The 60,948-nt window shown below is 43.5% G+C and overlaps 1 protein-coding gene across 1 annotated transcript; it reads left to right on the top strand.

The window, feature by feature from the left end:
* The first annotated feature begins 1,664 nt into the window (after positions 1 to 1,664).
* LOC142775261 (uncharacterized) lies at positions 1,665 to 45,604 on the top strand. Its single transcript, XM_075876603.1, has 5 exons — positions 1,665 to 2,132; positions 3,416 to 3,641; positions 39,010 to 39,110; positions 40,413 to 40,510; positions 45,519 to 45,604. Exons 1-5 carry the CDS (start codon positions 1,738 to 1,740, stop codon positions 45,569 to 45,571), a joined length of 873 nt encoding a protein of 290 aa, XP_075732718.1. The 5' UTR covers positions 1,665 to 1,737; the 3' UTR covers positions 45,572 to 45,604.
* Positions 45,605 to 60,948: the final 15,344 nt, after the last annotated feature.

Here is a 60,948-nt window from a genome sequence, read left to right as displayed (position 1 = left end):
GTCCGTTCATGCGTCCGTCCATCCGTCCTTCCGTCTGCTTGTCTGTGCATCTGTCCATGCATCCGTCTGTGCGTCCATCTAGTGAACACTCCAAGTACCGCCATCTCGCAGCGCGTATGTGCCAAGCGTGTCACGCTGACGGACAGGGGACATTGCTTGACCCTAAGGAGCTTCGACCTTAATATGCGGCCTTTCAAAGCTTATCTGAAAGCTTAGTTTAGAAAACAGTGAAATTATGAGTTATGGTGGCAGTTGAATGTGAGAATTTAAAAAGAAATAAAAACAAGAACACAGATGTCTTAACGTGTCTATAACATCAGTATTTACGTGTAAAAATCAAAGTATTGCTGTAACTGAAGAAAAAATTACTTTCTTTAAATATATACATGCATTAGATCAAGCAGCACGATATTCGAAGCTATGGAAAATCTTTCTATTATAAAGTCTTCATTATGGTAAAGCTGGATAATATTTTATAAAACCACTCAATTATTGGCCAATCCTCCACAGTGCGTATGCACCACGGACAATAGGTGAACAAGGAGAAGAACAAAATGTGGCTCGTGAGAGAAGACTAAGATCAAGACTGTAAAAAACAAAGAAATGCTCACAATAAAGCAAAGAATGAATAAATCACACTACCTAACCAACACAAAATCACACAACATTCACAAACAACACACAATGTGAAAACGTAGGTGGCTACACTAAAACACGCTTCCCTGGTTGGTAATGGCAAAAAGTTAGAAGCTGTACTAGCTGCTGACTATCAAAGGTATGCCGCGAAAGTGGTAAAATGCTTGAACTGGTATAGCGCATTACGGTAAAAGAATATTGGCCGAGCAGTACGACAAAATACATTTTGATCTTTCCCTTTGAGATATCGGCACACGGGACACAAGTTGTTGGTATAAAAAAGTCTGCACGCAGTTTTTAGAAAATTATTTGATTCGCGACATCTAAGAAGAGGTCTTGGCACACCGATGGGGAAAACAACAGCATTTAGTTGTTTTAATTGGCTGATTGATTGATTCATTGATTTACGTGTTTACCTTGACGCTTTCACCACGGTGGATCGGTCATGAAACGAGTGGTGTCTGGCTAATAAAACAACTTGTTCATAATGTCAAAATACTTACAGTAGATAGTTTTAAAATAACTTGTTGGATAATTCAAAAGAAAAAAAAGAAGTAAAAGAAAAAAGACTACAGTTTCAATACCACTCGCAAAACGTGTTTTTTCTGTTTATGTTTTCTATTTTCATTACATAACGCGTGCATAATTGTGGCTTCGTCTTTTATGCTTCGTGGCCGCAAGTACGTTGAAATATGAAAGCGACGACAACAAAAACTAAAGCTATAAAATGCAGGCCATTTTTATTATTTTGTTTCAAAGTGTTTTCTTTATGCCATCCCTTGTTGAAGTTGCACAATCTAATCATTTCGTATATTTAAAACAAAAACTATTTCGAGCTTCCTCTGCGCCATTTTTTTCCAAGTCACACTGCCAATGGATTCATAGCCGATCCCCTGTGGTGGGTTAAGCAGACTTGGGTCTAAGAAACAAACAAATCAAGCAATCCCCAAGAGTGGGTATGAGCCATATTCTGTAAGGCTCATCTAAACAAACAAATAGAACTTTGCTCTCACGAGCTTGTACGAGCGGCACGTGAGGCTGTGGCTCTGGAACGCGTTTCCTGTCTTCGTGGAAGCAAACCGCGTTGGTCTATTACCAGAAATGGGCCTCAGTCCACCAAGCGACAGCGCAACTCGCTACCTCTTCGGTGGCAGCGGCTGCGCTTGCTTGACACAGTCACCAACTTACAAGAATCACATCCCGATGTCGTTGGACGTAGAATCAGCGTACACCAAAGACGAAGCGTGTAGCGTGTCCGGTGACTCTGCCATTCAGGACGACCACCCAACCAGCCGGGTCCATGTGGCGAAACGCTGGAACAGCGCTGGTGCACCTTGTTGCCATGACTGGGACAAACCCTGGGTGAGACTGTTCTCGAGAGCCGAGTGCGACCGGCACCTCGAGACTAGCGTCATGCAAGCAGCACTGACCATCAAGGGAACCCACCACAAGGCAGCGTTCGTGTCAAGTTACAGCGGATGGCTGCGTATAAGCAGGTACATGTCATCTTGCTATAATCCATGATATAACGCTGCCGCAACGAGTTAAGGAACTGAGTGAACTATTTTATTTGCGATTGAAATGTATTCTACCCTTTCTGTCTCCGGATAGAATAATATTTCGTTGTAAATATTTAACGAACTTCAACGAAGCAGAAAGCTAATCACTGAACGTGTATTGCAAGCCGACGAGTTAACGTAAATAGCAACGTTCGGTGCTTGTATCTTCCATTTCTTCTATGAATGCTGTTAATGATAAGACAAGAAATGTAGCCGATAATTGATCCATCTTAGCTGTAGCTATAACCGTGTGAAAAGCTAACTTTTTGGGTCTCAGTGATTTCAAAAAATGGGTTTTACAATAATGATAAACGACAGCTATAGGCTTAAGGTTTAGTATTGTCGCCTTTAGGTATCTTCGAAAGAAAGACCAGTTCTCCGAAATAAGTCGAGAAACGTAGCAATTTGTCCATTCGTCAAACGGTTTCTTTCGAATCAGTGTTTCTTTATTCGATAATTTACTTAAACCATAGCTGCACCTATGAACCGATAAACTACCGGTTTTTCTTCCTCGATAACCGAAATCATTTCTGAAAGGGCCCATAATTTAGAATGTGCGACGAAATACTTCAAAATGCCTGTATTTAAAATGCCCTAAAATTTGCCTGTATATACCTGGCATAAATAATGACTTTATTGAATAATTTCACCTGGGCCATCTTTGAATTGTTTGCTTGCGAATTTAGTCAAGAGGCACTCCGCAATACTTATGATCCCTTAAAATTTAACATCACGTTTTAACACACACACACACACACACACATCTTTCTGTGTATCCATCGATTATCATGTGCGTTGTCTGTTGATTTGTACGTATGTGTGTATTTGTGCGTCAAAACAGTTTTGACTTCTCTGGAAAAGATTATTTTTCGATTTTATGGCAGTGTCCGTAAAATATAATTCGTACTAGTTTATAGATATCTTACTTGTACGTAGCTACACTTCTACACCTTAGATTGCTACTTCCGCACTACCGAGTGAACGGACATATGCAAGCCAAATGACACTAAAATAAAATTCATCGTATTATTTATTATAATTACAATCTTGCAAATACTCCTAAATATAAGACGTTCTCTCATAAGAAAGAAATAGGAAAATTTAAATTTGAAGTTTAAGTCCACTGGCGTTTTCCCCGACGTGACAAGAAACACTAAGAAATAAATACTGCTTGGCAGTTTGTTCATCATGCTAACTAGGGTCATGCTTTGTCGATGCAGTGTGATGCAGCCAAGAAACCGTGGAGTGGATACTGGTGAGAGAACTATTCGCAAGGTCAGCGAGTGCGGCACATTGTACTCTGCCGCGCACAACCTCGGTGTCTTGACCTGGAAGACTGTGACCCACCTACGAGACGCACTGCCATGTGTGTTCGCCAAGGCAGAGAGCGTCAACAACACGGAGGACATGGCACATCCCAGTGGTGGTGTTTTGATGCACTACGAGGTACATTTACCTAAATTTTACTTCAATAACACCTCAGATGACTGACGGCTCGATATACCACTTCATTTTGTATTATCGCGGGCGAAAAAGAGAGGAGAATGTACTGTGTCCAGATATTTGTTAAAACTGACGAGACGGCTTTACCCATGTATCTACAGATACCTGTTTTTCCTTGCGCAGAGGTATTGTTAAGCCTTCCTCAAGTTCAATAGGAAATTTTCAGGTTTGTTAAACCATTAGGGCTGCGTATATTTTACCCCTTACTCCTGCAGTTATTTTGTTTTTTTTTCGCAGCAAGACCTCTTGAAGCAGAAATATTGCCTTGCTTAGAAGGAGTAGCTGGTACATTTTAAGCAGTTTGAGACGACGTTTTAAAATGAACGAATTTCGAACGAGAAAGGAATATGTAATATTTTTCCTCTAATATTGTCTGGTGCTTCTGGGCAAATGATGGTGTGCTCATGGTGCAACATGAGCAGTTGTGTAAAATATTTGGTAGGGTTTTACGCCCTGAAGTTTCGACAAGATTATGCGAGATGCCGTCGTGGTGGGCTCCGGCAATTTCGACCATTCATTACTCTTTATTGTGCACCAAAATTCAAGTACACGGGCCACTAGCGTTTCGCTTTCATCGAAATGCGGCCACAGTGGCTGCGACTTCATTCCGCTACAAAGAGGCCAGTGGTCGATCAACATAAAGAGTAAATCACCGCTGATGGAAACGATGCACTTTTGTAAATTCACATAATTCAGCAGATACACTTGTAATCACAGAAAAGAAGGTTAATGACTTCATCGTAAAAAAAAAGTGTGGGAAAACGAAAGAAAAAAGCCAACTCGACAGAACACTTGCTAACAACACGAGTGTTTGTTTTGTGTGAAGCAATATATGCGGCTTGGACAGGCAAAAAAATAAAGCAGACGAAAGAAATGGAGACAATGCGCTGGCGTCTCAACCAGTATATGCAAAGTTCTTTCATGGGGACTATCTTTTGTTGAATACTACAATGTATCGTGCGCCTACACATGGTAGCTAAACGGAATGAATTTCGAATGCTTCATGAATCTTCCGGGTGCGGAAATGACAATTTTACGTAACATGGGCGTCTGTTCAAAACTCGAAGCGATTCGCGCTCGTCACAGTAGATTACATCCAGTTTGGTCTTTGTGAGTGTTCTTGTGCTCTTGGAGCCGGTCATTCACGCAGCGACCCATTTGACCAATGTAAAGGCCACGGCAAGACGTCGGTATCTCATGAATGGCTACAGTCTTGCATGGAAGAAACTTCATAGCGTGTTGCTTCTTGCAAGTGCAAGCAGGGAGTTTTTTTTTCATGCACATTGACCCGCAGTTTGACTGGCGCTGAGAACACCAACTTTGCGTTAGCACGTGCTCCAATATACCTTCTTAATTTTTGTGAGACATCGTAAAGACAGTAATGACTGCCACTTTTGGCTTGTCATCTGTAGTACGATGTTTTTTGTTCTTGTGGTGCTCCTCAAAAAAAAAAGTAAGTGCAAACTGTAGGGCTGTTTGAAAGTCGTATGATCATGCATATAAGTGAACATAAAGCTTGAAGAGAGGTGTGCCTATATGGTCATAAATGTAACCTAAACCGTGCAGTGACTTTACTTAGAAAACGCTGTTGGTGCTCATTGACTTCCGTGAGGCCGTTTATTCGAGGATGGTAAGTGGTGGTCAGTGCGTGTTGTGTGCAACAAGAACGCAGGATATTAGCGTTGACTTGGGATAGAAATGTACGGCCGCGGCCTGAGAGGAGTTATCACAGGGCATAGTGAAACATATATAACGTCTTGTAACAAGAAGTCAGCGACGTTGGTTGCACAGCTTGTCGGTAGAGATCGCGTAATGGAGCGTGTAGCGTAATTCGTAATCGCGGCTATCCACCAGGTTCCTCAATCTTGATGTGGGAAAAAAACGAAGCAGGTATAACCCAACATGGTAAAATGGTTCCGTGGGTATGTCGATTGGTTGAAGATGGCCTCGCGGGTAGCAGCAACGATGGGGTTTAGCACTTTGGCATAACGCACACGTGGCAACGCATCGGCGTACCGAGTGAGCAAGGCCTGGCCAAAAGAAACGGCGCCGTACGCGCTCGTACGTGCGAGGTGTCCAGCTGTAGGAGCGTCGTGAAGTTCGGTGAGGACACAGTGCCGCAAGTGCTTGTACAACAATGCGAAAGTCACTCTCGTCAGGTAGGAAATCGCAACGGTATTGTACCCTCTTTTGAGGGACAAAGTGGCGGTCGAAAACGTCATTTGGCGAAGATTGAGCACGGCTGATGATGTCAAACTGCAGTGTATCCCGTTTCTGTCCTTCCCCAATGCTAAGGAAGTAGGACATTGACAAGATGGGAGTGCTCCGTGGGCGCGTCGGTGTCCTCAGAATTGCCGACAGTGTACCGGGAGAGGTAATCAGCATCATGGTGCAAGCGGCCAGATTTGTAAACCACCGAATAGGGAAAGCTCTTGCAGGTGCAAAGTCTAGCAACCAAGGTGCCCTGATGGATTTTTCAGAGTTCAGCAAGCAGAGCGCGTGGCCCCGCCACGGTGGTCTAGTGGCTAAGGTACTCGGCTGCTGACCCGCAGGTTGCGGGTTCGGATCCCGGCTGCGGTGGCTGCATTTCCGATGGAGGCGGAATTGTTGTAGGCCCGTGTGCTCAGATTTGGGTGCACGTTAAAAAACCCCAGGTAGTCGAAATTTCCGGAGCCCTCCACTACGGCGTCTCTAGTAATCATATGGTGGTTTTGGAACGTTGAACATCACATATCAATTAATAAATCAATCAGCAGAGCGCGTGGTGGTCGGTAGTTACCGACTACCACGCACTCAAGCCACATGGGGTCCGTGGGAGAAGAAATGGATGTAAGCACAAGGCCCGAGATACATTAGACATAGGTTATATTAACATGCAGAGTGGCAGAAATAGGTTAAATTTGGAAGAAATACAAGAGCAGTTAAGGCAAGAAGAGCTGATGCATAAGCTTATCAGCCAGAGGGGCAAGGAAGCTCGAGCCCCTCCCCCCCCCCCCACCACCACTGAGAAAAGTTGGAGGGGCTGAGCCCCCCCCCCCCCTCATTTGACAGTAGTCAATGTCAGCTGCAGGCTGGGGAACCCAACAACTAAGGCGAAGGTTTTTTTCGACCACAGTAATCCCTCAATTATATTGTTACGAGGAAATAAAAATATTACAAGGGAATAATTTACTATAGTAATTTATTTCTAAATGTCTGCTGTGATGATTGCACTGAAATGTTCCTTGCGGTGCGGGCCACCTATGCCACACTTTCACGCCTTGTACTGTAGCATTGCAAAGCGGGCTACAGTAAAAGGCGGGAAAGCGTCTTGTACTTGCTTTCTTATGGATGGGAACGGGGAACCATTTTATGTACCAGTCAGAGCATATGCTGCACGAGGAAAATTGTTTTCTTTCATTAAAAAGGAAAAGTGTCATCGCTGATTTATTGAAGTCTATGAGCCGATGATTCTGACTAATCTTTTCGAATCTCTGCCGTACTTGAAGCGCCACAAAACATTTGCGCTTTAGTCTCTGATAAATCTGATCAGCCTTTCTTATGGTAACTAGGAGTTATGGCAGCAGTTTGCAAAGTAGCCAAAAATAAAACAGCAGGCTCAGGACCAGTGGGAGATAGTTATAGTGCGAGAACAAAACGACGACACAGAAATAAGAAGGAGACAAAAGACACGAGTGTCTCTGTGTTGTCGTTTTGTTCGTCATGCTATACCAACTAGCCCAAGCCGCCACACCAGTGTGAAGCTCAGCTACAAAACGTACCCCGCAGATAGACCCACCTGACCAAGGATAAGGTGAAAGACTGTGACCTTTGCACGATGAAGGCCTAATTAGAAGTTTGGCTAGTTAGTTTTCATTAAACTTGACTTCTCTTTTACAGCTCTAAATACAGCTCTGACTGAAAAGGAGCCCACATTCGTTGCACTGATTAGTTCTCTCTCATGGATGAGCTCACCGAGATGTACACGCACACATAAAAGTTTTCCCGAGTAACTTCGCAGTTGCCACGAAAAGGCCTCTTTGCTCCTGCAAAAGACGAAATGTATGCAAAAGGTTACACATGGCACCACAAGGAGGGACACTTTCCTCCTTGTGAAGTAAATCACCCGTTGTTTGGGGTAACGGCAGGAATCGTCGAGCCAAGTGCAAACGAGTCATCGGTGCCTACACAAGCCTGTTTTATTTTTGACGGTTCTGTTGCTTGGTGTGCTGTACGCACATGCTCACTGAATGGTCGTGCGTTGATTAAGTGATATGTGGGATTGAACCTCATAAAACCATTATATGATTATGAGAGACCCCGTAGTAGAAGGCTCCGGAAAGTTCGACCACCTGGGGTTCTTTAACGTGCACTTAACTCTGAGCACAACATGGGTCTATTACGAATATATATATATATATATATATATATATATATATATATATATATATATATATATATATATATATATATATATATATATATATATATATATATGTATATATATATATATATATATATATATTTATATATATATATATATATATATATTTATATTGTCACGTAGTTTATTTACTATAGACCTACTGGAAGGCCAAGGAACGCCAGAAGAGCGAGGAACGTCAACAGGCCATGAATGGGCCAATCGTCTGCAATCTTCTGTGTACCTGGCAACATCAGAAATTGCAGTGTACTCAGAGGAGTTGGGCGTGTATGGGAGGATATTGTCCAGCGTGCACGATGGTTCGCGTCCGTACAACAGAAAGAAAGGGGAAAACGCTGTTGTCGCGTGCGTAACGGTGTAATACGCATACGTGACGAATGGAAGGACCGTGTCCCAATTTGTCTGGTCTGAAGCTGTGTACATCGTCAACATATCACCGAGTGTGCGTATAAATTGTTCTGTGAGGCCATTCGTCTGCGGGTGATATGCAGTCGTCATGCGATGAACCATGTTGCACTGAAAGAGCAAGGCTTGAATGGCGTCAGGCAAGAAAACACGCCCCCGGTCGCTCAAAAGTTCGCGCGGAGCACCATGGCGAAGAACGAAGTTGCGCAAGACGAAAAACGCAACTTCCCTCGCGGTTGCTGCGGGTAGTGCTGCCGTCTCCGTGTAACGCGTGAGGTGGTCCACGCCGACAATTATCCACCTATTTCCAGAAGACGACGTGGGAAGTGGTCCGTGTAAGTCGATACCGACGCGGTCAAATGGACGCGCTGGACAAGGCAGAGGCTGAAGTGTACCAGAAGGGCGTTGAGGTGGGGCTTTACGTCGCTGGCATGCCGTACAAGCACGTACGTACTTGCGAACCAATGTGTACATGCCGCGCCAGTAGTACCACTGATGTAGAGGGTTATACGTTTTGAGAGCGCCGGCTTGAGCGCGTTGCGGGTCGTTGTGGAAATCTGTGCAGATTTCTGAACGCATGTGGTTGGGTATCACTAACAGCCACCTCCGACCTTCAGACATGTAATTCCGCCGATAGAGGAGGACGTCACGAATAGCGAAATGTGTGGCTTGACGGCGGATAGTTCTTGAGACCAAATTAGCTGACAGATCAGCCAGAAAGGCTAGGAGTTGGGAAATCCACACATCTTTGCGTTGTTCCGATGCCATGTATGTGAAGTCTATTGGTGTTATGACAGCTGAAGAAGGTGACGAGGAAGTTGAGTCAGCCGGTAGCGGTGAGCGGGATAGCGCATCAGCATCGGAGTGCTTGTGGCCGGATCGGTATACAACACGAATGTCGTATTCCTGTAGGCGAAGCGACCAACGACCAAGGCGCCCCGACGGGGCTTTGAGCGATGATAGCCCGCATAGAGCGTGGTCCGTAACGACTTCGAAAAGGCGGCCATAAAGATATGGGCGGAACTTCGTCAAAGCCCAGACAATTGCGAGGCACTCTTTCTTCGTGACGGAATAATTACACTCGGCTTTCTTGAGGGTTCGACTCGCGTAAGCGACCACGTATTCTTGGTATCCCGGTTTTTGTGGAGCCAATACAGCACCAAGACCGACACCACTGGCGTCGGTGTGGATCTCCGTAGGCGCATCGGGGTCAAAATGACGTAGTATTGGAGGTGATGATAATAACCGCCGAAGCGCGGTGAAGGATTCGTCGCACTCTTTTGACCAAGCAGAAATGCCTTTGGAAGTTGTCAACAGGTTGGTAAGAGGCGCGATGATGGAAGAGAAGTTCCGCACAAATCAACGAAAGTATGAGCACAGGCCGATAAAACTTCAAAGCGTCTTGATGAAATTGGGCTTCGGATAGTCGGCCAAGCCGCGGAGTTTCGGCGGATCCTGGAGAACACCCTCTTTGCAGACGACGTGACCCAGTATAGCGAGCTGACGTGCGGCAAAATGGCACTTCTTGATGTTGAGTTGAAGGCCAGCAGAGGTGAGACACGGGAGATTAGCACGAAGACGAACAAGGTGAGTCGAAAAGTCGCGAGAAAAAACGACGATGTCGTCTAGGTAGCAGAGGCACGTGTTCCACTTGTAACCGCGAAGGATGGTGTCCATCATCCGTTCGAAGGTAGCTGGGACATTGCAGAGTCCAAATGGCATGACGTTAAACTCATACAGCCCATCAGGTGTTACAAATGCAGTCTTCGATCAGTCAGGATCAGCCATTGGAACTTGCCAATATCCTGAGCGTAAATTTACAGAGGAGAAATATTCTGCTTCTTGCAAGCAATCGAGAGCATCGTCGATGCGTGGCAATCAGTACACATCCTTCCGAGTTATCTTATCGAGCCGGTGGTAGTCGGCACAGAATCGGATAGACCCATTCTTTTTGCGCACAAGTACAACATGGGACGACTAAGGGCTCTGCGATCGCTGGATAACACCACGCTTGAGCATATCGTCGACTTGTTTGTTGATATTACGGCGCTCTTCCGCTGAAACTCGATATGGTCATTGGCGTAAGGGAGCATGAGTACCGGTGTCAATGTGGTGCGTGATGTTCGCTGTGCGACCCAAAGATGGTTGAGCGCGATCGAACGCAGAACGGAGCTCTCGAAGAAGGGACAAGAGTTCACGTCTTTGTGTCGGCGATAGCTCAGCGGCAACAGATGGCTGAAATGAGTCTGGCGTGGGCAGTGTGGCCACAGGTGGCGTCATAGCACTGAGCTGGAGGTCAGGTGGGTGTTCAGCAAACTCCAGAGGGTGCAAGAGGTCAACGTCCTGTATGTTACCCAAACCTTCTCCGTGAAGTAAGGTAACTGGTGATGATAGTGAGTTCGCAACGAGCATGGTGGTAGCCCCGGATTCCACGGTGAGTGTGGCAAAGGGCAAGTGTAGACTACGGCGTCGGGTAAATACGTCAGACACGGTGAACAAAACAGTTCTGGCAGGAGCGGCCGTACAGGTCAGAGCTACAAGGATGGATGTTCTCGGGGCTATTTCTGTGTCTACAACAACGATAAGTTTGTAAGCTTCAGAAACAGAATCTACAAAACAAGAGCTTGGCAGTGGTGTAAGGGCAACTTCTGCACGTGTGCAATATATGATGGCCCGATGACGCGAAAGAAAGTCCCATCCAAAAATTACTTCGTGGGAGCATGATGCCAGCACAAAAATTCCAATGGCATAAAGTTCACCTTGGAAAATGATTTGTGCAGTACACACAGCTGTAGGTTCTATGCACTGTGAGTTGGCCGTGTTGAGCATCAGACCCAAAAGAGGCATCGTCACCGTTTTCAACTTGCGGCATAAGGTCTCACTAATTATGGAAATGGCGGCTCCTGCGTCGATAAGCGCTTGTGTGGTGGTCCCCTCAACATTGACGTCACTAACGTTTTGCGGCGAGAAAGATGGAGGCCTTAAGCAGTTCGAATGGTATGCAGCTGTTGCCTCCGGAGCTGCAGTGATCAGCTTCCCTCTTCCGTAGCCGGTCGGTGACGCATAGGTGACAGGGAGCCTCGTCAGGGCGATGGGGACCGATGGTTTGCGAAGGGTCGATGACCGTCAGTGGTGTACCTTGATGGCGTCCTAGACGATGACGCAATTGGCCTGCCCACGGTGTCAACTGGAGGGGGATCTTGGCGACAGTGGCGGGCGACGTGTCTAGCGATATCACAGGCAAAACAGATGGGCCTATTATTCGGCGTCCTCCAAGCGTCTGCTCGACGGTAAAATGGAGCTGAAGATCTCGCGTAGAGATACGGCGCAGCAATTGGGGTTGTAGGCACGACATAGGTGGGCGTGGCAGGCTGAGCATACGGTATACGCTGTTGCGTAGGCCGAGCAGCGATGGCGGCGTACGTGAGAGGCGTAGTGACAGGTGGTTGCTGATGCATCGGTGGAAGGGCCTCAGCGACATGGGTTCGAATGGCGTGTCGGAGGTCCGGTGCCAAAGCTTGCGCGGGCTCATGTGTCAGTGGCAGCAGTGACAGCTGGCGCGCTACCTCTTCGCGGACGAAGTCCTTGATTGTCGAAAGCAGCGGCTGCTGATCGGTAGGATGGGCAGCTAGGTGCAAGCTTGCGAGCAGTCGTGAGGGCTTGACGAGCAATTGCGCGCTGCCTACGCAACTCATCGAAGCTCTAATAGAGAGAAACGAGCACAGCAATTGTGGGGGGATTTCTCGCGAGCAACATCTGAAAGGTGCCGTCATCAATGCCTTTCAAAATATGCCTGATTTTTTTCTTCCTCAGGCATGGTAGAGTTGACGCGTTTGCATAGATGCAACACATCTTCAATGTAGCCCGTGTAGGTCTCACCTGGTTGCGGCGCATGGTGACGTAAACGGTGCTCGGCTTGAAGCTTGCGTGCCGCAGGTCGTCCAAAGACGTCCGTAATATCAGTCGTGAATGCAGACCACGTAGGAATGTCAGCTGCGCGGTTATTAAACCACAGTTGCGCGGTGTCCGCAAGGTATAACGTGACGTAGACCAGCTTACATGGGTCGTCCCATTTGTTACTTGCGCCGACTTTGTCGTACCTCGCCAACTAATCTTTGACATACGACTCTATGGAGCCCGTGAAGATTGGAGGGTCTCGTTGAGGATACACGGCGCCGCAAGTGACGTGGATGGTCGAAGGTCCCACCTGGAGAGGCGTCTCGGTGGCCATGTTCGTGTCACGTAGAGGGGGAAGCTAACGGGAGCGAAGTTCCAGGTTTGTACGGGAGTCCACACACCTCCACCAGATGTCACGTAGTTTATTTACGTATAGACCTACTGGAAGGCCAAGGAACGCCAGAAGAGCGAGGAACGTCAACAGGCCGAAAATACAAAACAAGCGCAAGCTCGGGTCGCGCGTGTGCAGCTACGCTGTGGCATGCCGTTTCTTGCTTCTTCGTCGTCGTTCGCATAGTTCCCTTATATATATATATATACATATATATATATATATATATATATATATATATATATATATATATATATATATATATATATATATATATATATATATATATATATATATTGTCACCCCGTCATATATATTGTCATTCATTATTCGGAATTTCAGTCGTTTGTATTTATTGTGGGATAGGCCCTGCAAGTGACGGCGGCTGATCGGTGGTGTCCTATTTGCAGGTACGCGCGAGTCGCGCTTAATTCGCTCAAGCTGCGTCGATAAAGCAGCCTTCCAGGCGTATATAGCTGTATCATATCCAATGTACCCCAATTAGCCAGCCTTGGGACGTGTATTTGTCACATTACACGAGTCTGAACGATATGTCTTGTGCTGACACAGCTAAGGGAAGCGTAACGTCCCCGTCATGCCACGCGTTCGGACGCGGCACGATCAGCTGTGAAAAAAAGGGGGGGGGGGGCAGCGCACCACCTGCTGCGACTCTATTCAGTTTTCCCCGTCGTCCCTAATGCTGTGTTGCGATCTCCTAATTGCACAGCTGCACACACAGCAAGAGAACTCGACCCGACTTCTGTAACGCGCGGTTCATTGCGTTGATAACGTCGCACACACACTCGCGGAAGAGTTCATCGCACTCGAGAAATGCACGGCGGACAACGCGTCGTTGATTCTCTAACTCTGAGACACGATCTCTTGATTGCACAGCAGCGCACACAGCAATAAAACGCGCCAAACGTCTGCAAGGCGCGGTTCATTTCGTTAGATAAAACGGCTAGCGTCGCTCGTGCATTCGCAAAATGCACCGCGGACGACACCAAACCCTCACGGAAAAGCCACAACTATAGGGGCCAATTTCTTTGCCTAATTTGGGGGCAGTCTGGCAACACTGACCTTCCGAATCTGGCAACAACTTATGCAACGCTACAGTGTACTAGAAGAGGGCAGTGGGCTTGCTCCACAGCTACTCTGACGCTTTTGGCGTCAGAAAAGAGAGGTGGCGCCAGAGGCATCTTCAATGGAAGCTTCACCTGCAGAAGGTGCTCGCCGATGGCCGGTCGTAAAAGTTGGAACGTGCATTTATTCGATATTTGTAATACACTTCCATGCTTTGACTGCCCTGTGATTGTATTAAGAGATTCTGGTGCTCTCGCTTCACAGTGTTTTCCTTTTCTTTTGCGATACAGCTTCCCAAAAACTAGTTCGATGGCAGCCGGTGCAGTCTCCTTTCTAGTGCGACGCACCTAACGCTTTGTGTGTGTGTGGGGGGGGGGCGGGGGGTTCGGAGGGTGTGTGCTTCAGTTAGTAGAGTATTCCTGATAAGCACTATATTTGTTCAGGCCACATCGTGTTTCCTCGCATATAACACCTCGTCGAAAAGGATGATGTATCCCACAAATAAATGTTTTGATACAGTGACCAAACGTACGGTTCATGCTGTGTAGACCGAACCTAAAAAGAATGCAGAACAAGATGATGCCCGCCCTTTTACGACATAGTTAGAAAACAGTGCACGTTCACTTCCTAGAAAAGCTTTACCATGCAGGCGTGCTGGCTGGGTTTGCGCCTTTATTATAAAGTGAAATTGTAGTGCTTAAATAATTTTTGTTCTGCTGCAGTTGTAGACCATGGCACAACTGTTTTCTGGGAGTTAATAATAATCATAATTATGCAGATACACGTATGTCAGACATATGTAGAGCGACATAGTGAAAAACTAAATAAATATACACACAAAGCTTCTGCTCCTGACATAAAGCTCTTATTTGCAAGTACTGAAGTACACCATCTTGCCACTGATATACACACCTTATTCACTTCATGTGTGACGGCTCATCTTCAGGTGCTTGGCCCTCTGCCACTTCCCTTCTTAACTGTCAGTGTTCAACACTTTCAAATTGAATGAAGACGTGTTACAACGTAAAAAGTAATTACTTTCGCTTTGAGGGTAGCTGCGTGCACACTGCAACCAACTTCAATTGAGAGTCTGCGCTGAACAATTGCCAGTATGTCCATAATGCTGTCAGAGGGCAGCTTACTCTGGCAAAACCATTCTGTGAAAATATCCTCGAGCTTTTTCATGAAGCTGTGCAGCCGACTTGAGAAATGAAGGAGGCCTCTTCGGTCACAGAAATTGGTCAGCCAAACAAGTTGAAAACAGCCTCGGCGTCAATAATGGGTGAGTGTCAAGAATGACAAGATGAAGAAAAGAAGAAGAAAAAGAAGTTGTCTGGAATAGGTAATTTAAAATGATGGTATGAGGGGGAAGAATAGGAGGAAAAAGAAGAGGGCGTGGGGCGAGTGAGGAACGTGAGAGCCGGGACGTGGCGTTCGAGGGACTAAGAGCTGCGAAAGTTCGGTCTGGGTCTCGCTCCAGGCTCCCGCCCGAGCACCTGACTCGGCGAGCAGCGCAAGGAAGTACCGCTGCCCCTGATTCTCGCCCGAGCACCTGACTCGGCGAGCAGCTCAAGGAGCAACCGCCGATCTTGGACGGCAGTTTCTCGCCCGAGCACCTGACTCTGCGAGCAGCTCACGAAGCAACCACTGATCCTAGACGGCAGTTTCCCGCCCGAGCACCGACCTCGGCAAGCAGCCCCGGAACCACCGCCGATCCTGGGCTGCAGTTTCCCGCCCGAGCACGTGCCTCGGCGAGAAACCACTGGAGCTACCGCTGTAGTGGCTCTTCAACATCGTCTCCACCGTTGAGCATCGATATGGCGTGTCATCATGCCTGAGAGGGACTCCCAGCGGACCGGAGCCCATGCCACAACTGTAAGCGCGAGAACTAGAGAACGCAAACGAAATCGGACGTTGAAACGCGCGTCATTAAGACATAGCCTTTTCTTTGTTTTTCAACGTGTGCGTGTTCTTGTTGTTGTTTTGTTTTGTGATTTTCATGGTAATGAAGTGGTAGTTTTTGTTTGGTACCATCAGCCTCTGGTTCATTTCGCAACGCCCGACGAGCGAACCAGGCCTCAGCACATATGCACGTGACAGTAAGGTATGCACACTTTTTTTCATCGATATTATGCACAAACGCGGTTGCAAGTGGAGTTCTCAAACTGCATTGGTGTCTTCCAGAAGCTTGTCCACTCTTTCCTGGTTCTTCTCGCATTCTTTCGGCCTGTTTTCATCCTTCAGGCCGCTAAAAAATGACAGGTCCTGCTTACTCTTCACGAACACGTTGCCTGTTAGACACCCAAGCGCCTAACAGTGGTTTTGCCATTGTCGCTGCATGAATACAGTACGCACTGTAAAGCATACTGTCATCTTGCGTGGTGCGTAACGCTCAAAGCTGATGGCGAAAACTCGGCGCAACAATGTCTACAGCCACACAACGTGGCTCAAACTCTGTTGCTCTGCAGCAATTGACGGGCTCACAACCGGCTCAGCTGCAACGTTCCTCCCAAAATTTTTTCATTGATGGCGATGCCAGCGCCGCCGCTCGTGCAACCAGAGAACAACAAACGTGCGACATTTCCGGAGCCGCCCCTCTGCATACCCTCCGTCGGAGAGTGAGCCCACTGCCCCCTTCTAGTACACTGTAGCAACGCTCATAGAGTTTCCCAATATACACTAGAGTGAACTTTGGCGCTAGTGTCTATGGGAGCTGCAACGCACGGCGCTTCAGTGAGCATGGGAATGATGGGCAGTACACACATTTGTCTAAATTTCGTACATCTGACCTGCTTTTGGCTCCGTGTGTGTTCGTGTGGCTTGAAGCTGTTTTCTCATGAAACAAATATCAGCAATTGTTCAGCGATTGTGCTTCACCGCCTTATTTTTTTCGAATTACCTTTCCAAATTGGTTCATGGAGTTCAAAAGGGTTCAATCTTTCTTTCAAAACAAAACCAAAACACAGCAATAAACGAAGCCACAAGTACGATTCGCCGCCCGCAAGTATGAAGACTAGGCAACTGTGTGTGCTACCCATCATTCCCATGGTCACTGAACGATGGCAGCACCAGAGTGCCCTCTAGTTAATTTTTAGAAACTCTATGGCAACGCCAAACACACGGAAGAAGGAAAGGTAGGAGAGGGCATGCCCAGCCGACACGTGGCGTGACAAGTGTGGAGGGAACACTCCTTCGTGATAAAGCCAATGGGAACAGCAATTCCAAAGCGATTGTAGCGCCGTTTGGGTTCTGTAGAGAAACGCACTTAAAAGAATAGTATACAATTTGCAACAGTAACAAATATTACAACAAATTTATGAAAATAATACCTTTTGTTTTTAAACTGCGTGTTATACTATTAATGATTTGAATGGTTCTGTGAGTGAAGAAATCATAGTGCAGAAGATTTCGTTGGCTCCAGCGACTATCACCTGTTCGCCAGTCACATCGTACAGATCCAGAAATAATCCAACATGGCTGCTTCATCGGCAGCTCACTGGTGGCTTATGGTTGGTTGGCCGTGCTTGTAGAGCGTTGTAATTGGTTTGAAATCGTTTTAATTACCTTCGTTTTCTTGAAATGTGCTCGCTCCATGTAGTATGACGTTTGTAGATTGTCATAGTTGCGCGATCACAGAACGAGAACACTGCACAATGCAGATACACTATAACCTTTATTGCGGCAGCATTTCCGTCAGGTTCCATGGTTCCGTCAGGTTCCGTTAATGCGCGCACAGTTTGCACACTCAGCAAATCACACAGACAGTGTTTGCGGACTGTAGCTCAAATCACTTGTGTATGCCTGAACCATGTTCATTTGAGTAGCACGTCATTCAATATGCACGGGTGTCATACGAACACTGCACTGGCTGTAATCAGAGTGGAGGCTCTCTCAGTATCAAATTTCATGACTGCTGTTGGACCACTTTTGCATTTTGTGCTACTAAGGCATTTGCGATCGAAAAACCAAATTCCGCGCCTGAGAATGGGCCATGCGACACCCGTTTGCATGCGCAAATGGTCATAATATACACATACGTTCTGACAAGGGTATATCAACAAAGATATTCTAACAGATTGAATGCGTCGACTACACATAAATTGTACAATATAGTTATATTATAATCATGCAGGCACACCTGGAATAGCGGAAGTGTTCCAAAACGTTTTCACACAACGAGACGAGACCTGCGTCGATTGATAGTGCATGTATAACATAAGAGCATTAAAGTGCGAATCGCGGTCACATTTCGAAAACAAAAAGAGGCCGTGTCATTATCGTATACTTGTTTTACATAAACTTTACGTTTTAATGTACATTGTACAGACAATAAGCAACAAACAATGGCACACAGGGGTAAGCAAATTCAAAGTGCTTTTCAAAAGTGTAAATGTGGAGCAGAGCACATGTTGGCACACTTTGCACCAGCCCGACGTAACGCGATGTATGCCATAAGCTTTGCGAGTATTTATACAGATGATAAACCCTGCATAGTTTAGAGTTAAAGTGCGTGAGTTACAAAAAAACATGTCAGTAGAGTGCATAAATAATAAAGTGAAAATAATGCACTGTTCTTCACGAGTAGTCATGTCATCTAAAGCGTAGACCAAGAGTACAGCTTCTGCATACACCCCTTTCACTTTTGTCTGGCACAGATGCATGCAAGCACTGAAGTGGAAGTTTCACGGGCATTTTGAAATGTACGTACACGTATAAAGAACTGGTAATTAGAAACAAAAAAGAAAAATAAGACACCACAGTGGCACAGTGGTTACAGTGGTGAGCTGCTGACCCGAAAGACACATGTTTTCTAGCTGCAATAGTTGCATTTCGATGGAGGTTAAATGCTGGCAGTGCATGTACAGGTGATGTCAGTGCACATTAAAGAACACCAGTAGGTCGAAATTACATGAAGACCCTCAGTACAGAGTCACGTATTGAGATATTTGTGATTTTGAATCTAATGTCAGTTATTTAATTTGTAAGTTTGTGCGTTTTTCTTGCAGCAGTACTTTTCCTGGACTGGGTTTTTGTGTTTTTATTAACGAATGTGATGTACTGATAGAGCTTCTTGCTACAAAACATGTGTAGGAATTCGGTGTTGCAGACAGGGGAACAAAAAAGATTGGGCCTATTTAGCAATCCCTGGATTAGCTGCTTGTATACGTTTGTTAAATGTACAGTGTATTGAATTTCGTGTGTGAATTGACTGGCTCATTGCTTAATGTAATTGATGCACTCTTCAATGGCAGCTGATATGGCTGTGAACAGGTGCTCTGGAACACCATCTTCCTTGAGCAATGCAAAAAGGTGATTTTTTTCCAGAGAAAATTCCACCATCTTTGTCCAATAACGTGCTGCTGCATGCGCAGTAAGTGGCCCTCAGGCCAAGGAAGTCCTTTGCAAGAGTTCCAGTGACATGATATATGACATATTCATGCATCATATTACTGTGTTTTTGTAAGAGTGTCTGCGGATCATCACAATCAAAGACATGCAGTGTGCTCTGGCTAATAGAAGGTGCGCTGCTTAGTGACACAAATCCAGAAGCATCCTGCATGTTCATGAGGAATGCATTTGTCACTTCACAATGTCCCTTTGCAGATAGCCGGAAAAGCTATCCAATCCGAATAGCTTTAGGGCTGCTGGGAATCGTTACATATTGGGTGACTCATTGCAACCATGCTTTTGGCGAATAGTGTCAAAGAATTGCTCCAGTGGGTCTTGTTGTAAACGACGTGTTAGGAGGTTTGAGAAGCCGAATTCCGTTTTTAGATCTTGCCAAAGCAAAAGAAGGGCTTTGATTGTGATTTGCCATCCTTCGAGGGTGTGTGGCTGCTTGTCTTAAGGACCACCAAAGTGTCAGCCAGCAATCCAAGTTATGCACTGAAGGAAGGTGTGGTGTTCAGAGCCATTTGACATGGCATACCTCAATTTGTCGTCCTATTTTTTCACTGCTGAACTGTTGAGGCTGTGAAAAAGCTTGTCCATTCACTCTATGAATTCTGCTGTAGCTTCTTCATTTGTGGGAAGCTCTCCAATGGTCATGAGAGTGAGTAATGCAACAGAAACAGATTCACGGAAAACCTGGGTTGCAAACTTCACTCTCATAACAGCGAAGGGCATCTTGCTTGTAAATGTGTTGATCCCTGAGTTTTTTTGCCAATCTACTCTTCAAATGTTCCTCAGGTTTGTAGGATGCCGGATCTGTGTGACGCATTTTTTGTACAGCGTTTTAACGCGTTTTCAGACCACAACCTGTGAGCCAATTGTAAGTTTTAGTCTTCTCAAAATGTTCTTGTGCATTTGATCAGGTGTTGAGTGTCAAACATGAAACATACTCTTCTGTTGTTAACCTAAAAAAACAGCTCATTTAAAAAATGAACGAGCATTTTTGACAAACTCACATAGTTTGAGCCCTGATCACATGTTTTATTGCTGCTTTTACCAAGAGACCTTTCGTTTCAATCTGTTGAATTAAGTCTAGCAAAAGCCGTCGCATCAAAGGGCTGGAGTTGCATTGTGAGAAACCACAAGAGCAACAGGCCGCATCTAACTTCTTCATATGCCAGACACAGCCACATCAAGGGCTGTGTTTGCTACACGAGAAGTCCTGCTATGTCCGTCATCTGAAAAGCCAATTACAATATCCTTTGACTGGTCATACATTAAATTTTGTTTTAAAGCTGTTTCATCAAATAGCAGACAGCATGCTTTGTCTTGAATTCGCCAATCCTTAGTTATATATTGAATTATGTCCATGGCACCAGGTATGATGCCTGGTGTCATGGGGATGTCTGCCAGCCAGCGTCTTAATGTTCTCATGTGCGGCAAGTGAAGCACCTCCCTCAAGAAGCGATAGGCTTTTGGTGAATGGAAGAATTTTTTTAATTCAAATTGTTTTATTTTCTTTGACCAATGCTTTTTAGATTTTGAAAAGAACAGAGCCGAATTTGAGCTTTCACCAATTCGAAAAGGTCTCTTGGTAAATGTGGCTCAATCCTGTTCAGTGCCTCAAGTTGTGTTATATTTTTAACTTGGTGTTTCTGTCTAACTATTGCCAATGCCTTGCGGTACTTGTTTTTTTCGATTCACAAGGTCGTTCATACGCTTTTTCGTTCTAGGGGTGTACACAGAAGCATTTTTATCTACGGGCTGGTTGTGGTGTGCTTTGAAAAGCTGTTGAAATTGCTGCAGTCAGTGGAGTTCGTAAAAGCCCAGAGAGGCCACAGGAGCCAACGGGACATAGAAAACAATTTTAATCATGTTATTACTGTGACATATTGCATCTTGCAGTCGAAAATACAATAAATCACAGAACTTATTACCTGTAGGTCAGCAAGCAAATTTGGTATGCTTTTTAGCAAGGCTTCTTCATATGCAACGCAGGCAGAACTTCAAAGGAAGATGGAAACCAGAAGGAAATGAAAAAAAAATGAACACGGGGTGTCGTTGTAGTCAATGTTTCCACAAGTGTAGATTTTTTTCCAAGGCTGCTTGTTGATTCATTGGCTCCAGCAACACTCCTTGGTAATTTTCCACTTCTATTAATTGTACAGAAGTATCTTTTAGGTATTTAGGGAAACAATTGTGCTTCGCTACCCTTACTACTCTCACATGCGTTGCTTTGCACCTTTTGAAATCAAGGAACCGTCACTGAAGCTCTTTAGAAGGTGGATCAGTTACACTTTGCTCCAACTGTTGTACCATACTCTGCGGTACTGTTAGAGTTTACTACATTTCCTATATTTATCATGGAACTATAGGTGCTTCGAAATCTATCGTGCGGATGACATACTGCCTCATGAGAATGTTACATTCAAATGCCAAACGATTCTAGCAATTGGGGTAAAACATTTTTCCTTATATCGTTATACCTTACATTTTATGCCTGCCTAACTGCATCTGGGAATCACAGCTGTTAAATGTGCAATAGTTTTGTGAAACAACATGTAATTCAGTGAACATACGTACACTCATCTGGAACATTGTCTGTCTTTGATGAGGGTGGTGTGCCAAATTGTGTGGCTATGGTTGCTTGGATGATAACAAAGCTGCTGCGGCTGTTTAGCAGGGCGGTGTGGCTTCTGGGTGAGAGTCATCGGCAGGAAATTACAAAAAAGAAATTTTGAATCAGACATACAAAGGCGAGAGGTATACATCACAACAATGTGTGCATCTGAAATCAAGTTTCTAAACCAGCTTTATATGCGGGTGCTCCTAATAGTTGCTTCTCTAGTGAAACAACTTTGGTACACAGCCATTGCATATATGCGTAACTCTTTTCTTTTGTATTTCCCCATTTTACTCTTTCCCTTGTGCAGAGTAGTAGGCTAGCGCACACTAGCTCAGGCTGACTCGTCTGCCTTTCCATTATCTTGTCGCTCTCTCTTTCTCTCTGCTTGTGTTCACTAGTACGGCATCATACTCTTCACTAGTACATCATCATACTGTTTTGCACTCCAGCATGGTAATGAAGTCACAAGCAAAACATTGGTATGAAGTAAACCAGTGAAACTGAAATGTCATGCATAAAGGAGGAGCGCGTAGCCATTTAATACAGCAAATGAAAACCTTCCAGATGAGCACAAGTAGTGTTTCAGCACAGCTGGAGGGCTGCTGGCAACCCACCTGGGAAAACTACACACTAAACGAATTCAGACCCATAAGGGTGTCAGAAAGGGTGCCGACACCCTAAGCACCCCCTTTGAGCAGCCTATTTGCGTCTCAGCACCCTACAAGCGGAACCTAAAGGATGAACACATCAAAAGGGTGGAAACTAGGGTGCAAAAAGGGTGCAACAACTAATGGGTGCTGATGAGCACCTTTTAGGGTGCACAGTCACCGACAAAACTTTGTGAGTAACGTGGTCATAGAGCATAACCAACAGCTTTCAGAGGTGTCCTGGTTAGACGCCATGGTCTCACTAATAGCGCCACCGCAGTAACGGATATCTGAATAGCGATAGTGCCCGGCTGAACGCAAGTTCTGCACTGGTTCTTGCATTCTTGCTGCCTTTTTCTCGTCGCCTCACGGCCGGCGCTAACCAAGCCATGTGCTACAAGCTCACTAGCCAATGGCGGACTACGCAGTTTGTAGAGCTACAACAGGATTGTTACTTACACATATAAAGCTCTCGGCCTCGTTTGCGCCTAACATTGCAAACAAAGCTTTGTCCGTAACAGTGTATAAAAATCATACAAATGTTAATGCAAAGAAATACAAACCAACAAGACCGTGGTAGATAAAATAGTTTTTTGTTGTACAAATATTTGTTGACCTTACAATGTATCAGTTGACACGTGTTACCAATTTTTATGGCGGGCTATGAACCTTGACGTTCAATTATTATAACTTTAAAGAAGCGTTTTCTTAATTTTGTTCATAGTTATATTCTTCAAAGCAAGTTAAAATGAGCCTTGACTAAAAGCTTTTCCTAAAAAAATTCACTTAAGACAGCTGAAATGATGTTTCCAAATCAGTACGCTTATTTTGTTGTGACAAGTTTTGCTTGCTGTCTGTAATTTGTACTAATATACAACCGCTTTAACACTGTTTTTAACAGCCAGCTTAACCACTCAACCAATGTACAGATGTTAACAAGGTATCGGTATAAGAAATACACAAGCAAGCAAACATTTCAAATTTCACGCGCTCTTGGACATTTCAAATTTCATGCGAATACGCGTTCTGTCATTTTTTTCTTTTTCACAGTTAAAAAATATTCTATGCAATACACACTAGCGTATCTTCTATTTTCACTACTTTTTACTATAAATTTAAACAGAAACAATTCATTTACTTATCATATGAAAGATTATGTGCGCAAATGCAGATCGGTGGCGTGAGAAGAACAGAAATGGCGGAACCTTCCTGGCGGCCGCAACGGCCGTGTGCCGACAGTTTAAAGTCAATTTTTTATGTTGTTCAAAGTGTGCTTGCGCTGTCTTTCGTGTTCTGTCGGTGCTGCTTGGTACCAAGATGCACCATACTCAAGAGAGGACCGGCTGCTTCGTACCGTCGAGCACTCGCCAAACTAAAAAGGTAGGTGGATGTTTCTGCTGTCGACGCCTTGTTTTTTGCTTCTCCGGCCAAGGCTGCGGTGCGCCCGATCCAAGCTGCTGTGCTTCCGCTCGCGTCGTTGGCTCCTCCCGCGGTTAACACCGGTAGCACTATAGTATAATAACGTTGTGAATTAAGTTTTTCCTAGCTAGTAGACGATAAGTGAGTTTTTATTAACGTAGCGATCCTGTTGACGTGTCTGATTTCATTAGGCTCAAGTCTAAGCTCAGGGACGTTACGCACGGACGAAATTTTCTGTGGGGAGGGAGGTTAAAGCAATCTGCGCTGTGCGGCTGTGATTGGGCGGACGATGCTATGCACGCTATGAATCACTATATTTTTGCAATGCAGTTGGACGCCGTTCGGGTACTGCGCCTGGATGCCGTGAGCGTCGTCTGTGTGTCGCGTGCATTGGAGTATTCCGGTGATTCGCGTTGAATTAGATTTTTGCATATTTAATTTAGAACAATGGAGAAAAATGACGCGGTGTCGGCATTGGTATTTACGCGGCATTGTTCGTTTTCTATGCCAAATAAGTACCCGAAGAAAGTTTTATATGTTACGCGTCCTCTTTTCAACAGCTACATGATCATTGTGTGTGACTACTGTAAGGTAGATGTGTTTTCCTGTGTGATCAAATGTTTTTGCATCCACCGCGGGCATGTATAATAATAAATTACCATGATATTCAGCTTAATTAAGTGTGCATAAAATTGACACAGCGTGCTGTAGGGGCGGTTCTCAAAGCGCGCGATTACGCCTGGGTGTAATTGCGTGCTTTTCTGTAGCCCTCCACTACATTTTGTCTGTGAGTGGCCGAATAGCCGTACCTTAGCTGTAAAAGCGCTAAGTTGAGCAGTAGTTCACTCGTTCGAGTGCAATTTTGGTGGTACTGCTTGTTCCCCCCTGTTCACCTATCATCGCATTGTTCTGGTTTATAAGAATTTTAGGTGCTGCAGCCCGCTATGGAGTTAAAACTTTGCCGAATACCTTTACGTCTATAAACGTTCTAAAACGAAGTCCTACCACTACTTCCACTGACACTTTCGAATACAAGTGTAACGCTTTATCTGATATCATAATTTTTTTATATCCTCGCTGCAGATTTACAAGTGACCTGCCGTATGTGCAATGTATGAATACCTAACTTATTGCTCAAAACACAATAAGGTCATAGATCACAGTATGCGTGCCTAAGGCGTGCATATGTTGCTGCTGACATGCAAACTCAGACATTGTATTTATCTAAGAATGAACAAATCTAAACTGCCATTTTTAGAAGATGTACGCGTCAGACCAATAGAATAATATCAAAAATAATGTTCACCAAGTGATTGTTGTTGGCTTACACCAACGTCACTAAAACCACCTTGTTGGTACTTAACCACATGATAGGATGCAATATTCGTGACGTCGTATTCAATGTTATTGTCACATAATTTGCAAGGTAAATTGTTATTAGCATACAGAGGACAATAACGTTGTGACCTCATCGTTATCACAATGAAGCAGGTTAGTAGTGTCTGAGATCCTGGTTGCCGGTCATTATTGCAGAAGCTTGTCTGCTTTATTGTGATGACATGTGGTTCAAGATTGATGTTTTGTCTTGGCGTTCCCACTTTTCTCCCCTATGGTCATTAGACAGCTTGTGCTGTTTGATGAGAAGTGAGGAGTAGCGCCTTTTTAGCCCAGCAGAACAATTTAGATGAATGATCACAATGAAGCAGCACACAATATTCATTTAGTGAACTCAATTTCAGGCAAATATAAACGTCCGAATGTTAGCCGTTTGAAGGAAGCTCCATTCATTGAACTCATGAGAAGAAATGGTAAAGAAGGAAAGGCAGGGAGGTTAGCCAGACCAGCAAAGCCGGTCTGCCACCCTACTTGGGGGAACAGGGAGATTGAACTCCTGTCGCAGTGATCTACTCGCTAAAGTACTCGGTTTCTGACCCGAAGGTCGCAGGATGATATTCCGGCTTTGGTGGCTGCATTTTTATGCAGGTGAAAATGCTGTAGGCCTGTGTTCTCAGATTTGGGTGCACGTTAAAGAACCCCAGGTGGTCAAAATTTCTGTAGCCCTCTACTACCTTGGTAAAAAATTCATGTGTCAGTATTCCTTTAATTTCATGCTTTATCGGCAGTGGATGCATATGCAAATACTGACATGTATATGCAGTGGTATTGCAATTTTACGTAATAAAATATTCATATGGTGCATATTGCATGGCATTTACCTAAAAAACACATCACATGGGTATCATAACCACAGAAATGCAAATGTGCCTCTATGGATGCACTCGTGCATATATTTGGTGAGCTTCAAGAACAGAATTTATTGATCGCAGGCATCAGCATTACTCACGCATGCTTATCTTTTGATTACGCGCTGTCGATACAGCTAAAAGAGGGTGTCTTCTGCTAAGAGTCATAACTTCATCTTCGTGCATGAGCGAGCTATATAGGTGAATGAAAATTCACATGTATGATATCGACATGAAAAGCTCTGCAACAGCATGTTTTTCGTTGTATTTATACTGCAGCATGCCCTTTTTGTATTTCTCAGTTGCGTACCACTAAATATATGTTGATCATGCATTTCTAGCCTTTCACTGCAATTCGGTAAGCAGCACATGCAGTCTAGAAAAACCTCACCAAGATAATTTTTTGCACCAGTGCAGAAATTCTTCGGCACGGTCTGTCATTTCGTGTGAGTGAGGTTGCTCAAGTAAAGTTCCTGACAAAGTAAAGAAGCCTAAGCACCAGCAAACTCTGAACCATTGTTCCAAGCATCAGCTCTGTTTACCCTGCTCGTGCGCTGTGCCTCACCAAGCTATTGGACGCTGCCTACTTATATGAAGTGCTCTCCATATTCCCCTCAGTTTGGCAGCATGTGTGTGGTCTTCACAGTGCTTGCAAAAACTATTTTTGCACAGATGAGATACTTATTTCTTGCTTTAATTGTGTTAGTATTGCTGCATGCACTCCTGCCAAGCAAAAGTACTAATGTTTCCTGTGAATTGTTTGTCATGGTAAGCAGAAGATTTTAAGCAAAAAATTCATGCTGAACTTTGGTCCTTCAAGTAGTGTGGAATAAAGGTGGTGACAGTGTCAACGCGCGCTCTTTAGAAATAAAGGCTTTGCATCAAGAGCCTGTCGCACCTTGAAACAGGCACAAAAACTTCCAGGTGAAAATAAGCAACTCGAGATAATAATTTAAGAATTTACACTGTATACAAGGTTGAACTATTTGACATCAAAGGCGTCCCAGATGAGGGTTTTCTTTTGACGGTGCCCGAAATTTTGTGCGATGATGGAAAACCCATTACTCGTGATAATATTGACACTACAGACAGAGTAGGAATAAACAAGCCTAGTTTGAAAAAAATAGTAGTGCATTATGCCCGATGTCACAAATGAAAGGTTCTGGATAAGACAAAAAACTTACGTCTGTCAATAGTGGCCTTTCGTTTTATATTAAGTAGTCCTATTTGTGTCATCGAACACTTGACAAGACAAGGTAAGCAGTTAGTGAAAGCACGATTGCAAAAAAGTAGGATGGAAGTTCATTTGGATGCAAGGAACGAAATTTATAGCAAAAAAATGGAAACATTAGCAATTTCAAGGACTGCCTTCTTAGAAGATCTGGCGGAACGCTGTGTTGATGCCTTCAGAGCCACACTTTTCTTGAGCTTGCAATGTCGGTAAACTATCACTGACATGGCAGAACTTTGATACCTAGATAGTGAAAAATTGATACCCAGATAGTTAAAAAGGCCACCAGCTATCTTCAATGCGTTTACCTTAAATGCTCTTAGCATTATAAATAAGACTAGTAGCCTGTGTCTCTATTTTGATGACATGTCGGTGAAATTTGATGCCATTCTCTTGACATAATCTCTGTATTTTTTGTGCGATATAGCCCACCAAAAATACCAGGGTGCAATTATCATGGCATTGTGTGGTTCATGAAATAGGGAAGAGGTTTAGGGCTGTACATCAAAAGTCAATTTTTGGCCGATGTCAATGGACTTCCGTGTGTTCAGCCTTGTGTTGAATATCTAGTAGTACGACTTGGGGGTTTTGTTTTGCAGCAATTAGAACGCATCCATTAGGTCATATGTAGGAATGCTTTGAGTTTCTGCAAACTAGGTAACTTGATTTTTCGGTCAAAGACGCACAGACGATTTTTCGCTCACAACCAACGGGGCAGACGCCGGCGGCGGGTTTTCTGCGACACGAGTTATTCAACGCTATCATGTTAAAAAGCTGGCATAGGCAGCATTGATCAAATGAATGCAAATAATAAAGTCAAGTGTCCCAGCAGAAATCGAAACCTAGTATTCTGCTTGGCAATTAAGTATTCTACCACAGAGCCATGCCCGGCCTCGGTTATACTTTCCAAATAGTCTCCAATGTTTGTGTAACATCAACTTCCGTTGCAGTACTGGCTATCAAATTTTATAACTATTACATATGAACTCCTAAGATGCAGAGATGAGGTCGAATCAAAGTCAAATACAGTCAGGCACCACACTGTGAAGTATCTGTGTAGCAGTGTTGAGGGCTACTATCCTCGCGAGTGCCAGCGCAAACACCAATGCTTCATACCAGCCTTCCACTTCTAGTGTGGCTAATATCCATGTTTCTGTTGGCATCGTTACGAAACAGCAAATAACTGCTAATGTTTTCATGGGTGTAACATCTTCCCATAACAAATGAAACATATGCTGCTGTTTAACGTATGTGCGTGCCAGAATTTGTACATATAATGAGCTCTACTTCATAAGATCGCTCAATAAAAAATCAAATACGTTCACCGTGCATCTGCATGTTTTGCATAACATTGATTCCCAAAGTATGTGGGTGCTGCCACATTTTAGCATCAATTTTGTAACCTAAACTCTGCCATAAACAACTATTTATTGAACATGAACTGCTGGATTGCAACATACTAAGCTTTAGGTATTTATGAAACTGAATATATTCATGACTACAGCATACTCTACAGGCAAATACTAGTACTACATAGATGACACTAGACTAGAATATTGCTTATTGTCACTTAACAATTATTTAAAAACGCTAAATAACTTCAGTGCCTCATTCGGTTTGTTCAAATCAGATGTGCGCAATTACTTGATGAATAGCTTTTTTACTCAAACCTAACTCATGTTTCACGTGTGCATCATGCTCAATCATTGCTCAGATGTTTCTTGTATATATATTTCCTTTCTACTATGCTGTTTGTTTTTGTATGTGAAATCTGTTGTACATGCTACCCTCTGTAAGCCCCCAGGTACTGTAATGTTGTTTACACAGCTTTTTGCCTGGGGAACCTCCAACAAGCATGTTTTCCGTTGAAAACAAAGCGGATTTTGATGCTGGCTTCTACTCACACAGAACTAAGAACACTCCAGCATGACAAATCATATTGGATCTTGGACAGTCTGTCTTGTGAAACTCTTGGTGATTACTTCGGTCTTTACTTTAGGCTTTCGGGTGCGGATGTGCTGTAGAGAAGGAGCGCCTTCACCACACTTCTGTAAATAGAACCAAAGTCACCTGGGCAGCTGAAGATGGATTGTGCAAGTGTTTGAATGATCACATTATAATAATCCAACACCACTTGCATTACCTTGTCAATATTTATGATTTTGTAACGCACAAGTTTAGAAACACACACATATATAAAGGGAGAGCTGTAAATAAGCCTTGAGCAAGTTTGTAGTCAAGGCTTTTAGCATGATGACCAAAGCATGTTATATAAGCCCACATGTTTTACCACACACCTACTTTCCTATACATTTTCTTTTTCAATTGTGTGGGCACTGGCAACACTCTCAATAAGCACCTTTGGACTGCTAGTGCTTCTAACTTATATTTTGTTGTTCTAAACAATTTATTTGTTACCTACTATGCAAGGAGGGAAGTCAGAATGTTAAAGGTGAAAAAAGAAGTCTCGTCGCAAAAAAAACGTCCACTCATAAAAAAAAGATTTCAAAAACAGAAGATTTATCCTCACTCATGCAGATCTCACTATTACAATCGATGCAGTAGGCTGCTCACGTTTACTATTGTCGATCTTCTTCGGTTGTATGCTGTGTACAATAAATAGTGACAATTTGCATCCTGTTAATTTATTTGTCGTAAATTTTTGTTGTGAATATCTTGCCTTCTCAAAGGCATAAAAGCTCAAGTCTGCTACACATAATTTAAAAGAGCGCAATGCGGTAAGGTTCAGTATTTAGTGCATATCATCTGTGTGTCTTTTAAAGTGAGTATATGGCTTTTGAAATAATCACCAGTATTCGAAACTTATGAATTTTATTTTGCAGGCATGCATGTCTGTATGGTGACCAAGCATCCATAAATTGTTCATGTATATGCGCAGGAAGGTGCCTTGAATAGATTAAATTTATTCTGGACCAAAAATGGGTAGCACAGGCCATACATGCACTCTGGGATCAATTTCATGATTATTGAAACACACATATTCATGCAATATAGCTTGCTTCAAGGTATATACTTACATATTGTCTACTTTCACCTCTAACATTGCTCCATGCATCCGGCACTCTGCTGAGCGCTTCTCGAGGGCACTTTGTTAACTAGTACACAAACGTACAGGCAGCTGTAAGTGGCGCCTCCACTTTGTTGACTGCTGGAGAACGGCGGCTTCGCCAAATCGGACTTTCTTTGTGGTGAAGCTAACTTTGCTCTTGCAAAAGTGCAAGCTTATCTAAAATTCGACACTGTTGTAAAGAAGTGCAGTAAGTGCAGCTTGTTCTATCCAGAGCAGCAAAAAAACAAGAAGCAGCACCTGGATAGGGTAAGGCATAATTGCAGCACTTCTTGATAACAGTGCCGGATTCTCTATTTGCCTACACATAGAGAAAGCAAAACACTGCAGCCAACTTACCACTAGCTTCCCTGCAGAGACACTGTGTTTTAAAAGACGATGATGCAAAAGCCCCACCTAGAGCTGTCACTGTGTTTCAGTGCTAGTTTCATAAGCGCCTGCGGAAGGCACTCTGTGGAGGGCCGGCCGCGTGCATGGTGCACGTGTTCAGGGTGGAATGGACGACTTAGTACATGTGTTCAATTACTAACAAATCGTATGTGAGGTGTCACTCAGCGTGGTCTACAGAATATACAGCAATCTGCATTTTTAGCCATCTCTAGCATCAATCTTAGATATGACCCACTGGTACGTCGATGTGGTGCACCCTTCCAGCACCTCTTTGAAAGGGTGTTTTGACACACAACGCCTTTTTTGAAGAATGCACTCGTTACACCCTTTAAAATTTTTGCTCTGCACCCCTTTTTTAAGGGTGTTGAGCTCTGCACCCTTTTCCAGCACCCTTTTTGAACACCAAATAGGGAGCAAAGGGTGCTCGTCTGGCGACAAGCTCATTTACACCCTTTAGGGTGAGATTTGGTTTAGTGTGTAAGTCTTACAGTAGATATTCCCAGTAGAGGTCAAACTGTGGCATCACTATGATAAAAACCAAACTACACTCTCAAATGCACAGATGATTGACAAGTGGCTTGCTTTAATGAGAATATGGTGAAAAAACATGTGAAGTTGCACTTGTAAAGAGTCTGTCTCCTATGTAGCGGTACAGTATTATGATTCACAGGTCGGAAAAAACGGTGTAGCTCAATTACGCTCACTCATGAAGGATATTTCGGACTTAGGACTCACTCAGACTCGTACTCACCAAAAATTACCCGAGGTAGACTCGCTTGTACTCACACTCATGAAACTTTTCTTTACCGGACTCAGACTCGCCAAAATATTGCTCACCGGGACTCACTCAGACTTGCGGCTTGATCAAAGTATGAATGAGTCGGCTCATTAGTGAGTTTGCCGACTTATGAGTATGATGCAGCGTTTTCTAGTAAAGCTCGTTTGATGAAGCATTAACATGGCTACCTTGAATTGCACAAGCCTTGCTCCAGTTGAGAGCCGCGCCCATGTACTTATTTTGTCCTTATGCTTGCTGTGCGGCACAATACAAGGGAAGCTTGTTCGTGGTATTAGCAACATTGACATTCATTTCTTCTGTTTTCTGTTTTGACAGCTAAGGTTTTATGTGCATTTTATTTCTTCATGCTTTGTTAGCAAACCAGTTAATTCTTCGCATGGCTGACATTCTTTTTCATGTGGAAATCGTCACCTATATAGAGATTGTTCTCACAATGAATAATGTGTATAACATATACCCTGCACATTTGGAAATAACCCTTGCGTGAAATTAGCAGTTCTTTTAAGCGTGGCAACAAGATGCAGCTTCTTCCTATGCACAATAAAAATGCAGCTTTTTTACCTCCTGGACTGCTGTCTTCTGCTTCTTCCACGGTTGATTCTCGGCAGTAGTATGCAGTGACAAAATACTATGAATATTTCAGAAAACGGCTTGAAAGAATATGAGCAAGTACATTTACATTGCATACATTGTAAGTGCTTACGGTGTGAAACATAGGGTATTTTTGGAGCATAACTGTAACAATAAAAGTTGTACCGCAGAGTGCATATGCACACCACACTGACCAATTTCAGCCCAAAAAACAGTGCTGAACAAATATTCACCTTTACATTGCTGATTTTCCTCTTAATCATATGTACTTTCCAAGCAATGCCTTATTAACAGAATCAATATTCCTTTTTGTGTGGCTTACTATGCTAGCTCATCTCTTGAAAAAAATCTGTAATATAAAACGTAATAGGCTACGTGCATTTACAAACTCAAACGAATTGGAGACATTTATGTGCATATTAGTAAAGAGCTAAAGTAACGCTTGATCAATCCCAACTTCTATTCACCTGGGTGCACCAAGGGTCTCAGCCTAGGCTCTTGCACTTTTACAGAGGGGACTGCTCCACGGGCTAGCCTTTTGCAAGCATTGTTGGTGAATCAATCCCTTGTGAAGTGCTTTGAGCATTGCCTATACGTGGCATAAAATTTCCTTTTTAGTTTTCCTTCAGGTCCGGCCGGTTCTCATAATGAAACCACGCTTCAATATTGAAATGTAGGGAATGGTACTCAAGTTGAACCTCTCATATATATGTATATATCAATATAAAATGTGTGTGTGTGTGTTTCCCTCTGAAAATGAAATGTGTGTATGTGTGTGTGCTAATCTCCATGAAAATTTTCAGTTTTGCTCGTGTACGTATGCATGCACCCATAGAAATACATGCACGAACATAAATAAAATACGCTTGAACCCCTTCCCCCACCCTGAAAAAGATGTCTGGCTATGCTTTTGGTGTTTATCAGAGAGAGACATTGTGTATGACACATCAAGAGGTGAAAAACATGAAAGAGTTTGAGTTGTTTCGCCAGGGAGATGTACCCGAAAAATTTGATTTCGGGTAAACATTGTGGCCGGGACAGGGGGGGGGGGGGTGGAGGTAGTGACGTAAAAATAAGGAAAAATGCAAAGTGAGAACCAAACTGAGCTCACGAGGGAAGGTATAAGGAGGGATTAAAAGTGATAGAGAGGCGAGGTTTGATGTGAAAAAAAGAGACTGCAAGACGGTCAGAGGAGTTCAAGGATGGTGGGCCGATCGGTGAGAGCTCTACGCAAGCTCCGGGAAGTCGCGGACGATACAACCATTCAGAGCGCATGTGCGAATGAACTCCCCCCCCCCCACCCGCGGATCGTGTTTAGTCTGTTTCTGTTATTTCGCGATACCAAAGCCTCAACGTTTCTAAAATCAACAATTCTTATTTCGTACATACTTATTTTGCGTCGCATAAATCCTCAGACTGCCGCGAACTTGCTGCAGCGTTCAGTAAAGGAGATTTGGAGAGAATCACGACCTCGTTATATACATACCTATAGATACGCTGAGGCTATTAATTTAACTACGCCCAGGTTGCCTACGCTTCTCACGCCTGGCGTTAAGTTCATCTAATTTATCTCGAGGCTCATTGTAAAGAGCACGGGAGCGAATATAATGACCGACCAAAGTATTGCGCAATAGATCATTTTCGTGGGCAATTAAATGGTTGCTGTAACTTTATTTGTCATAAACTGTGCACACAAAGATCAAAGAAAACTTACATATTGATGTCGCTGATAGGATTAAACTTATTTTTCACCGATTCACGTTACGGCTTCGTTGCTGAATGGCGCGCGTTGTTGCTCGCCCCCAACTAGTCAGCGGCATTCATACAAAATGACGTGAGTGGACGTACCTGTTGTCTGTAGGAACCCTGAAAAAGTGGTTCACACCTTTCTTTGCGGAGCTGCTGCACCATTTTTGCAGCAACATGCGTGATAATTCAATGCCATCATGAACTGATGCAGCTTGCTTCAACTGCACCGGCTGATGCTCCCACATACGAGTCGTCTGCAACTGTCGTCTGCTCCCGCACTAGCAACTTCTGTTTCACAAACAATTATTTAAACAATTCAACTGGCTTGTATTATGTTTGCATAAAAACTAACAAGAAAATTGTTTATTTTGATGTTTCAAGTTCATTTGTTTCACATAAAGCGTTTACCCACAAAAAGGGTGCGCTGTCGTTGTTTTGATGGTGGCAACGCTTTACGGCGTGGCCGCGAAGCTCGCAACATGCCTCTGGCTTGACGTCGGTTCAAGATCGAAAGGGTGGTGACCGCGCTGAAGTTATGTATTGAATGGAGTGCTCCAGTCCCGGTCCATGCTCTACACCCTAAGCACTTAATTATGAGCACTGTCGATGAGATCGAATGGCACTCGGCGTTAAAGAGCAGCATCTACATCAGGGCGCTTTGTTAATTAGGCGCGTCTATTTAGCACGTTTACGTTGGCATGTTTTGGTATTTGTTTACATATTAGCTAAGCAGTAGCTACGAAGGATCAGTTACGCGAGGCGATTTTTTCATTCCGATTAGTCTTTTTTGGTAGATTACGGGGTTTACGCTGTAGTACATTGCAGTCTGCTTCATAAAGAGTTTGTTGCAGGGTCTGGTGACAGCTGGTCTCAGCCTTGCGTAATCTCGATGTCCCCCATGGAAGCGATGTTCACAAGCCACTCATTTTCGCTCTGGATTGGGCTCCATGAATTTCTTGTGAAGGTACTTGTGCCGGCAGGAAACGCTTCAAGAAAAATTTGCCGGCTGCTTGAAGTTCCTCGAACTTTTCGTGTATTTTCCGATTAGTTAACAATTTTATTAGCTATGTGACTTCATGACAGCAGTTGGCAAAATCACTGAAACGATGACAAAAAAATATTCTTGTTCTTAACGTAACCCTGTTGCTACGACTTTTTTTATTTCTTTTAAACTTTTGATATTTGTTGTTAGTACTATTTACAAGCATGCCCTCATTCAGAATGTGCACTGGAATGTTGTCGTAATCTCTCGGAAATACTTTTAAATTCTTTCCTTTAATTTGTTTGATGGCAATCTGTGCCAGTATAATAAAGTTGTGCCTGGAGAATCTTGTTAAAGGGGGAAATGTGTGATAAAAATGCACTCGTGACAGTAAGAATGCAAGCTGAAACAAAAATGCAGTACAAATGCCGAGGGGATCCTCCGCCTAAATGTAATCAGTTGGATGAGCTTGAGACTTGTTACAGTCAAAGAAACCAAAACTTGATGTGCCGAAGGGTAAAACATCACTCTGAATGTGTACCACGTATTGAAGTAGTGGTGTGCCAAATCTTTTAGACATGAGGCATGAATTGTACGATCAGCTGTAGCCAACGTAGGGTTAACATGCGCCTGAGTGCACTGGATGCAGCATAAGTATTCATCAAGAACATACGCTTATTCCCCTTTGTCAAAATACTGTAACACACGTATTTGATCTCAATTTCTATTACACAATGATTGAGACTAGTCATTGCACTCCACTTCACAGAAAACAAAAAGGACCAGATTAAGAGAAAACATGTAACATTTATTGGCCACAGATCAGTTCCTATTCCCAATAAAGAGCTAACGTATCTGACAATATGTCATGTTCCTTGCGAAAGTGATTGATTTCTATTAAAGGGACGCCAAAGAGAAACGGTGACTTGGTTTTGATGGACAAACCGAGAACTCTAAGGCCAATGTTTGACTATCATAAGTTCGTTATTAGCGGATGAAATTGCGGTTGAAGTTTCATTTATAAATGTCACGCCGAAAACACTGCGCATAACATCAAAAAGTTTCAAAATGTATCTTTCTTATTTTCGCTGCATCGGCTTGTTGAAATTCTTTGAGACGTTGCACGCTAGGTCTATGGTACCCACACATGACGATGTTTTTCATTTTTATTGACTAGAACCTACGTAGGGCCCAGTAGACGCCTTCAAAATCTATGATGTCACGGTATTTGGAGCAGGGATTAACCCTAAAAGAGCACTGAAATTAAATTTCAAGATCAAGATTCGTCCATCTTTCAATCGCTTGGTAAGCATAGGTCTTTTTGGCCAAATGTGAACGGCATCCGTCGTGTGGAAGTTATTTTAATTCGATGTCATACAGCGCACAAAAGCTAAGGAGAAAAAAAACGAAAAATAGACTGCCCTGCGACATCGACACTAGTTCTACTTGTTCGGTGTGATACATTCCACAAATACCATCTTGAGTGACGATGCCCTAGTAGCGATGACGTGTACAATCCGAGTGTTCTTATTGTGGCTCCGAAGTGCAGAAACAAACTCGCTCGTCACGTCTGATCTTCGTCGCACCATTTTGAATGATTTCGTGAAAGTATCAAGATAGAAATCACTTTTAGAAGAATGGCGAAAGAAAAGAGCATGTTTATATGTGTGCTTGTCAATCAGCATGCCGGGGAATCGTTGTGAGTTGCAGCCGTCTAGTTTGACGCACGAAAAAAGTGCAATGAGGGTGTCTTTTCATATCACGTATGTGTTACACATCAAAATGACCACAAGCTATCAAAAGTGGAAGAGCGTATAGTCGGATATCATCGCTAACAAGTACAACGCAGGTATCGTTGAATTTTAGTTCATCTGTAGACTTTGCATGTACGTAAAAGTGGTAATACCGTGGTACCCGCGAGAGGCTGCATAGGTGGGGCCATCTGGAGGCACAAAAAAACCAGGCAAGCAAGAAACATATTCTATTTCTCCACTGATGCTCTTTCGTGATAGCAATGTTGCATGACCCCTCTGCGTATAACTGAATGCTTTGCACTCCAAAACACACAAATATAGCTAACTGAAACACACGAACGAACACGGCTGAAGCGTGCATCCTCGAATACCTCTGCAGTGATGCTTAGAACGGCGTCCATTTCGGAATCACTGTTCTGCTGAAGGTCGATCGAAGCAAAAATAACTCGCGACATCTCAAATCACGGGAATTCCAACCTCCAGACTATCATATGAAACCAGAGTCGACACTTAGTACGGCGATGACAGCAATGAAGGAGACAAGGCATGACTGAATGTGTCCGCCTAGCAGACGAAATGTTTTCGGAGCGGCAGAGCCTGACGTCACTCTTTTCTGAGGAGATGTGGTCAGCTGCGGCGTGATTTCGAGGTGACTGCGAGGTAGCGCCACTGATGGTGCTACCAGCATTAGAAATGGCGGAATTGCTGGCCGTTTTAAAAAGTGCTAGATATCAGTGATAGAAATCAATAAATGTGATGGTTATTCACCCCTCAGTTGCGTTTTAGGTCACGAATCGCTGCTACGGGGTCTATTGCTACTTGCCGACGCAAAAATATTGGCATGAGTAAATTTGATGTAAGTGCTCCTTTAAGGTGGCGTTGTCTACACCCACATTTTCTTTTCACAAATTTTCTCCCTTACGAAGCGTCGTGTTGTAATAAAAGGGGCGTTTTGGGGATTGTAAAATTGTACTTTACTAATACGCGAAGAATCATTTTGCTTGTTAGTGTCCCTTTAAATTATCATGTCAACATATTGTTTTACCTTTGCAGCCATGTTTATTGTTCATTAACTAAAGAAAAGGTAGTGGTGAATGAAACCTTGTGTTGTGATTTACTTCTTGTGTAGCAGTCATGCTAGCTTTCTTTTTCACCATGAAGTTTCACATTATGGTCACTGACACTTGTCTCCTCACAAGTGTGTCTGGAACCTGTGTGTCATACTGCCTGAATTCTTTTCTCTTGCTTTCTCTCCTTCACATCTATGTAGGCACTATTGACACTTGCATAGTCAATTAATGTAGACACATCTGCCACGGTTGTCTATTGGCTAAGGCACTCAGCTGCAAACCCCCAGATTGCGGGATCGAATCCCGGCCGTGGCCCCGCCGCGGTGGTCTAGTGGCTAAGGTACTCGGCTGCTGACCCGCAGGTCGCGGGTTCGATTCCCGGCTGCGGCGGCTGCATTTCCGATGGAGGCGGAAATGTTGTAGGCCCGTGTACTCAGATTTGGGTGCACGTTAAAGAACTCCAGGTGGTCAAAATTTCCGGAGCCCTCCACTACGACGTCTCTCATATTCAAATGGTGGTTTTGGGACGTTAAACCCCACAAATCAATCAATCAATCAATCCCGGCCGTGGTGGCCGCATTTTCTATGGAGACAAAATTGCTTGGGGTCTTTGTGCTTAGCTTTAGGTGCACAGACCCCCGGTGGTTGAAATTTCTGGAGCCCTGCATTACAGCGTCTCTCGTAATTATATGTTGGTTTTGGGAGTGTAAACCCCAACAATTAGAATTAGGTAACGAAGACGCATTGTTGACAGAATATGTCCGCTGTTAAATCTTTCATTCCAGTAATATAGTCGCTCTTTGCTTTGTACTCCACCATTATATAATGCAATATGTTCAAGAGAATGGCCAGCAGTTTCATTTCATTCCAATTCACGCTTTCAGATTCCAAAGTTCGACAACCTCTACCTGGACATGAACGGTATCATCCACGTCTGCTCTCTTCCCAACGATAATGACCCATACTTTCGTAATAGAGAAGAAAGAATTTTTTCGTATATATTCAATTACATAGATGGGACTATGATGTCACAGTATATAGATTTCACGCAGTTTGTTTGCCTGTTATTGGTGTAGTCAGCCTGGATATATGTCCTTTGTTTGTCTGACAATAGCCTAAATATGTTTTTTAGTTCGTGTTTCGCATGATCAAGCCCAAGAAGACGTTCTCCATGGCTGTCGATGGCGTAGCCCCAAGGGCCAAAATGAATAAGCAAAGAGGCCGAACATTCAAGTAAATGCCCTCACATAGTCATGACTTGGTTCTGTGTGTAAGCGATATTTAGCTGGTGTATCGCTCATGCGAAAATTAGTGTGCTCCAAGTTGTGCCCTTATTTGAGTCACAATAGTAGTTGTGTTTAAGGGTCTTATGAACATCTCTAGATACGGGAAAGCTGTGCTTATACATCACCATGCTTAGCATAGTCCACAATGTACAAACGTAATGATTTCCCCATCTTCGCAGTCTGACAACTTAGAAATGTTCTAGCTATTGTACTCTCCTGTGATGTACAAGTGCAAACCATTGGGTCTGTGGGGAGATACATTGAATAAAGGTTAGAAAATTGCACATATATATCTACACCTTGGAATAAAACTCTGGTATGGACAGTAGAGTATCCTTCCTATCAATAGTGTGCTTGTGTTGCTGTAGTCAATGCGGCTATTTATCAGCAATTATGCACTATTCACCTCAGAAAGAGACTGTCATACGCATTTTAAATCTGTTTTCATGATCTTCTCTTTTTTTAGCAAATCTTTCATTGAGCATCACTAAACATGGCACGGTTATCCCACTCGCGCTACATACTAAAATTAAGTCACATGGCTGAGAAACCAGTGATCATTTCTTCCATCCTTTCATTCTCAATAAAAAGGCAAGTCACTGTTACACGCAGTACAACCATAAACACCCTGTTGATCTTTTGGCTGTCCCTATAACACTGTGACTTAAGTATTTTTTTCTGTTTCTTTGCTGTATGGTTTCTTTATCAAGGCATCTCTTGTGTAAATTCTGTTGATGAAATTGTTGGAAGCTGCTAGCACAGGTAGTGCCACAGTATAGCAGTAGCGCAATAGTCATTTCATGTGTTATTCGCGTTTCTGGTAGTACTAGCGTTCCCTATTAGATCAGAATCTTAACCCTTTGAGCATTGTATACGACATGTGGTACTTGCCTTTAGCAAACTTATTCGAATAAGTTTCTTCGACAGGCAAAGTTAGCAACGTGAAAGGTGCAGAAAAACTTAACTGCTTTCTAAATAACCGTGTCGCCATTCACTTCTGCTCCAAGTTTTTCTTCTATGCTGCTTTAAAAGACTTTATTGTTGTATATGATGTGTCCTTGCATCGAAAGACATGTAGTACACTGAAAGTAAGCTTTTTGTTTTTTAAATGTATTATGCTCATGTCCTTCGTATCCACAGTGGGAGATTGTGTTTGCCGAATATGCACTAATTGGGAAGTTAACCGGGTGGAAGATCTGTATCTGGCCCTTGTGTATATGCTGTGCCACATCTTTTTTCTTGTTGTTAGGTCTGCAAAGGAAGCCCAGGCACAAGAGAAAGAGGCACGCAAAAGGGGAGAAGTCCTGCCCACTGAGGAGCGGTTTGACTTCAACTGCATCTCACCTGGTGAGATTTTACCTAATAGTTGTCTTTTTCTTTTATTGCGACAGCAATTATATGGACACTCTCCGCTAGATTTTGCCGTCGAAGTATTCACAGTATATGTATACATATCTATATATATGAAAATGCAAAAAAGGAAAATAATTCAGAAAAAGACTCCAGTGCACGGACTCGAACATGGGACCTCTTGTTTGTGTGTGCAAGGCATTAGCCACTGAGCCACAAAGGAGCACCTCCTTCAAGGTTGAAACGGCAAGCTATTTATATATATCGCTTGCAGCTGGCGCACCTCATCTCGGGGTTAACTATCGTGTTTTCAGCTTACCAGCGAGATGGCGCAATGAGCGCGCAGTGCTAGATAGTCAGGATGCGCTGGAACGTGCTTTCATCTCCCACACGTTTTTTGCAACACAGAGAGGGGGTTGGAGATGGACGCTCACGCGTGCACGCGCTTATCTCGCAGTTTGGAGAATCGTTTGCCTTGGGCTTTCGCTGGAACGATTCTGTTATTACTGCGCACACAAAGGTCACTGCACTCGCGGTACAGTCTCCGTTAGCGAAAGGGTCGCGCTTTTCAGACGCAGCGAAGTAACAAGTGAGACACTTATTCGCGTTCATCTGTACCTGTGAGTAGGTTTAGTGCGTCATTTATGCGTCAGAATCGCGGGGCACGTTTAGATCTGCTTGCGATACTTCGCGTGACCTTTCGATTTGTTGCAAGCGTGTTCATTGTTTTGCTCATGCAGCAAAGCTGTGACTCTTTATTATGGGTTCCCTTGCCCTCTCTTCCCTCTCCAATATCTTTTTCGGGGTAGGAGTTTAAGTTGTGCACTCAATGATTGCATTGCGGCTCCGTCATGTCGCTGCTAAACGTTTTTCAGGTGCAGTAGCCGGCTGCACATCCACCATTCTAGAGCCCTTTCTTCCCTTTCTCACTTTCATCTGCAGAAACAGCATGAAAACAGTAATATTACAACCTTTTAAAGATTTTAAGCAATCAATATAGGGTTGAGTTTTAGAGAAATGTGTTTTACGAGTCCTAATATTCGCAAAAGGCCGAATTCTAAAATGCTGAAAGCAGCATCAAAGTCTCGATCTGTACTGTACTTTGGTTTTGCAGCCTGCTCGGTAATTCAAATATTTAGAAGAAGAATGCCCTTAATAAAAGAACTAAAATTTCTGTTTCATCCGTGGAACTTTCGCCTCGCAAGTTTTGTGGCCAACTTTGCTTATAAGCATGTGTGTTATATTTGCACATCGGGGATACACTTTTGAAGGCATTAATTTTAGAGTACTCCAACATGCTAGCTAGATTTTATGGTGGAGAATTCAGGCCTTATACGTGAGGATTGACAGCATGCATTCGGGTGCAGGCACCGAAGTCATGGCACGGTTGCAGGATCAGTTAGAGCAGTTTGTGGCCGTGAAGAGCTCTAGCGACCCGCTGTTGCGTGGTGTCAAGTTTTACCTCTCAGGCCACCAGGTTTTTTGCTGAAACTTTATTTTAATTTTACTTTTCTGACTGGCTACTCTAGTAGTCAAAGTTAGCATTTCCATCACTTGTATTTTATCAAGGAGTCGTTTAGCATTTCTTCTTCTTAACGTGCATTCCTAGCTTTAACTCTTCAGAAAAGAAAAGAAAGAAACCGTATAATCTGCATCCCCACTTTTTAAGCACATTTTTCAGTTTTTCTCGGTGCAAGTGATATGCAAGAAAATATGGTAATACCGGTACACCTAAGGTGCATACGATACTTTATGCCTTTTTTTGACGATGTGTATCAGAGTCACTTTCACGCAGGTTTCTTTGGGAGTCTTTAGTATAGGTGAATCATAGTCGGACAGGATTTCAACAATATATGTGGACAGCCTTAAATTTGGTAGATCATGCAATATTAATTGTGTGCACTGCCCTGGTGTGGGTTTTCTGATGTTCCAGCCCTACAAATATTAATACTTTTATTGTTCTGATGAATGCTCTTCTCTGCTACATGCATGCATCTATATAATTTTATTGTTAAGCTCTTTTGTTCATGGTACGATTCTTTTACCGAGCTGTTTTAAATAGACACCAGGTGAAGGGGAACACAATGTGATAGATTTTATCCGGACTGAACGATCCCAGCCTGGTTACGACCCAAACACGAGGCATTGTATATATATGGGCTTGATACCGACTTGTTGAGAATTTTTTTAACAAGCGTACATTGCTTGTACCACTACTGTCACACACTGTAGAATTTGTGAACATTGAGTATGTGTTTGTGCCATTGCTATTTCATGGTCGCTACCTTTATAGTCTACATATCTGTTCACTTTGGATTGATTACTGCTGAAAAGAGACACCTAAGGGTTTTTAATAGCTGAAGCAATGCCAGAGTCTCTGACAAAATTTGCAAGACTTTTCGTGTGTCCAGCCTAATATCGAGAACACAATGTGTGTCTGTACGTAAAAGTCGGGTATCGAAAACGTTCGACAAATGTTTGACTTTGCAAAAGTAAGGAACCATGATTGCATGGAGCAGCTGATTCCAACATGACCCCAATGCCACCTGTCAGCTTTGTTTTGCTAATGGTCGTCTGTTCTTTATTTTTATTCTTCCATGCTGTTTTGTGGGTAGTCTTTCGGAAGCAAGTCAGGATTTCATGTGCTATATTTGTCTGTAAGGTGCGACAGAAAACTCAGCAGTTTTGTCACAAGGTAATATTGGGACGCAAAATACACAGTGTGCTGACAAACATCTACACCGATTACTAAATCCATTGTTAATGGGGGAGGCTACCATGAAAAGACAACTTTTTTGTTTGTTGAGATATCCTGATGGAATTTTCAGGGTAGGCTTTTAATAAAGCCATTTGAATAACCATAAACTTTCATTCATTTAGATTCACTGGTGCCAAAGTTGCAGCCGTTTATCAGGATAGTCCACATAGGTTTCTTAGTTAGGCTCTGGTGAATTTAATAAATGTGCTACCATCGTGAAATTCACTGTAATAAATCCTGGATGGGTGTTTTACACTAGAGGAGAGCCCTTTTTCAATTATCTTTCTGAAAAGTTTTAGCCGAGCACTGAATTGGGTGTTTGCCATTGAACATTTAAAAAGAAACTTTAATTATCACACAGATGCAATAAATTTTGAAAGTGGCTCTGCCAGTGTTTGGGCTACATATCAGGGTACATAAAACAAGTTTGACAGAAATCAGATGAGCGGTTGCAGATATATCACCAGACTAAACACCCTCACTGGTTAAAAAAGTCATTCTGAGAAAACTGACCTTAAAAGTTTTGAACACATATTTTGGTCTAAAATGACCCTGCAAAGTAGCTAGAAATGTTCTTTAGGTTTTTTTTCTTTTTCCTTATTTCCTGCTTGTGTTGCAGCTGTTCTTGAGCCTTTTTCACATGAAAAGGGTCTTTCTCCATTGCCGGTGTTTGCCGGCATAGCGCTGAGCTTTGGTTGCACAGCAACACGTTCGCTATCCTCCGCGGCTAAGTCCTCGCACGTCCAAAAACGTGGAGGCGAATGTACAGTCGATGACGCGGTTGCACTGTTCAGGGCCATACTCACTGCAGATAGCGAGTACAACGCACCAGGCGCACTTGAGCACGTAACACCTGTTCCAGCCTCACTTCTGAAAACAGAGCGTTGCGCCGATTCTTAGTGTTGTGATAAGCATCAATGCAGTCGTCATCTTGAAAAGATGAAGGAGAAGCTGCTCAGCATTGATGTAAGTCTTGAAGAGATGAAGGAGGTGGTGCTCAGCATTGATGCGACTGTCGCACACACGTTGTCGCCTGAACGAGCCTCACCATGCGTACGAGCTTCATGGGACGCTTTCTTGAACAGACCGTGTGTCGAGTCCCAAACTTTGCCCTGCCCATCAATAGTGACAGAACAACAATCAGCATCTCGTGAACACAGCAAAAGATCGTGTCGTAAAGACGGTGAAAGATTGAAGAGCACGCGTGAGAACCAAGCGAAATGATGGCAAACGGGAAAACAACGCATGCCAAGAAAATATAACCAGCGCATGCAAGGCCGGCGCCGGAGCAGATGGCGAGCAGGGGGGAACAGGTAGGTCATCGAGCGCAACAGCCAATAGGAGCTTACTCCGTCAAAATGTGCGCGCTTCCTCCAATCGCGGCTTCGCATTCGGCCGTGGGAGGCTTGAAAAGTTCGAGAGCCCCGCAATCTTGAGCGATTCCTGCGCGGCCATGCCGCTGCTGCTGCCGCGGGTGGCGAAAAAAAAGAGCAAGAATTCACGAGCAAAGAAGACCATGATGGTGGCACCAGGCCGCATGGTTGAGAAATAGCAAACACGTGAAGTTATGGTAATTTACAGCGCTCGCTGGCCACTTGCCGGCTGCCACGGCATGTTACATAATTTATTTGATGTACTTTCGCGATGAATTAAACATTATTATTTATAGATCAGATAATATAAGACATACTATAAGATTATGTGGTTTTCCAAATTTGACTTTTTTGCGATTTTTTCATTTTCAAAGGGTGTGTAGCCTCTTATATCCCTGTAGACCAACAACTCAAGATTTCTATGACGTTGAAGTAAATATCACTTACTGTGACTGATATTGCTGCATAACAGCAAGCTTTCATGCAGATGGCTCCATGAAAGGAGAGGTAGACGATGTCGTTTCTAGGTCTGAACTGGCGCTATTTTCACCGTCTTGCACTGTGCATTGCAAATAGGTTATTAAACGAGGTATACTTGTAATGATATTATATGTGCCGTGGAACAGGGGCATTGGAAATATTTCTTCACATAATTTTGTTTGTCCTTTTTTTAATATATTGCTGCGATCACAGTTCAAATAACTATTACACTTGAAGATAGTATGCATGTGTCATCTGTTGACTTCTGGAACTCTTGAGCATCACATTTTTGCATTAACAAAGTCTCTTCTTATTCACAGGGAAAAAGTGCTCGTTTAGATTTGCTATGTATTATGCTGGTCTAAAGCATTCAAGTTGGTGCGTTTCTTTACAGATTATGCTCGGCATGTGTTCCCACGAACCACACTTCGCACTGCTTCGGGATGAGATAGTGTATGGCAAAAGGCCGAATCAGAAGAGGTTTGCATTCATTTGTAATATTTTGTGTTTGGTATAATGCATGTGCATTCAGAACTGAATGTATTGTCCATCCACTGAACCTTAATGTATTTCGTTTGGCTGTTTGTGAATTCTTGTGTCATGCCAAACATTATGAATAAGTTAGTACGTTCGGCTGTGAAAATTTACAGTGCACTGGTTTTACAAAGAAGATTACAAAAACATTGGGTCTCTTAAATTCTACGGTAAGTAACCGTAGTATTCTTCCCCTCGGTATACGTTTTTCCAATCAATTGATTCGAGTCGTGATGCATTACCAATGCAGAAAGCTATACATCTTGTGGAACTTGCATCTGATAAGTGCTGTCACAGACATTGCAGTGCTTTATAAACCCATCTTTAACAGAATTTTATAGCTTTTCTGGAGGCTTACACTTACTTTAAAAATCGTAATATGAAAACAGGTGGGCAAGCATGGAAATGTTTTGACAATATTTTCAGGTGCAATATAGTCGCCCATTCCCGTTTTTTATTACATTTCTCCAGCAGTTTTACATAATTACTAAAACAAAGGAGTTTCTCTGAATTTCGTTTTAAAAGAAGCTGTTGGCTTCCTCCTATTACTTGACAACCATTAACACTAGTTTCATCTCATTGTTTCGACTGTAGCTTTTCTTTCTGGGCACGATTGTGCCCTCTAAAGAGTTATATTTTCACTATTAGTTTGTTTTTCATTATTAAAAGGTGAATGGGCACAGTAAAAAATGTTACACCCAGAAGGGTGTAAATGAGCTTGTTCCGTGTACGACACCCTGAGGGTGTTAATTCAGCACCTTCCAAAAAGGGTGCTTTTCCATGCACCTTAGAATAGGGTGTACATGTGAAAAAACTGTAGGGTGTTACAAAAACACCCTTAAAGAAGGGTGCCTTTAATGTCCTTCACTTTTTTAGCACCCACTGAGGAGGTTGCGAGAAGGGTGCACAAGGGTGTTGAGTGCCCATGGCAGGGATGTCAATATTCTTTTAGACTGCACTAATAGATGTCAGCATGCACTGATTACACACTACTTGAAGAGAGTAGTCCTGATTATCAATGGTGCGCCACCTGTCAAGCTCCATTCATTGCGTGTGGGCAAAAATATAAACACGTACAATCGTGTATAAACTTCTGTCGGATTTATACATACTTCACAGTATATGCATAATGCATGTTACAAAATACTAAGCCTTGCTGCCCTTGCATATTGCATTTCTTGAATAGGCAAACAAAACTTATAAACTTTTCTTCTGCCACACAACTTTGTCCTCCAATGCGTAACAAGTTCATGTATACGTACACTACACACGCAACACCTCAAATGTTTATTATATTTTTTAAGTTTCACTTTATTGACAATTCTTTGAAACATACAATTAGACTGGTTTCAGTTTAGTGTACTGCTTCAAGTACATACAGACTACAAATGAAATACACGCTAGTATATTCCCATAATTCTTTCAAGTATCTACAATTCAGTGTTTTCCAGTTTAGTACTCCTTCATGTGCACAATCGGTTAATAGGAATGAAATACAGGCAAATATATACTTATAAATCTTCTAAATATATACAATCACTATGATTTCACCATATACGCCTTCATGTACACAATCGTTCCCAAGAAGTGATGCACACGAATATATATACTAATAATGTTTCAAATGTATGCAATCACAGTGGTTTAAGCTTTGTATTCCTGGATGTATAACAATTGGTCATGAGAAATGATGTACATGCAAACATATATGAGTTTTCGCACATATACCTTTAGCGAGTACCTAAAAAACCAATACAATGATCAGAAACAGAATAAGCTAAAAACGAACACAAAACTGAGTCAGGACACACAAGAACGAAAGTGGTAAAGCATAATTATCGCTAATGACACAGCTGGGTCAATTTATGCAAAATGGCTCAGCCATTTTGGCGACCGTCTCAAGTCTATTCGAAAAATTCGTGCTGCATTGAAAATAGTGAACTTCTAGAATATTTAGGAGAGGAAAAATATTTGGTCACGTGGCTGCCTTCTGAACTTTCTGGAATGCCGTCTTGGTGTGGTATGTGAAAAATTTTATTTTAAAAGCACCGCTCCATCTTGCTATACGAAACTCGCTCTACGTGTTAAGTAACAAGGGTTTAATTTGGGTGAGTTGGTTCATCGTGCTTGTGTTCTAGTCACAGAGCTACAACTTCAGGAAGAGACAAACAGGACAGGAAAGGGCACCGACTGTCAACTGAATTTAATGAATGTGCCACGAGCGCTTTTATACGGAGTACAAGAACAGTGGTCATGCGCGACGACACATGTGACCACTACAACATAATCTTAACTGAGAAAAGAATACTCCCTCTCGGAAAGGATAAGTGAACGTGTAGTGATGCACTGATCATTGGCCTTCCTGATAAAAAACACTTCTACAAACTCGAGTTATCATGATTCCTAAACCGGGCAAGCAGGTTGCGCTTGATAATCTAAGGCCAATTTCGCTCACGTCTTGTGTAGGAAAAGTTCTGGAGCACGCAGTCCTCAAACGCGTGACTGACTTTCTCGAAGTCCGCGATGTATTTCCGCACACCATGCTAGGATTCCGCCGCAATCTCTCCGCACAAGACGCGTTGCTTCAGCTGAAGCACCACATTGTTGATGACATTACCAGCTCAACCAAGGCGATCCTTGCCCTAGATATTAAAAAGGCCTTCGACAGCGTTAAACACGAAGCAATTTTAAACAGAGTTCAAACATTAGGACTAGGACAAAAACATATAATTACATACGTGACTTCCTTGCCGGCAGACGCGTACACGTCGTCGTTGGAGATGTGGAACTGCAAGAATTTGAGTTGGGCTCGAGGGGCACGCCACAAGGCTCCGTAATTTCGCCATTACTCTGTAATTTAGTTGTATTGGGGCTACCCGAGAAATTATTAGGCATACAAGGATTGTATCACAGTATCTACGCGGATGACATCACCCTCTGGGTTCCCGGCGGAGGTTGTGATGGTCACGTCGAGCGTACGCTCCAGGCAGGTGTAGACGAAGTTCAGGAGTACTTGCGAGGAACGGGCCTCGAATGCTCGGCAACCAAGTCGGAACTTCTAATCTACAAACCTACAAGTAGAGGTCGCAAAACCCCGCGCGACGAGGAAAGGGAGTGCTACAAAATAAGCGTTCTATTGGCAGATGGCACTCCCATTCCACACGTAGACAAAATTAGAATTCTGGGGTTACACCTGCAGGCAAACGGCCATAATGGTGAGACGGTGCGAAGACTACGTAGTTCGGTAGACGACACGATCCGACTCCTACCTCGTATCACGAACAGACGTACTGGTATGCGCGAACACTGCGCGATCCGTCTAGTGCAGGCGTACGCAATAAGCCGTATAACATACGTTGCCCCCTACCTCAAATTGCTAGGCTCAGAAAAAAACAAGATCGAATGTATAATACGAAAGGCTTTCAAGAGAGCAATTGGAGTTCCACTGAATGCGAGCACTGAAAAGTTACTAGAACTTGGACTGCACAACTCACTCGACGAGTTAATTGAGGCCCATGTCGTTTCGCAAAACGAACGCTTGTCGGGGTCTAAGACGGGTCGACACATCCTCGAGTCACTTGGCATCCGGTACCACACTCAGCAGGGAGAAAAAGCGGATGTTCCTGCCTCGGTTCGCGACCGCCTAATTGTTCCGCCGCTTCCTAAGAATATGCACCTGACGCACCACATCGGGCGCCGTAACCAGCGAGCTAGTGACCTTCAAAAGAAGTACGGCACAAGCGACGAAGTTGTGTACGTAGATGCCGCGAGATATGGGGACGGGAGACACGCACACGCCGCTGCGGTCGTTGACCGTGCGGGCAAATGCCTCGCGAGCGCCACGGTGACCACAGGACATACGGAGGCGGCCGAAGAACCCGCGATAGCCCTAGCAATCGCCACGGTGCCGAACGCTACGATCGTAATCAGCGACTCGCAGGCAGCAATCCACGGCTTCGCGCGCGGCCGCGTCTCGCGGGAAGCGGCCCGCATCCTTAAGAGGTGCGGTGATGGTGACTCAGCGTCGCGATCGCCACAACAAAATTTAACAGTCTTCCTCCTTTGGACCCCGGCACACATCGATCTCCCGCTTCCGGGCAACGAGGCGGCCCACGCCGCGGCTCGAGGTCTCACTCACCGAGCCGCGGCACATTCCGTGGCTGCCGCCTCCGCTCCCGAGAGCGGGGCTTCTGATCTGCCGGATCGAGACACTTTGACAGACACGCAGCGACAACACAGACCACAATGGTCGTGGGGTGATCGTCTCATCACGTTCCGAGATATTACGCAACACTACAGACTGGAAAGGCGAAAGTTCCCGCCACCGCATGACAAATTAAACAGACACGATGCCGTAAGCTATCGCTTACTACAAACCCACTCTTACCCCAGCCCGGTCGTCTTACGCCACTGCTACCCGCACTTACACATTACCGATCTATGTAAAGCATGCGGGTACAGAGCAACGCTGCGCCACATGCTCTGGGAATGCGCCGATAACAATGGTCGAGAAACGGCCGCCGTTCGCGATGCGCCTATGGCGGCTGCCAATACCAGGCAACAGGAAGCCTCGAGCTCACTCGTTCCCGCCGCCGTCCCGTCTGCGGGAGCCGCGGGGGACCTTCTCCGTCGGCGACGCCGCCGCTGGGAGGCGGCGCTCAGAAGCTCGGAGCTCAACGACCAGCTCTGGGCTGTCCGGCAGGCCGAAGATGCCGCCCGAGTTCAGGGACTCAGCGCCGCCATCTGAGGCCACCAAGACCAAGCTGCCGGCCAAGTTCTAATAAAGTTTCCACTCTCTCTCTACAAACTTTAAATTGACATTAAGTAAACCTATTCTCGTGACGAATGGTGCAAGATTGACTATTCCTGTTGCTATTTAGTACACACACTCTTGAAAGCTTGCAAGGGTGGAAAACAACACGTTAATATCATATCTGCTGGCTATTTTTAAATTGTGAGACACGTTATCTGGTATACCATGCAAAGATTTTGGTCATTCTGTTTTTGGTTGGTCCTGTCTTCTTTAACTTTACTTTCTGAAGGAGGGTTTCACAAACGGGTATGATAATTCTGTTGGGATATCCAGCATCTTGTAGTCCTTTAATCTGGTTTTTAAGCCTGAATTCTGAAGGGTGGCCTGAATACTTGTGGTGTTAATTCCTGTTTTTACTAATTTTGAATGCCCTCTATAAAAAGCCAAAACATACTTAGCACTCTTGGGCTGATAGCACCAGCCAATACCCCAACAGCATCATCACACTCGTTTGCGAAACCTTCCTGCAGAAAGTAAAGTTAAAGGAAACAGGACCCAAAGAAAAACAGAATGACCAATGACTTTTGCTTGTTACACGGTACTACGTACATAAGGTGTCTCACAATTTTAGGAAAAGAGCCAGCAGATATAATATTGTTGTTTTCCACCCTTGCAAGCTTTCAAAAGTGCATGTACTTACAGCAACAGGAATAGTCAATCTTGCACCATTCGTCACTAGAACAGGTTTACTGAATGCCAATCTAATGTGTAGGATATACCACTAACATGTGAAAAAATAAGCATAGGAGCAACTGGGCGATGCTTCAATGATCTAGCAAGACAGCATGCATTAATTGTTAAGGGCTATATTAGTTTTATGGCCGGACACAGTAAAGAATGCAAGTGAAGCCCTAGGTTTCATAAAACACGGTTTTTGAAAAAAGCAAGCAGAAAAAAAAAGAGATTTTAGAACTTTTTCTCAGGAAGGCCAAAAATCAATGCATCAGTACACCTTCACTTATCTTTTCCGAAAGACAATGTTCTTTTCTCGGTTAAAGTTATTTTGTCATGGTCACACGTGTGTTGTTGCAGATGAGCTTCTTGTGCTCAGTATAAAAATGCTTGTAGCACCTTCAATAAAATTCAGTTGACAGCACTCTTTCCTGTCCTTTTTGTGATGATATTTATTATAAAAAGAATTTCATTTTTTACAATTACGTATGATAATCTGTTTCATTGTATCACAACATGGAACAAATTGCATTTCAATACGGACAAAAATCACAATTTTGTGAAATTCGTGATATTTTCTCGTATATTTCAGCAGCTTGAGAGATCAAAAGATATTTTTCCTCAAAATATAGTTTCTGTGGAGTAAGTATTCACTGCAAAGATATTCATTCAAAGTGCAATATTGCAATAAAAATGCAAACATAACACATTTTGGCTTGATTCTTGGAAGTGAATGTGGCAAAAAATTGTGCTAATATTATTGAGCTTCAAATACGTTACACAAGCACATTTACTTAACTTGTAGACCGAGTTTGCTTTATAAAAGATAAGCGGTAGTTTCAAATTGAAATTTTCCACGAACAGCACCCAGACAGCATTATACCAGAAAGTTCAGAAGCCAGCCACATGAACAAAACTTTTTTTCTCGCTGAATTATTCTAGCAGTTCACTGTTTTCAATGCAGTAAGTCAGCACATTTTTTTTCAAATACATTTAAGATGGTCACCAAAGTGGCTGCAATGTTTGGCATAGAATGGTACAGCTATATTTAAGCAAAATAACATACACAAATAACAATATAGTTGTTCATCTACCATGACCATACAAGAAAAATTTGTTCAGGCATTGTGACACTAACATTTTCGGCATCGTACTGCCTGACCAACTTCTTTGATAAACTCCAAACTCACTCCGAAAAAAAGTCGCTCTATCGCGGTGGTTGTTAAAGGCCTTGCGGCCATAGACAATGTTGAAAATAAAAAAAACTCAACTCAGTGCTGTCACTTCTTCTTCGTCAATACTGACACGGAAGATTTTTCGGTCATCCACGTGGAGGTTCAGGAACTAGGCTTGCTCTAGGCTGTGGTCTGGGTAGACTACGCAGGGCGTCAGCGGCACCCTCTCATCCTGTATTAAGAGCAAATATGATTTCTCATAAATCCATATTCCTGCTGTTCCGGCAGCACCATATATGAAGAATGTGTAGTGTGTATCCTTTGAAATGGCGTGTAATTCACATTACACTGAACTCGAAGCATACAACCCATACATTCCAATAATTTCGTATGATAAAGATAAGATAGTTTTCCAGCATAGAGCAAATTACTGGATTGAGTTGAAGTGTAAGACTACAGCTCAAAAATGGCACTTACGAAAGCCTGAACCCACCCAAGAATCAAATCTCTTATAGGGTAATGAGCCAGTGTGAAAAACAATTTTAATGTACAAAGTTCAGAACATGTAGCATTAATCACAGCGCACAAGAAACTTACCTCTTCATGTACAAAGAGTGAAGGCATCTCTTCTTTCTCTTTTACATGAGAAGAAATGATCTTGGGCGTGGCACTAGCGAAGAGGTCCGCAAAAAAAGTAAAACATTTACTGAGTTTATTCACGCCTCTAACAGTTTGAGGAATTGTGACAATTCAGCAATCAGTGCGTTTCTGACTGCCTCTATAAGGACATCAAAAATGAACAATTTTCTCGTTCTTTCTACCTTCACAAGAAGCTCCGTTCATGGCATCTAATCCAAATTTGACGCTGTGCTTCCTATTTGCCTGCTTTCTAGACGTAGGGCTACGAACATGTATTTTGTGCACCTAATTTAGCACAGAAATTCGTGATTCATAATTCAATCTCCTTAATTCATTATAATTTAATAAAATATGTGATAGTTCGTCCCGTTTTTAAAGAGTTGCGGGCCTGCAATAGGCACTGCCTAGCACGTATGAAAGTATTTTTTTTTAATTTCTTTAAAGCTTGATTTCAGAAAAAGCGTCTGGCATATTTTGGCAAACAAGCCCATCCTCTGATGGCAGTCAGGGACACGCTGTTAGTGATGATTGACCACGGGATTTACAAACATAACCCGTGCCTAAATACTCAGTTAAACACAATCAAGCAAGTAGGAGCGCTCGAACGACACCAACGCGCGCGGACGCCGTCTACGTTGCAGCAGTCATGACTTATGCTAGAGCTACCGCACATAGCTCCCAGAGTCAGGTGTACTCTCTCGATTCTGTTATAAAGCCGAACGTTATCGCAGATGAAAGCAAAGCACGAAAACAGCGAACATAAACGAGGGAAAACAACGCACGGCGATGGCCACAACAACGCGCCTTTGGAATTTTGCTAGATCTTTCCCTGTTGCTGGTGACACGGGTCCTAAATAGCTTAAAAGACCGAGGCGCACGTGCTGGCAGCATCGCGGCATATCAGCACCTAAAAATATACCGTCTTTAAGCAAAAAAAAGCCATTTCCTACAGTGCGCCTCTGTACATAAATGTTTTCCTTTCTTTTTTTACGCTTACACCTACAGAAGCACGTTGCACATTTGAGTATTAATGAAAATGTTATTACGATGTAGCCTAAAGCGCATCTTGAAACAATATCAATCACTTTGAGCAGTGTAGAGACAATGTGCGATCAGCAACTAAATGCGCCCTTGTTAAGTGATCACATCACTCACTGTATGAGTGATGCAGGCACTTACACAACATCGCGCATAGCAATGTGAACTCGTTAAGTGACACGTTTAATCAGGCATCTGCAACAGGCCCGCGAACGAATGCTGTCATAAAAAGCTGGCAGCCTACTTCGGCAGAGCTGCTGCAGGCGCCCAGCTAGCGCTGTATGATTACTACCTACAAAAACAGTACACTCACCGTTAACAGGCCCACGTTGTCCGTGTTCGCCGCTCCATGAATATTCCTTAATCCGAGCATAACTTCGAACACGGTGTCATGCGTGACCACCATTGAAGATGCGCCTGTTCGCTAGAACTCACACAGCGACCAAGACCTCAGACCAACGCAACGCATTTGAAAGACGGATGAGACAGAGAGAGCAACGTTGAGAGAGAGAAGGAGGAGGCACTGGTGGCGGCGCCGCAGCTGTCGACGCAGGTGTTCAGTGACGCAACTATTTGCTTATCTACATCACCGTTGGGGGGGCAAGGCAGGCCCGGGTGAGCGGGGTGAGCGGGAAAGCCGCCAAGAGGGCGCCGAAAACTTAAGCTCACATATTTTGTGACTGCGCAATATACGTGGCGCAAAGAAAAATGCACACTGCAACGTTGGCAAGCATCAGACGAACACCATTGTTTGAAAGCAACATATTGTCAGCAGTGAACAACCAAACAGTCTCAGAAACTACTACAAAGGCTGTTTTAAACTTTATCAAAAGCACTGGACTAGATACTAGACTGTAGGGTACTATGCTAAGTGGCTACTGTACATACGCACCACCTCTTTTTGTCATCATCATCATCCTTCATTCCTCTTTCGTTCCTCCTTCCTTTATCATCTCTGTAGAGTAGCAGGCTGAAGCGAACTAGCTCAGACCGACCTCTCTGCCTTCTAATAAATTCTCAATCCCTCGCCCCCCCCCCCCCCGACCAACGAGCTGAGGATTCTCCACACCGCATAGACTTTGTCTGAAAGCTATATGTCGACTCATTGGTCTTGGGGTGTGATTTTCACCTAAGGTCTTAAAGGCCCCGATTTGCGATCCCGGACGGGCTCACTTTTTTCGTAGTCGGAGAATGTAAGACAACCTGATGTTCTTATTTATGACACTTAAGCTCCTCTCGATTCGAAAAGAACGCGCCAAAAAGTAAATGACCTCGATAAGAAAAAAGAAGAATCCCAAGCACGTTATGCTAAAAATACGTTAAAAAGATTATTGTATACTCCACTAAACTAACACGTGGTATGACAAGCGTTAGGCAATCGGGAAAATGAATCAACGAGCGTCGCTGTGCGTGGCAGCAGACAGCAATCATAGGCAATGTTGTCATGCACTGAAGCGAGCTTTATTGCAGCCCATTGTTTTTAAAAACAATTCTGGCCAAAATAAAGAATACCGATACACGCGAAATTCGGGAAGCTTTTCACATAGCAAACTAAGAAAGCGCAAGCGTCAGTTCGCGATAGATTTAACTAACCCCCACAGAAATCCACAGAATTCACCAGAAGCCAAAATTAGCAATTCAAACAGCATACTTGGGCAAGAACTTTGAATCACCACGGCGTCTCGTTATCGTAATAATCATACGCGTAGCGTTGGAAGACAGCTGGTTGAGCGAGATTTCCACAACCCTTTAATTTCGTAAAGCGACTATTCTCTTTTCTGGAAGCCTTCTTTCTCCCAAGTTCTTTCAATAAACTTCAGTTGATAGCTCGCGCTTGTCGTGTGCACTTCATTTCTTGTCTTCATCACAACTTTTTTTTCTGCAGAAGCTTTAGCGCAATTTTTTCCTGTCTTGAAACCTTTACACTGCTTAGCTTTTGTTCTACCTTTCCAGTTTATTGGACAACTTACACGTGTGTTTGGGTGTGGTCGACTGCTTCGACTTACCATCTTGACTGACGGGCCAAGAAAGCTCCACACCGCATAAAATTTGTTCCAGTACTGTGTGTCGGCTCGTTGGTCTAGAAGTAAGGTTCTAAGTTAGGGTGTGAAAGGGTCCCTTCAAATATGAGTGCACAAGTCATTTCATTTCCCTTCATTCAGTAAAAACAAGATATACGTTAAAATCAGCCCTTGCTTTTCAAATAGATAGTAACTCGACTCATGTTTATGCGTGATGAAAGCAATGGTTGTTTAAGACGTGTCACCTAAATGGTACTGGCTGATGCAATGTCAGATTTCCTACCCCCGTATTCACAAACACTCAACCACTCGACCCTTCACTCGAAACGCTCCTTGAGTGGCGCTTCCTATTCAGAACCAGCCATTCACTTTAAACGCTTCCTTCACTTGTGGACATCTTGAGCGTTTCTTTGAGATATTCAAGAAAGCGATCGAGCTACCTTGAGTCATCCCTCTAGTGAAGTTTCTGCACCAACATCGCGTTCAAGGCGGAGATCGTCTCGCTTTTACAGCGTTTCTCGATCAATGAGGCTTCCACCGCCGCGTTCTTTCGACAATGATGGTACGCGTTTACTACGGAGCTGTCTTGGAATGGTTCGGCAACAGCTACTGTGGTGGCGGGACAGGTGGGCCCAGTGTCAAGAGGAGCTCTCACCAGTGCCGTGATGTGATGTGTTCTGTGCACGAGCCAGTGGATTCCCTGCCTTCGGGGTGCGTATAATTGTCGTGCGAGGGCTCTATGTCTAAATGGAGACGCCAGTGCTTTCAAGTGTTTCCATGAAGCTCGTACACCACATCAGTTCAAACGTGGCACGACAACTTGACAAACAAGTGCAGATGAAACTTAATAGCAAACTTTCAATTCACTGCATTCACAATACTCTTGAGCAGCTTCCTCTTCGGTTAATCTTTCTTACCGTAGTCGAAATATACGGTGAAGCATACTTTCGTTAGATAATCGCCTGTTCTTCGAGAAGGTAAGTTCTCCTGTTTTCTTTTTTCTTTATTTTCCGCCCTGCTTATGCTTAGAGGTTTAATTTAGACAGTTTATAGTGTATTAGATAGTATAGAAACAGTTTATTACAGTTTACAGTCTGTTAGATCAGTATTAGAGACAGCAACTGGGACCAGTGAGAGTGCTGTGGTCGCTAATACGCGCGAAACATAAGGAAGGAAGGAAATTAGGAGAAAAAGAGCGGCAGGGATGTTAACCAGCCTTTAGACAGCCTATTCGCTACCCTGTGCATGGGAGGGTGAGGGGGAGATTAAAAATTGAGAGGATAGAGGAAAAAGAGATAAACAAAGAACGTTTGGCAGCAGACGCGCCCACACTCAGTCATGTCTTGTCTTGTCTTTTGCGGTGTGTGACATTGCTGTTACAGCCGCTTGCTCAAGTCCATGTCGCGTAGGAGTTTCAACATAGCTTTTGCCGCCTTCTGTTGCAATTTATTCTCTCGAGCACTTGAAAGAATATTGTCCACAGACATTTGGCTGTTGTCGATGCGCCCAAGAATGGACCCCCATGACTCTCTAGATGTCATACAACGGACAGTCGCACAGGATGTAGTGTTGCCTCTCTTCGCAACGACAGGCATCGCAGAGACTCCTGTCAGCCATTCATTAGACAAATGAATAGAATTTTGCGAATTCGTTTCGACTTGCGTTGTTTTCATTTCGACTAGCGTCCTTTTCATTTCACAGGCGCCGTTTTGACATTCGACATTCGTTTGGACATGCGTCGAGTAGAGCCCCAGCGAATTTGATTTTCACCATTCTGTTCGACCACCATGATTTCCATTAAATTTTAGTTCTACTGGCCAAGCTCGTACAAGTATTATCAGAGCTTCTGGGTTTGAGATTACACAATTTTGACGAGCAAAGTGACATTACAGCAGCGCTGTGGAATCATTTAACCCAAATAAAGACTTTTTTTTATTGTGTACGGTGTCCGCGCAAGAAGCGACAAACATCGTTGCGACGCGCATGCAGCACTTCCACATAATTTACGCCTCCCCTCACCGACAGCCGCCAGTGGCACTTGCCGGCACTCCACAGGCTCTTATGCGAAAACACAGACTCGTCAATTTGTATGCTTACTGAACCGTTAAGACAGCATATTCTTTGCTGGCGCACTGCATTCGTTTTCGCCAAGCCGTTATGTAGTTGTTCCTAACGAGAGAGCAACAGCGGTGCTGGCACGACTGCGCTGCGCGTTACGCGAAACACATAACAATCAATTTTGTGGGCGTATCTGTCGGATGTTTATAGAAGCGTCATAAAGCCTGAACAGATATCGCCCTTTGGAAAGAGCGAGAAACGGATGTTAAACTTGGCAGTAACCGCCGAACAACTCTACGCGCTCCTCTGTCCACTGAGTTGTTTTTTGCGGTAATAAATTGTAACTTAAACGTAACGCTGTTGCCATTATAGCAGTGGCAATTGTTACAGACAGCAGTTGTTCGTGTTTATCAAATGTGCGAATTTCAGTAGCAAGTGCAGATCCCGTCAATCTCGAGTAAGCGACAAACAGAAGTTAAACAGTGAATTGGTGAGTTGACTACTTATTTAACACAGCTCTTGCCATCTGCCGGCGTGGCACAGTGGTTCGTGTGCCAGTTAAGTATCCGAAGAGTGCATGTTTTATTCCGCGCTGTCGCACCTCTTTAATTTCTACGTGTGTTTTCTAAATTGTTTTTACACAATTATTTTCATTATTTCTTCAATGGCAGCTCGTCACTGTGGTTCTGATGCTGCCTCGAGCCTCATCAATGCCGGCTGGAGCGCGTCATTCACCAGCCGCAAACAATACAAGCACCATATTACACCAAAATGATGGATGGTGGAATCCGCCATTCCATTGGTGGACGATTTTCAATAGGAGAGGAAAGATGTGTATTCTTCTGGTTACCGTGGCGGGTCAGAATACCAACTTAACATACACTTTAACAGTTTTGAAGGACGAACATCAATAGATAGTGTCTGGCTCGAGTTACTTGTGATGTTGCACTTACGGTACCTTCTGCACAACCATTTTAGCACGAATTATTCAATGTGCAACAGGTTCGCTAAACCAAGTTATCCCGTAATAAGCATAATGAAAACGCCAGCTGAATACTTTTGACACCCTGGAAGATTTAGATATTATATTTTTCCATGATTTTTTAACAGAAAGGAACTGCCTTCACATTAAAATAGCAAACATTGAATCACCACAGTTTGGTATCATATGCTATGTCGATTCTTTTGTCAGAAGTTTTGTAATTGCACAAACTCATAGTTGTTGGTCTAAGAACACAAGCCCACAATGGCACACCTAGAGGAAGAAAGGCGAAACAGGCACAAATACACCAATGTTTTTATTGAAGGCAGAACTACATGTATGCACATAATAAAAGTAATAATTACAAACAATTACTCTAGATAAAATATTGGAGACGTCATTACTAGTCATTGTAATGCAGTCGAGAAGAAAGAAGTGGACGAAAAATAAGTTGCCACCGACCGGGTCCAAACCGGCGACAAGATTTCTTTTCGTCCACTTTTCTTGCTTAACGTTTACATTGGAATGACTTCAGTGACATCCACTATACTTTCCCCAGCTTTATTGTGCGTTGGTCCTCACTTGTACTTTTACAGCTAAAGCTGTAAAATGACGTGTGGCGTTGTAGTTGTCCAACGCCGCCATCGTGTTCCGTAACCACGATCGCAAAATAAAAAAACTACTACCAAGGACAGATTGGGGCTCAAACCAAGGTTCGCTGCGTGCCAGCCCCGTATTTTACCACTGAAGCATGCCTGTTTTTTTTCTTACTTGGTATTTACTACAAGTGTAGCTAACGTATATACTTAGCGTACATTGTACAGAGTGTCAAGGCGACAAATCTAGAATGATTCTTAAAAATTAAATCTCACACAACCCAATGTGTAAAGGAGTATTTGAGTAGCACATTTCATGCTCAGCAGACGAGTCCAGCTGGTATTGCAGTTGGTCATAAATGTCTCTTAGCAGTACAGTCATTTGCAGAAAGTGGTATGACAAGGACACAATTGGTTCCACATGTCCATCCAACCGGCAAGTTTTTTATAAAAATACATGCCTATTAACAACACTATGTCAACTGGCATGCCATTGCATTTGGGTTGTACGAGATAACAGATGGTAAAAGAATTTAAATCCAAACGTTTTTAAATCCAAACGTTTTTAAATCCTTCTGTAGGACGTCTCAGAAAAGGATGGCATCCTTAAAACTACTACAGCAATGTTTCATTCTTTCCGGAACTTCGCAGAGGCGGCAGGTAATACAAATATAGCTTTCGTGTTGAACTAGAAGTTTGCAGGTACTGTTTCTGTATGCACTTTGTAAAAAATGCCTTGTCTATTAGTGAAATAGGCATTTTTGTTACAAGTAATAGCACGCAATGACCAGCAAGTCTAAAATATTGTCATCATCCCTATCATCATCTTCATCATAATCATCCGCTTGACTACATCACTCCAGGACAAAAGCCTCTCCCATGTTTCGCTAGTCAACGCGGTCTTGTGCTTGCTGCTGCCGATTTACACCCGCAAACTCTTGATCGCATCTGCCCACTGACCTTCTGTCTCCCTCTAACCAGCTTGCCTTCTCTAGGAATATGGGTATATACCCTTAATTGCCAGCGGTTATCCTGTCTACGTGTTACAGTCCCGGCACGTGTCCATTCACTCTTCTTGATTTCAACTGTATTATCCCTAACCCCGGTTTGTTCCCTAATCCACTCTGCTTTCTTGTCACTTAAGGTTACACCTTAAGTGAGCGGAAAAGTGGGGCCGGAAAGAGCTCATCCTGTAGAGGATATCAAGAACATCAGGTAGAGGATATCAAGAACATCCTGTAGAGGATAAATAAGAACATCAGGTTGTCTTACATTCTCCGACTACGAAAAAAGTGA

This window comes from Rhipicephalus microplus, chromosome X (genome assembly GCF_043290135.1).
Source record: "Rhipicephalus microplus isolate Deutch F79 chromosome X, USDA_Rmic, whole genome shotgun sequence".
NCBI classification, from domain to species: Eukaryota; Metazoa; Arthropoda; class Arachnida; order Ixodida; family Ixodidae; genus Rhipicephalus; species Rhipicephalus microplus.
Note: the sequence above shows the minus strand (reverse complement) of the source record. Positions and strands in the feature narration are given on the sequence as shown.

Coding starts and splice junctions, on each gene's coding strand:
- LOC142775261 (XM_075876603.1), top strand. CDS start 1,738: ATGGGCCTCAGTCCACCAAGCGACAGCGCAACTCGCTACCTCTTCGGT. Junction 39,111..40,412: donor CAAAGAGGCCGAACATTCAA/GTAAATGCCCTC, acceptor TCTTGTTGTTAG/GTCTGCAAAGGAAGCCCAGG. Junction 40,511..45,518: donor CTTCAACTGCATCTCACCTG/GTGAGATTTTAC, acceptor GTTTCTTTACAG/ATTATGCTCGGCATGTGTTC.